Here is a 70,738-nt window from a genome sequence, read left to right as displayed (position 1 = left end):
CCAACAAAATGGAACCGCTTGAAAAGACTGTGTTCCTAAATTGGCCCCCAGAGACAGATGGCCCCCACAATAGCCCGTTAGGTATTTGAGCACCAGTCCTGTCCCCATGTAAGCCAATCTCAGGGGGAAATGAAGTCACATGGTCATGCCCTGTGCAGTGGGAGGGAATGAGGATGAACAGGCAGGGTGGCCTGTAGGGTGGGGTCAGGGCTGCTGGTATGCATGAGGGGAGGGGCTCCACCTGGGCATCTTCCTTCCTCCTCCATTCAAGTGGGCCCTATGGTCTGGAGCCGCAGCACCCTGACCGTGAGACAGTGGCACAATTGGCAGGTCCTCGGATCTATTCATCCTTCCCACCTGTCTCCCTGCCTTCCTTCCTTCCTTTTTCTTACACTATATGTTTGCTCTGTCATTTGCTTTTTTTTTTCTTTGCACTTAAAAATTTTTTTCTTATTATGTTATGTTAGTCACCATACAGTACATCCTTAGTTTTTGATGTAATGTTCCATGATTCATTGTTTGCGTTTAACACCCAGTGCTCCACGCAATACCTGCCCTCCTTAATACCCTTCACTGGGCTAGCCCATCCCCCACCCCCTCCTTTCTATAACCCTCAGTTTGTTTCCCAGAGTCCATAGTCTCTCCTGGTTCATTCCCCCTCTGATTTTCTCTCTTCATTTTCCCCTTCCTTTCCTTAATATCATCCTCCATGCTATTCCTCATGTTCCACGAACAAGTGAAACCAGATGGTAATTGTCTCTCTCTGCTTGACTTATCTCACTTAGCATAATCCCCTCCATTCCTGTCCATGTTGATGCAAATGTTGGGTATTCATCCTCTCTGATGGCTGAGTAATATTCCTGCTTTTTTTTTTTCACTTAATCATATCTCATGGGCATCTCTCCACAGGAGTGCAGTAAAGCAATCACCTCCTTTAAAGGCTGTCTGGTATCCCACGACCTGGAGCTGCATTAATTTGCTTAATCAAATCCTTTTTGGGGCTTTTCTCTGTCTCACAAATGTGGAAGTTTTCACACAGACACATTGTAACTCAGAGGCACAAAAATACACGGTCCTTGGGATGCTGTCCTCAGCAGCTCTGGGCAGAGTTAGGGTCTCCCCTGTCTGTGATCACGGGCATATGGCCAGCTGGCCTGGTGCAATGGCCCTGCTGTTGTCTCCTGTTGTGACCTCCTGTTGTGACCCTGGCTCCTCTAGGCCACACCTCCTGGGGTGCATGGGAGGAACCAGTTCTAGGACCTCTCTTCAGCCTTCCTGGCATGCCCTGCATGGGGCCCTCTGGGAGGCTGCCTTGGGCCTGTCACTTGGGGGGTCTCCTTCAGCCCTCGTTTGTTTACCTTCTGCAGTCTAGGGGCCTCCACTGCTGTGCTGGACATGGGCTTCCCTCTGTGGGGCTCATGTTATTCCCAGGCAACCCCCAAGGAAACAAGGCACTGTCTCCATGCCCTGAAGTATTCCCCAACCATCATCTCAAGACCACCTTCCTGGGACAAGGCCCAATCACTGGGGACACCAAGTTTGCCTGAGGACCCAGGTCTCATCAATCTCGGGTCCCTACACTTCCTGTCTACCTAGGACATGCATGTCTTTCCCAGGAAAAATGGTTCTTACATCATAGCTACTTCCCTATTTTGTGGCTTCATTTTTTAAAACTCTATGGTCTGAGTCTTCCATTCTTGGCCTTTTCGGGAGTTCAACCCAAAATTCTTCCTAACACTTGCAAGTCAAAAGCTGCCTAGTTTTCAGGCTGGCTTCTCTGCTCTGAGCTCGATTATTTTTTAAAGCTTTTATTTTAATTCCAGTTAGTTAACATACAGTGTTATATTAGTTTCAGGTGTACAATATAGTGATTCAATACTTCCATGCATCACCAGGTACTCATCACAAGTGCCCTCCTTAAGCCCCATCACCTGTTTCCCCCATCCTCCCACAGCTCTCCCCTCTGGTAACCATCAGTTTGTTCTCTATAGCAAGGAGTCTGTTTCTTAATTTCTCTGTTTCTCTTGTTTTCCCCTTGCTCATAAATTCCATATATGAGTGAGATCATGGTATTTGTCTTTCTCTGACTGACTTACTTCTCTTAGCATAATAGTCTCTAGAGCCATCCATGTCATTGCAAATGGCAAGATTTCATTCCTTTTTATGGCTGAATAATATTCCATTGTATATACATCTTCCTTATCTATTCATCTGTCAATGGACACTTGGGCTGCTTCTAAAACTTGGCTATTATAGATAATGCTGCTATAAATATCAGGGGGCTTGTATCCCTCTGAATTTGTGTTTTTGTATTCCTTGGGTAAATACCCAGTAGTACAATTGCTGGATCATAGGGTAGTTCCATTTTTTACTTTTTGAGGAACCTGCATACTATTTTCCAGAGTGGCTGCACCAGTTTGCGCTTCCACCAACAGTGAAAGAGGTTCCTTTCTCTCCACATCCTAATACCTGTTATTTCTTGTGCTGTTGATGTTACCCATTCTGACAGGTGTGAGGTGATATCTCATAGCAGTTTCATTTGCATTTCCCTGACAATGAATAATGAACATCTTTTCATGTGTCTGTTGGCCATCTGCATGTCTTCTTTGGAGAAATGTCTGCTCATGTCTTCTGCCTGTTTTTAAATTGGATTATTTGTTTTTTGGATGTTGAGTTTTATAAGTTCTCTATGTATTTTGGATACCACCCGTTTATTGGATATGCCTTTTGCAAATATATTCTCGAATTCCATATTGCCTTTCAGTTTTGTTGGTTGTTTCCTTCACTGTGAAGAAGCTTTTTATTTTGATGAAGTCCCAATAGTTGATTTTTTATTTTATTTCTCCTGCCTCAGGAGACATATTTAGAAAGAAGTTGCTAATGCTGATGTCAGAGAGATTACTGCTTGTGTTCTCTTTTAGGATTTTTACAGTGTCCTTTTGCACATTTAGGTCTTTAGTCCATTTTGAATTTATTTTTGTGTATGGTGTAAGAAAGTGGTCCAGTTTCATTCTTTTGTGTGTTGCTGCCCAGTTTTCCCAACACCATTTTTTGAAGAGACTGTCTTTTTTCCATTGGATATTCTTTCCTACTTTATTGAAGATTAATTGAGCATACAGTTGTGCGTTCATTTCTGGATTTTCCATTCTGTTCTACTGATCTATGTGTCTATTTTTGTGCCAATACCATACTGTTTTGAGCACTACGGCTTTGTAATAGAACTTGAAGTCCAGAATTGTGATGACTCCAGCTTTGCTTTGCTTTTCCAAGATGGCTTCAGCTATATGGGTCTTTTGTGGTTCCATTCAAAGTCTAGAATTGTTTGTTCTAGCTCTGTGAAAAAATGTTGATATTTTGACAGGGATTGCATTAACTCTGTAGGTTGCTTTCTGTAATATAGACGTCTTAATGACATTTGTTCTTCTAATCCATTGGCATGGAATGTTTTTCCATTTCTTTGTGTCCTCTTCAATTTCTTTCATCAGTGCTTTATAGTTTTCAGAGTACAGTTCTTCCACATCTTTGGTTAGGATAATTCCTAGGTATCTTATTCTTTTTGGTGCAATTGTAATGGAATTATTTTCTTAATTTCTCTTTCTGCCACTTCATTATTGGTGTATAAAAATGCCACAGATTTCTGCACATCGATTTGTATCCTGTGACTTTGAACTCATTTATCTGGTCTAGGAGCTTTTTGGTGGAGTCTTTTGGGTTTTCTATCATAGATTATCAGGTCATTTGCAAATACTTTATGTTTTACTTCTTCCTGGTCCATTTGGGTGCCTTTTATTTCCCTTTGTTGTCTGCTAGCTGAGGCTAGGACTTCCAGTAGTATGTTAAATAACAGTGGTGAGAGTGGACATCCTGTCTTGTTCCTGACCATAGAGGAAAACTCACAGTTTTTTCCCATTAAGGGTGATGTTAGCTGTGGATTTTTCATATGTGGCCTTTATTGTGTTGAGGTATTGAGAGTTTTTATCATGAATGAATGTTGTAGTGTGTTGAAATGCTTTTTCTACATCTATTGAAATGATCATATGATTATGATTCTTATCCTTCCTTTTAATGATGTGATATATCAAATTGATTGATTTGCAAATATTGAACCACCTTTGAAACCCAGGAATAAATCCCACTCGATCGTGGTAAATGATTTTTTAAAGGTATTGTTGGAATTAGTTTGCTGGTCTTTTATTGAGGATTTTTACTTCTCTGTTCATCAGGAATTAATTGGTCTGTAGCTGCCTTTTTTAGTGGGGTATTTACCCAGTTTTGGGATCAGGATAATGTTGGCCTCATGAAATGAATTTGGAAGCTTTCCTTCCTTTTCTGTTTCTGGAATAGTTTGAGAGGAATTAGCTATTAACTCTTCTTTAAATGTTTGATAGAATTTGCCTGTGAAGCCATCTAGCCCTAGACTTTTGTTTGTTGGGATTTTTTTATTATTATTATTGATTCAATTTCATTGCTGGGTATCAGTCTGTTCAAATTTTCTATTTCTTCCTGTTTCAATTTGGTAGTTTCTATGTTTGTAGGAATTTATCCATTTCTTCTGTGTTGTCCAATTTGTTGGGATACAGTTTTTCATAATATTCTCTTACAATTGTTTGCATTTCTGTGGTGTTGATTGTTATTTCTCCTCTCTTGTTGGTGATTTTATTTATTTGGGTCCTTTCTCTTTTTTCTTGATAAGTTTAGCTAGAGGTTAACAAATTTTACTGTTTTGTTTTGTTTTTTTTTTTTCAAAGATCCAGTTCCTGGTTTCACTGATCTGTTCTATTGGGTTTTTTAAGTTTCTATGTCATTTATTTCTGCTCTAATCTTTATTATTTCCTAACTTCTTCTGGCTTTAAGCTTCATTTGTTCTTTTTTTCTAGTTCCTTTAAGTGTAAGGTTAGGTTGTTTATTTGAGATTTTTCTTACTTCTTGAGATAGGTCTGTATTGCTGTATGTTTCCCTCTTATGACCACTTTGGCTGCATCCCAAAGGTTTTGGACCGTTGTGTTTTCATTTTCATTTGTTTCCACATATTTTATTTCTTCTTTAATTTCCTGTTTAATCCATTCATTTTTAGTAGCATGTTATTTAACCTCCATGTATATGTGGTCTTTCCAAATTTTCTCTTGTGGTTGACTTCAAGTTACATAGCATTGAGATTGGAAAATATGCTTGGTATGATCTCAATCTTTTTGTACTTGTTGAGGCCCAGTACATGATCCGTTCTGGAGAATGTTCCATGTGCACTGGAAAAGAATGTGTATTTTGCTGCTTTAGGATGAAATGTTCTGAATATATATGTTAAGTCCATCTGGTCTAGTGTATCATTCAAAGCCATTGTTTCCTTGTTGATGGGAAAAGGCAGAGGGAGAAGGAGAAGCAGGCTCTCCACTGAGCAGGAGCCTGATGCAGGGCTTGATCCCAGAACCCCAGGATCATGACCTGAGCCAAAGGCAGACACTTAACTGACTGAGCCACCCAGGCACCCCTGATGTTCTATTTAGATAATCTGTCTGTTGATGTAAGTGGGATGTTAAAGTCCCCAATCATTATTGTATTATTATTGATTAGTTCCTTTATGTTTGTTATAAACTGTTTTATGTATTTGGGGGCTCCTATGTTGGATACATAAATATTTATAATTGTCATTTCTTCTTTTTGGATTGTCCCCTTATGATTATATAGTGTCTTTCTTTGTCTCTTGTTACAGTCTTTGTTTTAAAATCTATTTTTTCTGATATATTGCTATTCCAGCTTTTTTTGACAGCCATTTGCATGATATGATTTTCTCTAATCCCTCACCTTCAATCTGCAGGTGTCTTTAGGTCTCTCTTGTAGGCAGCATATAGATGGGTCTTGGTTTTTGTCCATTCTGTCACCCTATGTCTTTTGATTGGAGCGCTTAGTCCATTTACATTTAAACTATTTATTGACAGATATGTATTTATTGCCATTTCTGGTTTTGTGGTTATTTCTGAAGATTTTCTCTGATCCTTTCTTGCCTCTCTTTCATGATTTGCTTATTTTTCTTTACTGAAATATTTGGATTTCTTTCTCTTTATTTCTTGCATATTTCTTAGTGGTTTTTGATATATGGGTACCATTAGGTTTGTATGTAACCTCTTTTGCACTTAGCAGTCTATATTAAGTTGATGGTCATTTAAGTTTGAACCTATTCTTTGCTCCTCTCCTCCCCACATTTTAGGTATATGTTATTGTATTTTATATCCTTTTTTTGTGAGTTCCTTGACTTGTTTTTTACAGAAGTATTCATTTTTACTGCTTTTGGGTTTCCAAATGAAACTGTCACTTTTGGCCTCTCCACTCAGAGTCCCCTCTAATATTTCTTGTGGGACTGGTTTTGTGGTCACAAACTCCATGAGTTTTTGTTTGTTGGGGAAATTCTTTATTTATTTTATTGTATTTTATTTTATCCTTTATTTTATTTTATTCTTCATTTTATTTTTTATTTTATTCTTTACCTTTCCTTTTATCCTTGCTGGATAAAGTATTTTTGGCTGCAGATTTTTCCCATTCAGCATGTTGAATATATTGTGCCACTCTGTTTTGGCTTGCAAAATTTCTGTTGAAAAATCCCCTTTAGCCTTATGGGTTTTCCCTTGTAAGGTCTTGCTGCTTTTAAAGATTTTTTCTTTATCACTGTATTTTAAAAATTTAATTATCATATGTCTTGGTGTGCATCTGCTTCTGTTGATTTTGATAGGAATTCTCTGTGCCTCCTGGATTTGGATATCTGTTTCCTTCCCCAAATTAAGGCAGTTTGCAGCTATTATTTCTTCAAATAAATTTTCTGCCCCCTTTTCTCTCTTCTACTGAGACTCCTATAAAAAGAATATTATTATGTTTGATGGAGTCACTGAGTTCCCTAAGTCTATTCTCATTTTGTGAAACTCTTTTTTTCAGCTTGGATTACTTTCCATTACTCTGTCTTCTACATCACTAATGCTTTCCTCTGCTTGCTCCATCCTGCTGTTCATTCCATCAAGCACGTTTCTCATTTCATGTATTGAAATCTTTATCTCTACTATGTTATTCCTTATCTCTGTGTTAAGGGTCTCACTGATGTCCTCCACTCTTTTCTCAAGTCCAGTGAGTATCCTCATGATCATTGCTTCAAATTCTGTATCAGTCATGTTACTTACATCTGTTTTGCTTAGATCTATGGCTATGGTTTTATCTTGTTTTTCCATTGGGGATAAATTTCTCTGTCTCCTCATCTTTTCTGTTTCACTCTGTTTGTTTCTGTGTGTTAGGAAAGTCATATATGTCCTCTGCTCTTGAAAGTAGTGACTTTATGAAGAGGAGGTCCTAGAATGCTCTGGTGTGTAGTGTCCCCTATTCGTCAGAACCTAGCACTTCAGGAAAGTATCCTATGTGTGTTGCTTACACCTTGCTGCTATGTCTGAGTCACTTTTCCTTTCAGTACAGTTCTCTTACTGACTCTTTGCCTATTGTGGGCTATACTTGCTCTCTGTGGTATTAGTGAGACCCATGCAGGCCAGCTCTGAGGGGGCATGTGTACCAGGGAACTTGAGAGAAGAGCAGCAGAGTTAGCAAAACTTGCATTGGGCCCCTAGTTCTATGCCAGATCTGCCTCCCATTTGCCCTGGCATTATGCCAACAGCCATTTTTATATTGCCTCTCTCTGTAGGCTGCTGTCTCTTTAAGGTGGTAACCCAGCTATCACTCATACTCCCTTCTCACCAAGTGCTGAGTCAGTTGATTTTTAAAGCTCCAGGCCCTAAGACCCACTGATTTTACAGACTCATGGAATTCAGCCCCTCAGGTTTGTTTTGTTTGGTTTTGTTTTTGCTTTTAGAGAGAGAGAAAGAGAGAGTGCATGAGCTGGGGTTGGGGGGAAGGGGAGGGAGAGGGAGAGAATCTTAAGCAGGCTCCATGCTTAGTACAGAGCCCAATGCAGGGCTCAATCTCACAATCCTGAGATCATGACCTGAGCCAAAATCAAGAGTTGGACACTCAATCAACTGAGCCACCCAGGCACCCCCTCAGCCCCTCAGGTTTTTAAAGTCAAACATTATGGGGATTAGTCTTTTCCATGTGAGCTCCTGAGTATGAGGACCCATTTCTTGGCCCTAACCACACCTGCAGCTCACTTCCTTCTGTAGGCAGGCTTCCTCAGCCTTTCTGACCCTCCTAACCTTTCTGTTTTCTAAAAGTAGGCTTCATGACCAATGTGGGGCTTGAACTCATGACCCTGAGATCAAGAGTTACACGCTCTACCAACTGAACCAGCCAGGCACCCCTGACCTTCCTAAGCTTTCACCTGCAGTTCTTCCCTGTCTTTAGTTGTGGAGTTTGTTCTGCCAGGATTTGGATCACTCTCCAGCTTATTGACTTGGATGTGGATGATATCTAGTAGTAAACATGGGATGGAAGGAGCTCAGGATTCTCTTACTCTGCTATCTTCTCCAACATTTACCTCTGCTCTGAGCTTTAAGACACTGAATTTCAAAGTCAAATGGAGTCATTATGTCATTATTTGGTGATCCTTCTGCTTCCTATCCTCCAGAAGACTATTTTGGGCATGTACGTGGGTGGTGGTAGGTTCTAAGTGTGCAAAGAGAAAAGGTCTTCATGCTGTCAGTTTTGCTGAATTCTCTTGGCTAAATAAGACAAGAGAATCGAGGAAGAAGAAATCAGCATTAACTCTTGATGGGAGAAGCTGCAAAGTCACATTATAAAAGTGCGTGGACACAGGGACAAGTAAGGGATGGTGGCCATCTTTGCAATCTACCATATTAATAGAAGAGAAAAAACGAAATAATAAAAAGATGCTTAACCCAACTTGAGCTACAGATTCAATGCAATCCAAATCAAACTCCCAGCAAGTTATTTTATGGATATGGACAAAATGATTTTAAAGTTTAAGTAGAGAAGAAAAATACTCAGAATAGCCAGCTCAATACTGAATGAGAAGAACAGAGGCAGAAGTCTGACACTACCTAACTTCAAGACTTAGTATAAAGCTACAGTTACCAAGATAGTGTGTATTAGCAAAAGAATAGATAAATAGATCAATGAAACAGAATAGAGAACCCAGAAATAGACCCCCATAAATAAAGTCAACTGATCTTTGACAAAAGATCCAAGGCAATACAATGGAAAGGGGTATTTTCAATAAATGGTGCTGGAACAATTAGACATCCACATGGAGAAAATTAAATCCAAACACAGACCTTACACCTTTCACAAAAATTAACTCAAAATGGAGCATAGACCTAAAGGTAAAATGCAAAACTATAAAACTACTGGAAGGTAACATAGGAGAAAACCTAGATAACCCTGGGTATAGCAATGACTTTTTAGATGGAACGACAAAAGTGCGGTCCATAAAAGAAATAATCAGACTTCATTAAACTTAAAAATTTCTGATCTATGAAAGGCAATGTGAAGAGAACAGTAAGACAAGTCACAGACTGGGAGAAAATATTTGCAAAAGACACATTTGATAAAGAGCTGCCAACCAAAATATAAAAAGGACATTTAAAACTCAACAATAAAAACAACTCAATTAAAAAATGAGCCAAAATCTTGAACAGACACTCACCAAAGATGACCTATGGATGGCAAGTAAGCACATGAAAAGATGCTCAACATCATACGTCATCAGGGAATTGCAATTTAAAACAATGAGATACCACCACACAGCTATTAGAATGGCCAAAATCCAGACCACTGACAACACCAAATGCTGGTGAGGACATGGAACAACAAGAAATCTCACAAATTGCTAGTGGGAATGCAAAATAATACAGCCAACTTTAAAAGAAAGTTTGATGGTTTTTTCAAACCAAACATACACTAGGAGTTGAAAACTTATGCCCACACAAAAACTTGTACACAGATGTTTATAGCAGCTTACTTCATCATTGCCAAAACCTGGAAGCAACTAAGATGTCCTTCAGCAGGTGAATGGAAAAATAAACTGTGGTCCATCCACACAATGGGATATTATTCAGTGCTAAAAAGAAATGTGCTATCAAACTATGGAGATATGGAGGAAACTTAAATGCGTATCACTAAGTGAAAGAACCCAATCTGAAAAGCCTATATGCTGTATGATTCTAACTATGTGACATTGTGGAAAAAGCAAAACTATGGATACAGTGCAAAGATGAGTCATTGCCAGAGGTTAAGGGATAGGGAAGGTAGAATAGGCACAGCATAAAGGATTTTTAAGGGCAGTGAAACTAGTCTGTAATAGTGGATATTTGTCTACACCCATAGAATGTACAACACAGATTGTAAACCCTAATGTCAACTATGGATTTTTGGTGATAATGTGTTAATGTAGGTTCACCAATTATAACAAATGTACCAATTTGGTGGAGGATGTTGATAGTGGGGATGGCTACACATGTATGGAATCAGGAGATATATAGGAAGTCTCTGTACCTTTTCTGTGAACCTAAAATTACTCCAAAAAATAAAATCTATTAAAAACATCCCACTGATCCATAAAAAAATAAGAAAGAAGAAATAAATTAACAAAAAGATAGGACAAATAGGAAATAAATGGCAAGATGATAGACATAAACCCAAATATCTTAGTCATTACATTAAATATAATGGCACTAAAGTCAAAGATTGTCAGTCTAGTCTTTTTTTTAAGTCAACTAAATGGTGTTTACCAAACATTTTAAACATCAGGGAACAGCTACAGTCAGTGGCGCTGTGATGCTTGTTTTGAAGGAAACAATTTGGCCATAATGCAAATTTTGCATTTGCTCATGTGTGATTTCATTCGTGAGAAACGTTAGTAAATGCAGAAAATTGTCCCCAGTCCCAGCTGATTCAGGCCTGTAGAAGTGCACAAAAGCACAAAGGCCCAAACCTCCAACATCTAGCAGCCTTGCTTAACCATGTGTTTTATAAGCCATATCCACCAATATTTGGCATAACAACTTCCCATTCCATCTGATTTCAGATAACCTCCCTTCCACCGCTTCACACTGACTCATAAGCTGCAACACTGCCAACAACCGTTTTCACAAGCAACCTTGAGTCTTATTCAGGGTAAAATGCCATATTTATTGTAGTGTTTATCTACTTCTTTACTCTTTAATATGTATAAAACTGTGCTACTAATTCACATACCATACAATTCATTCATTAAAGTATATAATTCAATGCCTCTTTGTCTGTTCAGTTGTGCAACCATCACCAGAATCAACTTTAGGTTTCATCACTTTAAAAAGAAACCTAGTGCTCTCTAGCTATCACTCTTTTATATTCCCATGCACCAGCCCTAAACAACTACTATTATACTTTTCTGTTGCCATATATTTGCACATTCTGGACATTTTGTATCAATGCAGTCATATAATATAGGATCTTTTGTGACTCGCATTTAGCGTAACGTTTCAAGGTTCATCCATGTTGTGGTATGTATCATTACTTCATTCCTTCTTATAGCAGAGCAATACTCCATCGTATGGATATATCCCCATGTAACTTACCCCATCAGTTGGTAGAAATTCGAATTGTTTCACCTTTGGATGATTCTGAATAATGCTGCTATGAACATTTGTTTACACATTTTGTGTGGATGTATGTTTTCATTTCTCTTGTGTATATATATATATACCCACCATTGGGTCATATTGTTGGGTCATATGGTAAGTCTGTTTAACGTTTTGAGGAACTGCCAAGTGGTTTCCAAAGTAGTTCCAACCAGCAGTATATAAGAATTCCAATTTCTTCATTTCCTCAGCGAAACTTGTTATTTTCCATTGTTTTGATCACGGCCATCCTAGTAGGTATGAAGTAGCATCTCATTGTGATTTTGATTTGCATTATGTAGATGACTGGCGATGTTGAGCATCTTTCATGTTCTTACTGGCCATTTGTAGCTCTTCTTTGGAGAAATGTCTATTCAGATCCTTTGTTTAATTAATTAATCCATTGCTTAATTGAATTATTTGTCTTTTTATTACTGAGTTATAAGAGTTCTTTATAGATTCTAGATACAAGTGCCTTATCAGATATAAGATTTGAAAATATTTTCTCCCATTCTGTAATCTGTCTTCTCACTCTCTGGTGTCTTTTGGTGTACAAAATTTACTAATTTTTAAATTAAGTTTAATTAGCCAACATATAGTATATCATTAGTTTTTGATATAGTGTTCGATGATTCATTAGTTGCATATAACACCCAGTGCTCATCAGATCATGTGCCATCCTTAGTTACTCCATCCCTCCACCCCCCCTTCCTTCTGCAACCCCCAATTTACTTCCCAGAGTCCAAAGTCTCTCATGGTTTGTCTCCCTCTCTGATTTCTTCCCATTCAGTTTTCCCTCCATTCCCCTATGGTCCTCTGTGCTATTCCTTATATTCCACATATTAATGAAACCATATGATAATTGTCTTTCTCTGGGTGGCTTATTTCATTTAGCATAATACCCTCCAGTTCCATCCATGTCGATGCAAATGGTAGGTATTCATTCTTTCTGATGGCTGAGTAATATTCCACTGTATATATGAACCACATCTTCTTTATCCATTCACCTGTTGAAGGACATCTGGGTTCCTTCCACAGTTTGGTTATTGTGGACATTGCTGCTATGAATATTGGGGTGCATGTGCCCCTTCTTTTCACTACATCTATGTCTTTGGGGTAAATACCCAGTAGTGCAATTGCTGGGTCAAAGGGTATCTCTATTTTTAACATCTTGAGGAAACTCCATACTGTTTTCCAGAGTGGCTATACCAACTTGCATTCCCACCAACAGTGTAAAAGGTTTCCCCTTTCTCTACATCCTCACCAACACTTGTTGTTCCCTGTCTTGTTAATTTTGGCCATTCTAACTGGTGTAAGGTGGTATCTCATTGTGGTTTTGATTTACACTTCCCTGATGACAAGTGATGTTGAACATTTTTCATGTGTCTGTTTGCCATTTGTATGTCTTCTTTGGAGAAGTGTCTGTTCATGTCTCCTGCCCATTTCTTGACTGGGTTATTGTTTTTTGGGCATTAGGTTTGAGAAGTTCTTTATAGATCTTGGACATCAGCCCTTTATCTGTTATGTCATTTGCATAAGCTATATTACAAAGCTGTGATCGTCAAGATAGCATGGTACTGGCACAAAAACAGACACATAAATCAATGGAACAGAATAGAGAGCCCAGAAATGGACCCTCAACTCTATGGTCAACTAATCTTTGACAAAGCAGGAAAGAATATCGAATGGAGAAAAGACAATCTCTTCAATAAATGGTGTTGGGAAAATTGGACAGCCACATGCAGAAGAATGAAACTGGACCATTCTCTTACACCATACACAAAGATAAACTCCAAGTGGATTAAAGACCTAAATGTGAGACAGAAATCCATCAAAATCCTAAAGGAGAACACAGGCAATAACTTCTTTGACCTTGGCCACAGCGATTTTTTTCCAAGACATATCTCTAAAGGCAAGGGAAACAGAAGCAAAATTTCCTAACTTTGATAAAGCTCAAATTATCTTTGTTTTTCTTCTGTTGCTTGTGCTTTTGGTGTCAGATCTAAGAATTACTTACCAAATCCAAAGTCACAAGGATTTATCCCTATGTTTTCTTTCAAGAGTTTTACAGTTCTGGCTCTTACATTTAGGTCTTGATACACTTTATTTTTTGTATATGGTCTGAGGGAAAGGTCCAACTTAATTCTTTTGCATGTAGCTATCTAATTATTTGAGCAGTTTGCTGAATAGACTATTCCTTTCCCATTGAATGACCTTGGCACCCTTGCCAAAAATCAATTGCCCCCCGTCACAAATCAATTGACCATATACAAATAAGTTTCTTGTTGGACTCTCAATTCTATCCGATTGATCTTTATGTCTACATTATGCAAATGAATTATCATTGCTTTGTGGGAAATTTTGAAAACAGGAAGTTGTGAGACCTTAAACTTTGTTCTTATTTTTCAAGGCTGTTGGCAATTCTGGATATGTTGGGTTTCCATATAAATTTTAGAATCAGCCTGTCCATATCTGCAAAAAGGCCATTGGAATTTTATAGGAATTACATTGACTCTATAGTTCAGTTTGTGGAGTATTGTCATCTTCAAAGTGTAAGTCTTCCAATCCTAGAACATGAACTATCATTCCATTTATTTAGATCTTTAAAGTTTCAACAATATCTTGTAGTTTTCAGAGTACAAGTTTTTCACTTCTTTTGTTGAATTTATTTAGGAATAAATACTTAGGAATGTATTTTGATTTTTATACTATTATATATGTAATCGTTTTCTTAATTTCATTTTCAATTGGCCATTGCCATTGTATAGAAAAAGTTGATCTTTGTATATTGACCTTGTAGCTTATAACCTTGCTGAACTTTTTTCTTAGTTCTAATAGTTTCTTTTTAGTGGAGTTCTTAGGCTTTTCTATACACAAGATCATGTCATTTGTGAATAGAGAAATTTTACATCTTCCTTTACAATCCGGATGACTTTTATTTCATTTTTGCCATTTCCTTGGCTAGAACCTCCAGTACAATGCTGAATAGAAGTGCCAAGAGCAGAGACCTTTTTGCATTTTTTTGGTATTTTTTATTTGAGTATAGTTGACACACAAAGTTACTTTTTTTTTAAGATTTTATTTATTTATTTATTTGACACAGAGAGAGACAGCCAGTGGGGAGGGAACACAAGCAGGGGGAGTGGGAGAGGAAGAAGCAGGCTCCCAGCGGAGCAGGAAGCCCGATGGGGGGCTCGATCCCAGGACCCTGGGATCACGCCCTGAGCCGAAGGCAGACGCCCAATGACTGAGCCACCCAGGTGCCCCGACACACAATGTTACATTAGTTTCAAGTGCACAATGTAGTGACAAGACAAGTTTATATGTTATGCTAAGTTCACCACAAGTGCAGCTATCATCTGTCCACACACAACACTATTATAATATCTTTGACTGTATTCATTATGCTGTGCCTTCTATTCCTGTGATTTATTTATCCCATAACTGGAGACCTGTATCTCCCAGTCCCCTTCACCCATTTTGCCCAACCACCCCACCACCCTTCCCTCTGGCAACCATCAGTTTTTTTCTATGTATGTATAGGTCCATTTCTGTTTTTTGTTTGTTAATCATTTGGGTTTTTTTTTAGATTCCATGTATGAACGAAGTCATCTGGTATTTGTCTTTCTCTGACTGACTTATTTCACTTAGCATAATACCCTCTAAGTCCATCGATGTTGTCTCAAATGGCACAATCTCATCCTCTTATATGGTTGTGTAATATTCCATTGTAGATATATACCACTTGTCCATTCTTCTATCAATGAACACTTAGGTTGCTTCCATAATTGCTATTGTAAATAATGCTGCAATAAACATAAGGGTGCATATATCTTTTAGAATTAGTGTTTTCATTTTCCTTGGGTAAATGCCTAATAGTGGAATTGTTGGATCATACAAGTATCTTTCTATTGTTCCTGATGGAGACAAACCCAAATCATCCCATCTTTCACCATTAAAAATACATCAGTTATGTGATTTTCATAGATGCCTTTTATTAGTGTGTGGTTCACTTCTATTCCTATTTTTTTAGTGTTTTTATCATGAAAATGTGCTGAATTTTGTCAAATGCATTTTCTGCATCAATTGATATAATGCTGTGGGTTTTGTTTTTAGCCTTTGAAAAGTGCACTACATTAATTGACTTTCGAATGTTAAACCAACTTTGCATTCCTGGAATGAATCCCTCTTGGTCATAGTGTATAGTTACTTTTACATGTTGACAGATATTATGTGTTAGTATTTTGTTGAGGGTTGCTGCATCTATACCTAGAAAATATTAGGGTGTAGTTTTCTTTCCTTGTGATGTTTTTGTCTTGTTGTGGTATCGGGATAATAATGGCCTCATAGAATTCACTGGAAAGTGTCTCCTCCCCTTCTGTATCTCAGGAGAGTTTGTGAACAATTGGTATCAATTCTCTAAATGTTTCACTGAATATACTAGTGAAGCTATCTAGTCCTGGGTTTTTCCCTTGTGGGTGGTTTTTTGGGTTCCTAATTCAAATCTCTGTACTTACCATAGGTATATTCAGATTATCTATCCTTTCTTGATTCAATTTTGATAGTTGGTGTATTTCTAAGAATTTGTACATTCCATCTCAGTTATCTAATTTACTGGCACACATTGTTCATAGTACTTCTTCATACTCCTTTTTGTTCTTGCAATGTCAGTGATAATGTCCCATATTTTATTTTTTATTCTACTAATTTGAATTGTCTCTCTTTTTCTCTTCATCAGTCTAGCTAAAGATTTGTCAATATGGTTGATTTTTTCAAAGAATTAACTTTTTGTTCCATTAATTTTCTATTTGTTTTTCTACTCTCAATTCCATTAATTTCCCTCTGGATCTTTATTATTTCTTTTCATCTTCTTTCATAAAATTTAGTGTGCTCTTCTTTTTCTAGTGTCTTAGGTTACTGATGAGATCCTTCTCCTTTTCTAATATAGGCATTTACAGCTATTACCTTAGCTGCATCCCATAAGTTTTGTATGTTGTGTCTTTATTTCATTCACCTCAAAGTATTTTCCTTTTTTTAAGATTTATTTATTTACTTGAGAGAGAGAGAATGGTGGGGAGGGAGAGAGAATCTCAAGCAGACTCCCCACCGAGTGCAGAGCCCAACATGGGGCTCAATCTCACAACCCTGAGATCATGATCTGAGCCAAAACCAAGAGTCAGATGCTTAACTGAATGAGCCACCCAGCCACCCTCATTCACCTCAAAGTGTTTTCTAATTTCCTTTTTTATTTCTTTTTTGACCACTGGGTATTTAGAAATATGTTGTTTAATTTCCACATGTTTCTGAGTTTCTCAAATTTCTCTCTGTGATTGATTTTTCATTTCAATCTGTTGTGGTTAGAGAACATACTTTGTCTAATTTCAATTCTTTTACATTTATTGGCATTTGCTTTATGGCCTAGCATGTGGTTTCCTCAGGAGAATCTTGCTTGTGCATTTGAGAAGAATGTATGTTTCTGCTGTTGAAAGGTTGAATGTTCTATAGGTTCTATGGATCCAACTGGTTTATAGTGTCACTCAGGTCTTCTATTTCCTTGTTGATCTTGTGCCTACTTGGTCTATCTGTTGTTAAAAGGAGGGTTTAGGGGTACCTGGGCGGCTCAGTTGGGTGAACATCTGACTCTTGATCTTAGCTCAGGTCTTGATCTCAGGGGCATGAGTTCAAGCCCTGTATAAAAAAAAAAAAAACACAAGTTAAAAGTAGGGTTTAAAGTCTCCGACAATGCAATAGTCTATTTCTCCCTTTCTTGCTGTCAGTTCTTTTTTTTTTCCAAGATTTTATTTACTCATTTGACAGAGAGAGAGAGAGAGAGAGAGCACAAGCAGGGGGAACGGGGGAACAGTAGAGGGAGAGGGTGAAGCAGGCTCCCTGCTGAGCAGGGAACCCAATGCGGGGCTTGATCCCAGGACCCTGTGATCATGACCTGAGCCGAAGGCAGGCGCTTAACCATCTGAGCCACCCAGGCGCCCCATTGCTGTCAGTTCTTGATTCATGTATTTTAATGCTCTGTTAGGTGCATATTTGTCTATAATTGCTCTATCTTCATGATGGATTGATCCTTTTATCATTATAAAATGTTCCTCTTTATCTCTCATAATAGCATTTGTTTTAAAGTCCATTTTGTTTGATACTAGCCTCGCCATTCCAGGTTCTGTATGGCTGCTGTTTGCATGATGTATTTTTTCTATCCTTTTACTTTCAATCCATTCATGTCTTTGAATCTAAAGTGTGTATACGGTAGACAGTCTATTGTTGGATCTTGTTTTTGTACAGTCTGGTCATCTCTACCTTTGGATTGAATTTTTAATTCACTCACATTTAATGTTATTATTGATATGGTGGGTTAATGTTTGCCATCTCATTTTCCTGTTTTCTATACATCTCATGTCTTTTTTCTTTGTTCTTCTATTTTCTTCTTTTTTTTTTTTAAAGATTTTTTATTTATTTATTTGACAGAGATAGAGACAGCCAGCGAGAGAGGGAACACAAGCAGGGGGAGCGGGAGAGGAAGAAGCAGGCTCACAGCCGAAGAGCCTGATGTGGGGCTCGATCCCAGAACGCTGGGATCACGCCCTGAGCCGAAGGCAGGCGCTTAACTGCTGTGCCACCCAGGCGCCCCTGTTCTTCTATTTTCTTCTATTGCTCTTCTATTCTCTTTTATAATAAGTGAATATTTTCTTTTTAAAAAGATTTATTTACTTATTTATTTTAGAGAAAGAGAGAGCAATCATGAGCAGGAGGGACAGAGGGAGAGGGACAGCATCTGAAGCAAACTCTGCACTGAACCCACCTGGGGGCTTGATCTCACAACCCTTAGATCACGACCTGAGCCAAAACCAAGAGTTGGACACTTAACTGTACCACCCTAAGTGAATATTTTCTTACGTAACATTTTAACCTCTAACAATTTTCCAAACTACTTTTTTTGTTATTTCTTTAGTGATTTGTCTTGGGCTTACACATATATCTTAACCAATCAGAATCTACTCACATTTCTACTAACTTAATTCCAGTAAGATATAGAAACGTTACTACTATATAGCTCCATTCCCTTCTCCCCATTTTTTGTGGTATTATAGTTATACATATTTCATCCGTGTTACAAATGCAATACACTGTTAAAACTTTAAAGTTTTAATTAGAACTTTACATAATTTCATGTCTTTCATTTTATTTTTAAATTAACTTTCTGATTTTATTTCTGGTATAGTTAACATACAGTGTTAGTTTCAGGTGTACAATACAATACAATACAATATTGTGACTCAACAATTCTATACATTACTCAGTGTTCATTATGATAAGTGTACTCCTTACTCCCCATCACTTATTTCATCCATCCTCCCACCCACCTCCCATCTGGTGACCATCAGTTTGTTCTCTAAGATTCTCTTTCTTGGTTTGTCTCTTTCTCTCTTTTTTTTTCTTTGCTCATTTGTTTTGTTTCTTAAATTCCATAATTGAGTGAAATCATATGAGATTTGTCTTTCTCTGGCTTTTTCACTTAACATTATACTCTCTGGTTGCATCCATGTTGTTATAAATGGCAAGAATTTCATTCTTTTTTAATTCTTGTTTATGACTGAATAATATTCCATTGTGTGTGTGTATGTGTATATATATGTGTATATATATATATATATATATATATATATATATATATATATCTTATTATTCACTTTATGTCTTTTAAAGAAGCTGAGATAAGAAGGAATATCATGTATATAGTTACAGCTTCTGTCATTTTAGCCTTCTTGTTTACCATTTCTGGATCTCTTTATTTTTTACTGTGGCTTCAAATTATTGTCCTGAGTCATGTCTTCAATCCATTATAGCTTTGCTTACACCCTCCTCCCTTGTGCTATTATTGCAAACATGTTGCAAATATTGCAAACATTTCTATATGTTAAAAGATCAACAAGTAATTATATACATATTGCTTTATATAATTGTTTTTAAATCTGTTAGTAGCAGAAAGGAAAATAAATAAGTATTTATACTGTCTTTTATAATTACCTTTATTGGTGTTCTTTGTTTTTTCATGTGGAATTGAATTATTATCTGTGATCACTTGCTTCCAGTCTGAAGAAATTCCACAGTATTTTTGTAAGGTGAATTTTCTAACAACAAATTCTTTCAGATTTTGTTTATCTGGGAATGTCTTTATTATGCCTTCATTTTTGAAAGATTTATTGTCTAGAGGATTCCTGGTTGACAAGTTTTTTTCTTTAAACACTTGGAAAATGTCATCCAAGTGTCTTCTAGTATCCATTGTTTCTGCTGAGAGGTCCGCTGTTAATCTTACTGGGGAATTTCTGTAGGTGATTCATTTTTCTCTGGCTGCTTTAAAGATTTTCTCTTTGTCTTTGTCTTTCAGCATTTCTACCAGGATATGTCTGCTTGTGGACATCTTTGTGTTTACCCTATTTATAGTTCATTGAGCATCTCAAATGTGCAGGTTTTCTTCAAATTTGGGAAATTTTCAGCCATTTTTTCTTCAAATGTATTTCTTCCTTTCATTTTCTTCTACTCTTCTGGCATTTTTATTACATATATGTTGTTAGTACATTATTGGTGTCCCACATTTCTATGAGGCTCTGTTTAATTTTCTTCATTCTTTTTTCCCTGTGTTCTTCAGATTGCATAATCTCTATCCAGCTATCATCAAGATTACTGATTCTTCTGCTAGTTGAAATCTAGTTTTAAGCCATTATAGTAAAATTATTCCAGATTTTATATATATATAATATATATATATTTATAATACATATATAATATATATATTTATAATATATATTTATTTATATATATTTATTTTTTAAAAAATATATTTAAAGTATATGTTTTATATATATAAAGTATATCTATTTTATATATGTATTTTTATATATTTTTTATATATATTTAAAGTATATATATTTTTACTGTATCTGTATAATACATACTTTTCTGTTCTAGAATTTCCATTTGATTATTTTTAATCATTTCTACCTCTTATTGATATTCTCTATTTGATGAGACATTTGTTATCCTATATCCTTTACTTTTTTTATTTAAATTCAACTAGCCAAGGTATAGTACATCATTAGTTTTTGATATAATGTTCAATGATTCAATATAGTGTTCAATGATTCAATATAGTGTTCAATGATTCATTAGTTGAGTATAACACCCAGTGCTCATCTATCCTGTAAACATGATTTAGCTTAGTTCTTTGACGATGTTTATGGCTACTTGGAACTTTGTTAAATCAGACACTTATCTTTCTCACAGAAAGTTTGCACTGCCCGCTTTTTTCCTCCATGTATGAGTCAGACTTTCCTGGTTTTTTGCATGTCTTATTTTTTTTGTTGTTGGAAACTAGGCAATTCAGAGAATATATTGTAGCAACTCTAGGTACTGGTCTCCACCCTCTCCTTCCCCAAGATTTGTTGTTGTTTGTTGTTTATTAGTTTAGCAATTCACTGGATTATTTTAGTGGACTCCATTTTTCTCCAGCAGTGTGAACCTTATATTGCTCCTTGGCAGGAACAGCCTAGAACATGTACAGTTACCCTGGGATGACAGGGGTTTTGGCCCTTTTGATTGTCTCACTCCCACCCACATCCAGATGTTAAGCTCCAGTAATTGCTGACTGAATGCTCTATTGTTTTTAACAATGCTCTGGGGCTTCAATTGCGGCACAGACTGATCAAATTAAATTTGGGCTCCTTTACAGGGTTAGATTTTGAAGTCAGAGAGTTGTTCTGACCTCAGAAGAGCTCTTCTTAGCCCTTATGGTTTAGCTTAGATCTCTAACAAACCTATGAGTGTCCCCTTCTCTTATTTTCCCCCAAACCTCCATTGTTTCTGAGCATACCCTTAGGCTTGATCTTTCCTACTTTCTGTTGTGAATGAACTTAGTTCTTTTCGGAAGAGCTTCCAAGTACTCTATTTTACACCTACCTCTCCCTCTGGGAAAAATTTCTGAGCCAGACTCTAGAGCTGGGAGTGGGGACAGTGGTAGGCTTCTTTCTGGGAAAAATACCTGCTTTAGGAGCTGGATGCTCCTTAGAAGAGGAGGAAAAGCTGCAGCTTCTGCTCTTCTTGCTTTGCCTCTCCTATCATGGGACCCCCACTTTACAAACTAGCTGGGGTGAGGGCAATCAGGGCCCCTGGATTCTCAATGCACCACACCTGAGGTAGACTCTCTGTCTTTTGAATGGGGGCTGGGCAGAAGATGGGGGACTCACCTCTTGGCTACCTATACTCACCCAAAACCTAGCCTCTACAATGGGTAGCCAAGGGGCAGGATGAGAAATGTTGATGCCCAGCCCCTCCTGGAAAGAAACTATGGGCCTCCAAGTGAGATCTAGAGGGGAAGCAATACAGAATACCCTGTAGTCTCAGGTACACACATCTGGAGTGGAATTTCCATCACTCTGAGCTTGGAGAGGGGAAGGAAGATGCAGGCTCTACTTCAGTGACCAGAGACTCTCACTGTTTTTACCGAGTTTTTATAGATTTTCTTGAATAAATGTTTCTTCATTTTCTGTATACCCTTAGGACCATTTTCAGAGACTTTAAATGATTGTTTTACAATAATTTTCAGAAGTGTCCAAAGACTCCTTATGTTGCAAAAGTAGAGCCTCTGCTACCATTTTTACTAGGTTCCTATCTTTTTTTCTTTTTTTTAATGTGTCCTGATGAAGTTTTTGAGTATTATGCCCCTGGTCCCATTTCCCCCATACACTGTAGTTTTTGTTGTGGGATTTGTGTGGTCTGGTGAATTTTAGCAATGCATATGTTGAATTAGAGGAGAATTGACTATAAGTTGGAAGAAAAAGGATAGTAAAAGACAGACCAACACTTAGTCAACAGAAAGTCGGTGTGGCTATAATGATGTCAGACCAAGCAGACTTTATATTAAGGTGTATTACAAGAGATAAAAGTTACAAGTATTACATAAAGGGGCACCAGACTGGCTCAGTTGGCAGAGCATGTGATTCTTAATGTCAGAGTCATGAGTTCAAGCCCCATGCTGGGCATGAGGCCTACTTAAAAACAAAACAAAACAAAAAACAAATATTACATACAGCTAAAAAGGTCAATTTAACAGAAAGTTATAACAACCTTAAATTTGCATGCCCCCAATAATATTCCCTCAGAAAACATGAGAGGAGGAGCTGCCAATCACATTGTAAAGGGCATGGACACAAAGAGAAATAAAGAATTATGTGGCCATCTTTGCAATCTACCATGTTAATAGAAGAAAAAAATGTAATGATAGAAAATATTTGATTAGCCTATTAAAAAAGCACTTCATTAACCCATAGAAAACAAATATGTAAACACATAATAATATACATTCACATCATATAAAGCAAAAATTAATAAAACCAAAAAGAAAATTGACAAACCCAAATTGTGGGTAGAATTATAATATATCTCTTTCAGTAACTGACAGAACAGGGAAAAAACACAAAAAATTAAAGATACAGGAGATCTGCATAACATGATTAACCAACTTGATTTAGATGCCATGTAAAGTGCCATGCTAGACTAAACAAACTTTTCAAACATAATATTTCCAAGTACATATGGGATGTTTACCAAGATAGACCACATTCTGAGCCTAAAAGTAAGTTTCAATAAATTTTATTGGATTGAACTCACTGAGAATACATTCTCTGATCAAAGACAAACCAAACTAAAAATCAAAGTTAACTAAAAGTTAGCTAAAAAAATTACTTAATTTATAAATTAAGTAATATATTTCTAAATAGCTCATAATTTACAGAAGAAATAATACTGGAAATTTTGAAATGTTATGATCTGAATTATCATAAATATAGCAAATCTAAACTACAAAACATTAAGGATAGAAATAAAAGATTAGATAAGTGGATGGACATAGTATAGTCATGATTGAAAATTATTAAGATGGGAATTCCTCCAAATCTATTCAATGGAATTCTGATCAAATTTCTGGCATATTTATCATTTCTGAAAATTAACAAGCTGGTTCTAAAATGAATATGGAAATGCAAAGAACCAATAAAAAAGTAAGACACTCTGGAAAAAGAAGCAAGAATTTTAAGCACAACAATATCACATATTAAAATTTGTTATAAAACCACAGCAATTACAACTGTGTGGTATTGGGACAAGCATATGCAAGTACACAAATGAAACATAAGTCCAGAAACAGACCCCTCCATGTAAGGTAAGATGGTTTATGACAAATGTGTCTCTATGATGCAGGGGAGAAAGGCTAGTTATTTCAACAAATTGTATTAAGCCAGTTAAATAACAATATGAAAAAAATGAATATTGACACCTATCTTACACCATCCACAGAAATCAGTTCTAAACGGACTGGCAATTTAACAGTGAAAAGGGAAAACTAACACACTGAGCAAAAGAAGTGGAGAAAAATATTTTTATGAGTTTGGAGTAAACAGAAATTTTTAGAATAGAACACAATAGAAGTTTATGCACAAAAGGAAAAGATTATAAGATGGACTATGTTACAAATAATAACTTCCATTTATCAAAAACAGCATTAAAATAATGAAAAGGCTATTTATTTACAATAGCCAAGATATGGCAGTAACCCAAGTGTCTATCCGTTTACAAATGGATAAAGACAATGTGGTATATATATACAATGGAATATGACTGGGCAATGAAAAAGAATGCCATCCTGCCACTTGCAACATGGATGGACCCAAAGGTCCAAAGCTAAGTGAAATAAGTCAGTTAGACAAAAACAAGTGCATGATTTCACTCATATGTAGAATTTCAGAAACAAAACAAATGAACAAATAAAGGGGAAAAAAGAGACAGCAACAAAAACCAGACTTAAATACAGAGAACAAACTCATGGCTGCCCGAGGGGAGGTGGGTAGGGAAATGGGTGAGATAAACAAAGGGGATTAAGAGCACATTTATCTTTTTTTTTAAGATTTATTCATTTATTTATTTATTTATTTGAGAGAGAGAGAGAGAGAGAGAGCAAGCATGCAGGGAAGGGACAGAGGGACAGAATCTTCAAGCAGGTTCCCCACTGAGCTCAGAGCCTGACCCAGGGCTTGATCTCACGACCCTGAGATCATGACCTGAGCCAAAACCCAGAGTCAGATGATCAACCGACTGAGCCACCCAGACGCCCCTAGGGTTCACTTATTCTGATGAGCACTGAACAATGTATAGAATTGTTGAATCATGTTCTACACCTGAAATTAATATAACTCTGTATGTTAATTATATCTCAACTTAAAAAATTCACTCAAAATCAAGTAAAGACTTGAACATCAGACCTGAAACCATAAAACTCCTAGAAGAAAAAATATAGACAATAAGCTCTTTGACGTTAGTCTTGGCAATGACTTTTTGAATGTGACACCAAAAGCAAAAACAACAAAAACAAAAATAAACAAGTGAAGGAAACCATCAACAAAATGTAAAGGCAGCCCACTGAATGAGAGAAAATATTTGCAAGTCATATATCTGAAATATATAAAGAATTCACACAAGTCAACAGCAAAAAATAAACAATTTGATTTTAAAATGGACAGAAGATCTGAGTAACTTCGAGCCTTACATTGGAAACCGGGGATGTACTGTATGGTGACTAACATAATATAATAAAAAAATCATTAAAAAAAAAAAGAAGATCTGAGGAACTGTTTTCCAAAGAAGACATACAGATGGGCAATAGTTACCAAAAAAAAAAAAAAAGCTCAACATTATTCATCACCAGGGAAATACAAATCAAAACCACAATGAGCTATCACTTCACACCTGTCAGAATGGCTATTATCAAAAAAGACAAGACCTAACAAGTATTGGCAAGGATGTGGAGGAAAAAGAACCCTTATGCAATTCAGGCACTCGAAAAGATATTTACACACTCATGTTCACAAGAGCATCACTCACAATAGACGAAAGGTAGAAGCGACCCAAGTGTACATTGACAGATGAGTGGATGAACAAAATGTGGTTTATACATACAATGGAATAATAGTCCGCCTTAGAAAGGAAGGAAACTGACGCATGCTACAACATAGATGAACACTGAGAAAATTATGCTAAGTGAAATAAGTCAGTTGCAAAAGGATTAATACTGTATGACTCCAATTATAAGAATTACCTAGCGTTGTCAAATTTATATGGATGGAAAGTACAATAGTGGTTTCCGGGGGTTGGGGAGGGAGAGAGGGAGTTATTGCTTAATGGGTACAGAGCTGGGGTTTTGCAAGATACAAAGAGTTCTGGAGATGGATGGTGGTGACGATGGCACAACAATGTGAGTGTTAATGCTGCTGGACTTAAAAATAGTTAAGATGGGGGCGCCTAGGTAGCTCAGTTGTTTGAGGGACCTGCTCTTGATTTCAGCTCAGGTCATGATCTCAGTCAGGGTCATGATCTCAAGGTCCTGAGATGGAGCCCCAGGTGGGGCTCCACACTCAGCAGGGAATCTGCTTGGGATTCTCTCCCTTCCCCTCTGCCCTTCTCCCCACTCCCGCACTCACGCTCACTCACTCTCTCTTTCAAAAAGTAAATAAATCTTTTTTAAAAATGTGCTCAGGCATCTGAGTGGCTCAGATGGTGAAGCGTCTGCGTTCAGCTCAGGTCATGATCCCAGGGTTCTGGGATCGAGTCCCTCACCAGACTCCCTGCTCGGTAGGGAGTCTGCTTCTCCCTCTGCCTCTGCTGCTCCCCTTGCTTGTGCTCTTTTGTGCTCTCTCTCAAATAAATAATTAAAACCTTTTTAAAAAGTAAAAATAAAATGTGCTCAACCTCAACAGTAATTAAGGGAAAGGTAATGAAAGTCGTAATGAGATGTCACTATAAGACAACCAGAATGGCTAAATTAAAAAAATCAAAACTGGCATGTCCGTGAAGATGCAGAGTACAGGGAACTAGTTACACTGCTGTGAAGTCCAAAATGCTACAAATAACAACAACAACAAAAATAGTTGGCACTGTCTATGGAAGTTGAAGATACACATTCTCTGACCTAGCAGTTTCACTGCTAGACACACACCTAGAAAACAGGTCATAGGTTCACCAAGAAACATATACAAACATGTTCGTAGCAGCAAAAATTGGAAACTGATAACAACCCAAACTTCCATCAACAGTAAATGGCCGAATAAATTGTGGTTATCGCACAGCTATGGAAATGAGTGAAGCATGGACCATCATAGTGGTACAGATGAATCTCACAAAATATGCTGGGCAAACGAATATATGTGGGATGAGTCCATTTAAATAAAGTTAAAAAACAATCAAAACATATATTTGGGTAATAAAAGGATAAAGAAAAGCAGGAAAATTAATAAAGCCAGGATTTGGGGGTGAGGGAGGCATTTGTGCTGGGAAAGGGTGGGACTTCTGGAATGTTGATGCCATTCTATACCCTTGGTCCTGGGGGTGAAGACATAGATTTTAAATTTCCATTCATAACACATTGACATATACTTCTTTCCATATGTGTTACACCTTACAGTAAGTTTTTATTTTAAAACTAAAACTATTGGAAGACAATGAGTATATAGCTGAGAAAAAGTCTAACTTCATTTATTTGGTTGTCTAGTTCCTCCAACATTATGTTTTTAAATCGTCTGAACTGTCCCCACTGATTTGTGATTCCAACTTGGTAACGTATTTAATACTTACTCGTAGTTAAGAGTTGGTAATGGTTGTTATCAACAATCTGGTCTTGGTTTTTGGCCAGTGTGAACGGACTTTCGCGTACAGGGTGGGGCTGGAGTGTGAATAACGTGGACTAAAAGCGGGGGAGGGAGGCCGCAATAGTCATCGTCATGGGATTTATTTTTAAATAGGAAAATTCTAGAGACAGAACTGAAAAGAGAAAGGAAGTCTGTGAGAGGGTTGCCAAGTCAGAGAGTAAAGTGTCACCTGATACAAGGACTTATGAATGAGCTCAGAGTAAAACTATTTGGGGGAGACCTAAAGAAGAGGCCATGCGGCGGGGCGGGGGGGGGGGTGTTGTTATACTGGATGCCTCCCCCAAGGTTACATCCTCCATCCACACCAGGTAGGTGGTAAAGATAAAGTCTGTTTAATGTTCTCAAAGATTTGACATACTGCTGTCTTTAAGTTGTATTCATTGCTTTTTTTTTTCTTACTTTAAACACTGTATTTATTGATTAAAGGAAATTACAGAAAAATACGCGCTGACACGTTTTGTCTAATCTTGACCGCGGCGGGGTTCATTCCCTTTTTAGCGCTCAGTGGATGACTGGTGCATTACCTGCATTCTCCGTCCGCCCGCAGCAGCCCCGGGGGGGCTCGGAAGTGGGACCTTAACCAGCCTCCAGCAGCTGAGCGAGACGGGGACCCTCTGATCTAGCCAGCAAGCTCCCTCGGCGGGGGGGCGGGACTGATAGGTGCGAGGGGCGGTCCGATGGGCCTGGCCCCGCCCCTTGGGGGAAGGGGTCCCGCCCAGGCCCCGCCCCGCCCGCGCCGGGCCCCAGCCCCGCCCGCGCTCGCTCTGTGCGCCCACACTCCGAGCCCCGAGCGGTGGCCGCGCAGGTCGGACCCGCGCCGCAGCGGCCGGAGATGCAGCGGGGAGCCGCGCTGTGCCTGCGCCTGTGGCTCTGGCTCGGACTGCTCGACGGCGAGCGCGGTGAGCCCTCTGCCCGCGCGGCTGGACGCGAGGGGGGACGCTTTCCCGGGGCGACGGGGGACGGGCGGGGCACTGGACCCCCGGGAGCCCAGGACAGCAGAAGAGATGGGGCTGGGAGCCGGGGGATACGGACGCCGGATGGAGTCCGGCAGACTGGGTCCGGGTCCGCCGGGCTGAGGAAAGGGCGGGCGGAGACTGCAGCCGGGTCAGGGACCGGGCACCGTCTGCACCGCAGCGCAGGAATTGCGCTCGGGGTCCTCGACCACCCTCCACTATGGGTGGCTTAGCTCCTTCGGAGCCGAGCCCCGCCGCACCGCGTCCTCAGCTAGGATCCTTCGCTTGCTTACTAGCTTCCCGGGGGAGTCCCGGCGCTGCACTGCTCTGCCCTCCCACCCGCGCAATTGGGACGGTACCCAGGCAGCCCCGCCGGGCCGCAGACCCGGGTGCGCACTTCCCGACGCCTCCCAGCTGCGCTCGAGGTCGGTCCCCCAGAGGGCGCTCCGGGCAGGTGTCCTTCTTCCCCAGCCCAGAGATTGCGGAGGCAGGGGTCCGGGGACCACCAGAGACAGGCGCCGTCGGGCGGGTTGGGCGCAGGTGCACACGGGAACTTGGGAATCTTGAGTTGACAACCCAGGAGAGATCAACGTGGCAGAAGAGGCAAAAAGCCAGCGCTCCCTCTATTTGACGGGACAGTAGCCTTTGAAGGCCGAACTCAAGCGCTTGGACTATAAGGCAGGAGCAGCTAGGGAAGGGTCTTAAGCACAGAGACGCAGGGTACGGTCTGTGAAGAAATATGGTCAGAAGTTGCCTGCGTGCGGTTGGAGAAAAGGGAGTGTGGGAGATGAGAAAGGGAGCAGAGGAATATCTTGTATAGAGATGTCAGGGGATGGGTGAGGATGAGCGGGACGTCTACACAAGATCTAGTGACCCAGAGAATGAGGGTAGAGAGAGGGTCATGGGTCCCCAGCGGTTGGGAGAACCGTGCTGGAAGAGCTGGAGGGGGTCCTTGCTATTTTCGAACACGGCAGTTATTGAATCCTGCCTTGACACGCTTCATCTCTTTTAGTAATCCTCACAAGGGAGTGTTAGACCCATTTTACAGAGGAGGAAGCATAGAACAAGGACATCTGTAACTCCTGCAAGGTTCCCAAAGGCCAGCAGTAAGGGAAATGGTCCACTAGATGTGTAGGATAACAGAGCCCCGTTCTCTACGCCTTCACAGGCTGAAGGGCAGAGGACAGGGCAGGTGAAGGAGGTGTGGATGAGTCTAGAGGCAGGATGGAGGAGGACATCTGGCCTCGGCCTCTGAGTTGGGGCAGGTCAGAGAAGAGGGGCTGCCCCTTTGCCCTTCCTTGCTCCCCTGCATCCAGCCCAGGGCCAGGCTCTCCCAGAATCTTAGTGTGTTTGCTGAGTGAGCGAATGAGTGTGGAGAGAGAAGTGAAGTGGGACAGGCTGAGGAGTGGGAGACCCCTGCTTGAGGAAACATCCAGCAGGCCACTGGGTATAGTGTCTGAAGCTCAAGAGAGGCTGGGCTGGGGAGCTGGAGAGGGAGGAGAGCAGAGTCCAGGATGTGATTCCCCCACACCAGGGAGGGAGCCAGAGGCTTCTGGGGAGACAGGGAACATTCTGCAAGGTGTGAGAACCAGGAGAGCCTGGGGCTGGGTGCTCTGGAGGTGGTGGAGGCAAAAGGGATGAGGCCAGTCCTACAGGAAGTTCAGGTGGTTCTTACCAAGGTCAGGAAGCAAAGAGGAGGAGAGAGGATGTCAGCTGAAGGGGCCCATGGAGGAGGGTGGCCTAGCTGGACCGCAGCATGGCTGGTGGGAAATGAGCCCTGCATTTGCCCTGGGGAGCTCCCAGCCTGATGGGGGGTGCTGGAGCAGAAGCATAAATACTTTAGGGCAGCCAAGTGTCAGGACAGCCAGAGTGGGTGGCCAGGCACTGGCAGGTGAGAATCCTGGGGACACTGAAGCTGACCCCGAAAAGTATGCAGTTAGCCCTAGATCCAGATTTTTGTCCCAGCTCTGCCCCTAAATTCCTGGCTGGGTGGCCTGGGCCCCAACTTCCTCTCCCTGTGCCTCAGTTTCCCCATGCACAGCAGTGCAATGGCCAAGCACTTGGGCTGGACTTTATGGCTGGGGGTCCTAGTCTAGTTCCAAAAGGCAGTTCCTTGGCAGTGTCCCCGTGGAGAGGGCAGGTGGCAGAGGACAGGCCCAGGAGGTTTTGTTTTGGGGGCTCAGTCTAGAGAGAGGCTGTCTGTGCCACCGGACAGTGGGCAATCAGCTGATGGACATGTAGGGGAAGCGAGGGGCAGCCGGGCAGCTGGGGTTGCCCTGGCCTGAGGACACTGGCCCCTGCCGTGGGCTGAGTCTCGTGTGGCCAGCCATTCAGCTCTCTGCTGTCCCTGTTCCTCAGCCCTGAGCCAGACCCAGGTGTGGACAGAGCAATGGGAGAGGGACAGGGCATGCCAGTCAGTGCAGACAGGATGTGGGGGCTGGGAACCCTACTCGGTCCTGTGGGCCACTGGCCCCAGCTCAGTCACTGTGGCTGCAGGGCTCTCTTCCTCCTCAGAGCACAGAGCCCACAGGACCAGGCAGTAGACTGAGAATGAGGTATAATGAGGATTATCTGGCCAGCTCCCCGCTTTTCCACCCCCACCCTGCCCCAGGCAGCGGGACCCTGACCCAGGGAAGAAGAATGCAGTTCTATGCAAGTCACACAATCTGGAGCCTGCTCAGGGGGTCTCAGGGAGGATTTGGACCAGCCCCATCCTGCAGGGGTTTTCCTGAGTGCAAGCCTGGCTGGGACATAGACATGGTATCAGACACGTGTTTCGTAGGGACAGACGTGCTCAGGACCCCCATGAGGCCCAGCTGGTAGCCATGGGCTGCAGAGGAAGGCGGCATCGCTTCTGGCTCAGGGCTTCTTGAAGGCATCTGCAGACTCCAAGGAAGGGAATTCCAAGTAGGGCAAAGAACCCCTCCGAAGCTCAGAGGCAGGAAAGTCCAGATGGTGTGTGGGGCCTGGTGGGTAATCAGATGAGGCTTGAGTCCCGAGGAACCCCGGGGGGCGGGCGGGGTAGGTGAGGCAGTTGGAGGTGGCAGGAGCCAACAGCACACCTGGAAAAGGGACGTTGTGGGCAGGGAGACACCTGGTCAGGTCCCCTGAAGGCACTACCAGAGGGGCAAAACAAGGTGGGAGCCCACAGCAAGGAGGTACCATAAGGGAGGGGGCAACAGGGAGTGAGGAGGTGAGAGGGATGCATGCTAGTTTCTGGCTTAAGCCACAGAATGGGTCATGAAGGTGGTTTACCAGATGGGGACCCTGCGAGGAGGAATGCAGGTGGGGAAAGATGAAGGGCTGCTCCGGGAGCCAAGTCCTCCAGGAGGAGGTGCCCAGCGGGACTTCCTGGGAGACCCCAGTTGATGCAACTGGGCCAGATAAGGAAGGAGGAACCTTGGGAGCACCTGACTGTAATAAGACAGAGGGCAATTCGGGAACCCAGGAAAATTAAGTGGGGTCTTAGCCAGGAGGGAGCAGTTCTTCTCTGTATCTAGCTTACACTCCTCCCACTGCAGTTTGGGCACTTGCCTCCCCAGGGCAGATTTCTCCCCACCAGGGCCTCGCCTGTCCCCCATAGCTCTCTGAGAGGCCTCTGGGGGAAGGAGGTGGACTGAGGGACGGGTCTGGAGAGCCCCTCACACTCCCTGCACTGACTTCGGAGCCAGAGGCAGCCGACGTGTCCAGCTGGAGCCAGGGATTCCTGAGTTTCGATCCTTTTCAGACACTGGCTTCCTCTGGGATCTCAGTTTTCCGGTCATGCCGAAGGGAGAAGTCTGGGAGCAGGAAGGTGCGGGCATTCAGGGCTGGCAGCCGCTGGGCTTGGGTGGGGCAGCCGCAAGCTCACCCCGGCTGGGCTCCCGTGCCTCGGGCCACCTCCGCCCCCCACCCCCCAGGCCGGGCCAGGGTGTGGGTGGCCCCGTGAGCAGGTCAGGGTGGCGAGTGGGGGAGCCCCGCCACGTGGCCAGCGAGGTCAGCAGGGGTTCATGGGAAAGGACTTGTCGGCCACAGGAGAGGACATCCTGCCTGCGTTTCCCTCTTCCTGCGGCAGGAGCCCACGGCCCCGATTTAGCAGCGCTGGGGGGCCACCTCTGAGCCAGCTGGGCTGTCTGATAACACCGCCCGTCCTGCCGCCGGGGAGCAGTGTCCTGACCCCTGGCAGGCCAGGGCAACTGCCTGGCACAGCTGGCTGCACCCAGCTGGGAGCCGAGCCTCTGCCAGGGTGCCCCTCCCCCTGTGTCACCCACAGGGGGTGCTCCAGCAGCCCAGGCTCCCACTGGCCCCACCCCCCCCCCCCCCCCGCTTCCAGAAAGGTGCCCCGCAGGACCTTTCTAAAACACAGATCTGAGCTTTCGGTGGCACCCCCAGTGATAAGCACCAGCTTCTTGAGTTGGTGGTCCAGACCCTTCCTGCTGGTGTTCCAAGGGCATCCCTAACCCCGTGTCCACCTAGCCTGCATGCACCGCACACCCCAGCTCCCAGCACATGACCTTTCTCCGGCTCTAGATACGCCCTGCCTTTCACCTTGCCTTGGGGGGGGGGGGTGCTGCCAAGAACTCCAGGCAGAGGATGGTGCTGCTCCAAGCAGGTGGGTTCGAGGGGGCTCCATTCCCACGAGCTGTGTGCCCCAGAGCATGGAATGCGGGCTTTCAGGCGGGTTTGGGGGAAGCTCTGATCCTCACCCAACCTAAAGCATCATCCTCAGAGCTGCCCTAAATTCTACCAAATGGAGATGCATTCGTATTAAGCCGCACGCAGGCACACACAGCACGTTTGGAGGGTCTAGCAGTGGAACCTCTCCTAGGTGTACAATGGCTAATCAAACTGCTTTACACGAGGGTGTGTGACGGTTTCAGCTTTGTGTCATAGCAGTTAAGGCTGGAGGAGTGAAATGGCTCGCAAGGCACTAGAGAAGCTTTGAAGGACTGTCAGGTGTCAGGTATCTGGTCTCAGACGGCATGGGGACAAGGGGTTAGAAGGGGCAGGTGGTTGTCTGCATTCCACAAGGAAGGTTCTGCTGGGGTCGGCAGGTGGGGGTCCTACATTTTTTACCACCTCTTGGACATTTTTACCTTGACCGTCCCAGAGACCTTTCAAAAGCAGCATGCCCCGCAGACACATTGCCTTCCTCCCAAGTCTCCCCCTGGCCAACATGCCTACCTCAGTGCAGGACATCTCCACCTCTATCCCTCACCTCCACACCTGCCCACACGCTCTGTGCCAGACCCTCAGGGGAGTCTTGGCAATCACAGGCCAAGTCTCATGTTGGGGATGCCACCATGAAAGGTGAGCATAAGCCCTGTCCTCCTTGCACTAAGCACCTGTCAGATGCAATGAGCCAACCACTGCTTGGAGCTGCAGAAACATGCAGCAGGGGCCCAAGGAGGGGGCCTCCACATGTGACCCTAGGGTTGGAGGGAGCACCAGTCATCTGTAAGACCGTGCGAAGAATGCAGCTTCTGCTCCCAAGTAGCTTAATGGTTTCAGGCAGGAGAGGGACTTATGTTCTGGAAAGATAATCTAAGCACTGGGTAATGCTGGACCAGTGGGGAGGCACTGACATGGCGAGCCAGGGGATGGACGATGGGGCCGGCTGGACAGTGGGCTGGAGAGTCGGGGGACTGGACGGGAGCTGTCCCAGGATCTGGCTTTCTGGGCAGAAGGTGTTCCCTGCTAGGTGTCTGAGTGCGAAGCACTTTGCCCTTTGGGGGGGGCAAGGGAGAGAAGAGGGGCAAGCCTGCAGCTCCCAGCCCCCTCCCCTCCCCACCGTGGGTGCTGCCTCTGTGGATGGACATGACTTCCCTGAGGCCTTCCCTGAGGCCATACAGCCCAAGAGTGGCATTGCGGGGCACACAGCCAGGCTCAGGGGGCTCCAAGCACACTCTGGGAACAGCCCCTCCTATCCCAGCCATCTCAGTCTTGTAAGGTCAGGAGACTGTGGCCTCTTGACCCTCACCCTTGATGTCTGGAGGCACAGAGTTACCAGCCAGTTGGCTGTGGGGGCTGAGTGGAGCCAGGAATGCCTGACAGGTGACCACCACTAGGATGGGAGACCTTAGTGGAAAGGAGAGCCGTGCTTCCGGGCGGATGCAGAAAAGATGGTTCAAGCTGCAGAAACACAAAGAATGCAGGCACGTACAGAGTAAGGAGTAGCTTCCCACGATCCTCTCCCCTGGAGATCATCTCTGAGCAGCATGTTAACCCCCATGCCTTCAGTTTTCTCAACGGCAAAACGACAAGAATAGTACCCACCTCAGGGGGCATTAGTGGGGTGCGATGTGCGCAGGTGTGCAGGCCCGGGCTGGCACACAGAAAGTGCTAAATCCGTGTCTGCTATTATTATCCTAACAGGATGTATGAGGTGAGCAGAATTTGGGGGTCAGAGCATGAGCCTTCGTTTAGTGCTCTGAGTGCCTATTTGCCTATTTGCCCACATCCTTGCCGATACTGGGAATTCTCTATCTTTTAAACATGTGCTCGTCTTGTGGGGTGGGGAGTGGTGCGCCCTGTGGCTCCTGCCTGGGGTGGGTGTGGTATGGTCTGAGGGGTGGGGGTGCCCTGCCAGAAACATGTTGGAAGAAAGCCCCACCACCACCCCCTGCAGGACTGGAGCTCAGGAAAGCTGCTGGGGAGGATGGAATAGTTCAAAGGTGGGCTTGGAGCCCTGGAGGGTGCCATCACCAAGAGGAGGGAGCACACCAGTCAGCAAGGCCAAGAGCCTCAGGCGGGCCTGCAACCCAGGACCCTCTTCTACGGCCTCCTTGACCCACATCTGTTCCATCTACCTGACAGCCCAAGGTCACCCATATTCTAGCCTTGCACGTTCCGTCTGCCCTGTGTGTTCTCTGGGCCAGCAAGCTCCTACTCGGTCTACCAAGCACATTTCAGCTCACCTCCTGCCAGCAAGGCCTTCTCTGACCCCCCTACCCCACCACCACCACCACAGCTGTGGCATGCAAAACACTCAGCAGTCACAGCCACGGGCTCAGGGTGCACGAGCCAGCAACAGTGTGTCCTTGCGATGGTTTGTAACGTGGTATCATGTTATGTGTGGTTCCCTATCATCCTGGGGATAATTCTCATTTTGCAAGTGGGAAAACTGGGGCTTGGAAAGAGGAAGGGCCTTCCCTGAGGCCATACAGCCCGAGAGTGGCATTGCGGGGCACACAGCCAGGCTCAGGGGGCTCCAAGCACACTCTGGGAACAGCCCCTCCTATCCCAGCCATCTCAGTCTTGTAAGGTCAGGAGACTGTGGCCTCTTGACCCTCACCCTTGATGTCTGGAGGCACAGAGGTTACCAGCCAGGCATGGAGGGAGAACTCTAGGACTGAACACCCTTGTGCCTCCCCTCCAAGAGTGAAGGGAGAGGGACCTGGAGCCAGTCTCCCTAAATCTGCCCAGCTCTAGGAGAGATGCATAGAGACCCCAAGCCCTGCCTCACCTGGCCAGCTGTCCCCCATGTTTCTCCTTCGGTTTGCCTCCAGTTTCCAGCCTGGCCCCTGGCTGCCTCTGTCGTCCTGGACATACCTGCTAAGGAGAGTGTGGATCAAACTGGCAGGACTGCCACATAGTCCCCGTCACCCACAGGGTGACCATGACAGCGTCTGCAGTAAGAAATTGTCAGTGTGTGGTGGGACACCCCTGAGCTCACAGACCATCCCGATGGGTTGGCTGTGCTGGATCCGAGGACAGAGCCGTGCCCAAGGACAGGGCCAGGGGAGGGACCATGCACTCAGCCCCTGGTCTCCAAGCAGGAGCAGCGATTCTCCAGGCACAGAGAACAGGAAAGAACAAAGGACACAACCTAAGACCAGCAGGGAGGTGGGCAAGGACCTGGTGGATGCTGGAAGTGCAGCACTGGGAGGTGAAGCCAGCCAGGAGGGCGGGAACTGTTGGGATGGGCTTCACACCTGGAGGCCAGGCCAAAGGCACACACAGCTCCAGAAGGCCACAAGGAGCCAGTGAAGGTGTCCTCAGGCCATGACACCCCTCTGGGCTGAGGGACAAATTGGAGGTCAGAAAGGCTGCTAAGGACTAGAGAGGCAGACACTCAGGGTAGTGCTGGGAGAGAAGGGGACAGAGAGATGTGAGGACTGGGAACTGGGCAGGAACGGGCCTGGACTCAGCCAGACCTGGGCTCCCGCCCAGCTGCCAGCCCACTGCCTCTGTAGGTCCTGGAGCCTCAGTTTCCTCATTGCTGACTGGACTCGTGATTCTTCCCTTCCTCCCGGGTTGTGTGAGGATCAAAGGAGGAAATGACTGAAAGGCCATGGTCAGTGCCTAAAACACAGGACTTCCCACACCCCCACCTCCTGCCGCTCGCCCCTCACCCAGGATCCCAGTGTCCTGGAGCCGACTGTGGCTGACGCCAGGGTCCCCACTGCCCAAGGCTGCTGACAGCACAGAGAAGAGGAGGTGTGCACTCTGGCCTCCCTGACCTCGGCCCGGCGCCTGCCCCGACTGCTCTGTTGCGAGCTGGGGGGCCAGGGCTGCTGGCCAGGGGAAGGAAGAAGCCAGTTCCTGGGCCAGGAACAGGAAGGCAGGGGGAGTGCGGCAGAGGCCAGGATGACAGCGCTTCCTGCTGTCAGGAAGGGAAGGATAGTGGGGACAGACAACAGCCCAGCAGGAAGGAGGCATCTTCGTTGGGGTTGCAGGTGGGGGCTGGGCAGCATGGAACCTCTGGTCGAGACAGTTGTTGGGTCAAATCTGTCTTAGCTACTGAGCATTCTGGGGTACACGTGGTCACCAGGGAGCTTGGTCTTTAAAAGTGGAAACATATTTTCCAGAGGAATGACAGGGTCTGACATAGTTTCAACCTAAAGGAAAACCTAAGGCCTGTTTAGCCAGCCAGTCAGCAATCCATCCATCCATCCATCCATCCATCCATCCATCCATCCATCCACCCATCCTTCTGTCTGTGCATCTACCCTTCTACCTAGTCATCCCTCCTTCCATCCTTTCATCCATCTTTCCAACCATCCTTCCATCTATCTAGCTTCCATCTATCCATCTGTCCATCCACCCATCCCTCCATCCACCCATCTTTCTATCCATCTGTCCATCTATCCATCTACACTTCTGTCTAGCCATCCCTCCTTCTAACCTTTTATCCATCTTTCCAACCATTCATCCATCCATCCATCCACCCACCCATCCATCTACCCATCCTTCCATCTATCCATCTGCCTGTCCATCTATTCTTCTATCTAGCCATCACTCCTTCCATCCTTTTATCCATTCATTCATTCATCCTCCCATCCATCCACCCTTCTATCATCTATTTGTCCTTCTATTCATCTATCTGTCCATCTGACAATCCAGCTAGCCATCTTTCCATCCATCCACCCATATTTCCATCCTTTCAATCATCCATCCATCCATCCATCCATCCATCCATCCATCCATCCATCCTCTCACCCATTTATTCATCCAACAAGTATTTATGGAGTGTTGATTCTGTGGCAAATGCTGTGCTAGACATGGGGTGGGGTAAAAAAATGAGACTGTCCTGGTCCTTTGAAATTTACTCCCCACTGAAATTTACTGTCTAGTAGAGGAAACAGAAAAACATAAGTTGACGGGTGCCTGGGTGGCTCAGTCAGTTAAGTGTCTGCCTTCAGCTCAGGTTATGGTCCCAAGGTCCTGGGATCAAGTCCCGCATCAGGCTCCCTGCTCAGCGGGGAGTCTGCTTCTCCCTCTCCCTCTGCCTGCTGCTCCCCCTGCTTGTGCTCTCTCTCAAATAATAAATAAAATCTTCCTAAAAAGTAACGTTTTTTGGACAAATGAGTAAGATAATTACAAATTGTGACAAGAAGGATGAAGCAACCGGGAGGTTAAGATGAATATTAAAGGGGTACTTAGGTTTTGGAGGGGGTCAGAAGTCATGACTAAGCTAAGGCCTGAGGGTGAGAAGAAGCCAGCCTGCGCAGGGCATGTGAGAAGAGGCAAATCAGGAGGAGTATGTGCAAAGGCCCTGGGACAGGAAGGAACATGCATGTTATGGAACAGCCTGAAGGGCATGATGGCTGGAGGACATGAACACAAGGTGAGAGTGGCCCAAGAGGGTATGGAAAGGGGGTTAGGGGCCCAGCCATGAGTTTGGGTTTTCCTGAAAATGCAGTGGGAAGTCACTGATGGGATTGAAGCACAAGCATGACATGGCCCGTTTCTGTTTCTTACCTATCACTAACAACTGTGTGCAGGACTGAAGGCGGGTAAAAGTAAGCCCAGGAGCCCACTTTGGGACTGAGTGCAGTTGGGCAGGCCCCAGTGGGAGAGCAGGGGCTGGCTCTGGGATGCTTTGGTGGTGGGTGGTTGGACAGGGTGAGGAGAAGCACATCCACAGCTGCTCCCCTATGGGAGATGGGAGCTATCAAGGAGAAGCCTTGGAAGGGGTGAAGAGGGTGTGAGTCTAGAGTTCAGCATCAGAAATCTGGGACCCGGGGTGTCTGTAGGATGGCCAAGCGCTATTGCAACTGGATACTTCAGACTGGAGTTGAGAGAAGGACAGGAGGTAGAGATTCTGGAGGGATCTAGACACTTCAGGGTGAGATATATAGAAAAGAGAGTGAGGAGCGATACACGTGGTGCTGGGCAGAGGGGAAAGAGGAGGACAAGGAGGCGGTGAGCTCACAAAAGGTGGCAGAGGAGGAGACAGCCCTGCTCCCTGCCTGGAGTGCCCACTGGTCCTGCAGCAAGGAGATCATGGAGTGCCTTGACCAATGGCTCCATAAAACAGGGGTGGCATCTGCACCCCAGAGGGAGGATGAACAAATGTGAAAGGAGGGGACAGCAAGCAGAGTTTTGCTGTGAATGGGGAGTAGGAAAGGGGGCAGGGTTGGAAAGAAATAGAGGATCAAGGAATTTGGGAGGGGAAGGTTTGTTTATAGAATGGAAGATGGAGGGCTTGGCCTTGGGAGGGGGAGTGCCGGAAGGTTCCCAGGGCCCAGGCAGGGGGTGAGGAACTTGGATGTAGGAAGATGATCTCCATCTAATGGCTTTACTTCATTAATGCTGAGAGTGAGGGAGGAGGGAACACCCTGAACTTCAGTCCAAGGGCCCATTTAGGGTCTGCCTACAGGACAAGAAAGAGGGGGTGGGACAGCAACAAAAGCTCTGGCTTTGCACTGCATGCTGAGCCCAAGAGGGCCATGGTGGTGCTGCAGGGTTGGGGTGGAAGGTGAGAGGCAAGGAAACAATCCGAATGATGGGCGAAGGGCCTCACTGTGCCAGGACAGGGGTGAGACCAGGAGGGGGTATCTATGGGTAGGGGTCCCTGGACTGGGAGTTTTGATGAGGCTGAAGGACTTAGCAGCGGTGGGACAAGGGCACCTAGCAAGAGGCAGAGGAGATGGGGAGAGCAGCACAGGAAGGCAGGGACTCGGTGATGGCGTAGCTTCTGGTAAGGACTGGGTCCAGGGTGTGCCCAGGAAGTGAGTGGCTGAGAGGAGGAGGGAGGACAGTGGAGATGAGGACCAGGAGGCCGGTGAGTCACCCGTGTGGATGTTGAAACCATGGGGAATGGCCTGAGTTGGGGTGGTGGGAGCTGGATAGCCAGGAGCAAAGAATGAGGGGAAGTAACCAGGATGGCAGCTAATGACAGCAGAAGCAGGTGGTACATCAGAGAAGGGAGATGACCCCAGGAAGCTCTCCACTGCCAGGCATGTGCCATGGAGAGCCCTACTACCTCAAGGGCAGTGGTGCTTCAGAAAGCCAGGTTTCAGTTAAGGCAGAAGGGATAGAGGAGGACAGTGAGATCTACAGCACAGCCTGCTGATCATGCAGGGCCTGGTGGAAGGGAGTGAAGACAGGGGCACTGGGGCAACAAAGGAGAGACTTGCACAGATGGATAAAAGGATTGGAAAGAACAATAGATAGTCTGTCTGTTTAGTACAGTGATGTGGATGCTTCCTTTGGTAGGGAGGAAGATCCTACAGGCCCCATTCCCCATCCATCAATGCACTCCAGCGTCCACCCATCCACCCACAATCCAACCATCCTCTCCCATCTACCCATCCACCCCCATCCACCCATCTACCCTCTGTTCACCAACCCACCCATTCACCCTTCCACCCACAATCCAACCACCCATCTACCCCATCCTCCCATCCACCCACAATCCAACATCCACCCTCATCCTCCCATCTACCCTCTGTTCACCATCCACCCACCCATCCACCACTCATTCATCATTCCATCTAACCACTATCCATCTACCCACCATCAATCCATCCAACTATCCCTCCACCCATCCACCCTCCCACCTATCCACCCACTCACCCATTTATTCATCTGATCATCCATCACCCATCCTACCATTATTGAATACACCCCTCCACCTTCAGTGTGCATCTCCTCTGTACTGAACTTAGGAAGGTGAAGAAAATACAGCCTCTCTTCAGATGTGACCAGAAAACCACAATTCAGTTTGAGAAGCGTTCTGACAGCAGGGGCTCAGGAGGCCGAAGCTGCCTGAGTAACGTTGATTGCCCCGCCACAGGGAAGGGACATGTGAACAAGGCCCTGAAGAGGGGGCTCTGCCGAAGGAAAGGAAGTACAAATGTTCAGGGCAAAAGGACAGGTGAAGGCAAAGACTTCAAGATATGAAAAGCCTGGGGGAGCCTGGGTGGCTCAGCCGGTTAAGCATCTGCCTTCAGCTCAGGTCATGATCCCAAGGTCCTGGGATCGAATCCCACATCCAGCTCTCTGCTTAACAGGGAGTCTGCTTCTCCCTCTCCCTCTGCCCCTCCCCCCCACTCGTGTTCTCTCTCTCTCTCTCTCTCAAATAAATAAATAAAATCTTTAAAAAAAAGTTATGAAAAGCCTGGCACTTTGGGACAAGGGTGAGAGCTCTGTGCTCTCAGAGATGTGTCAGGAGATGAAGCTGGAGAGAAGGGCATGGCCAGAGTCCTAGTGTGCCCCTACTTCATCTTGGAAGCAAAAGGGAGCTGCCCAAGGAAGGTGGGCTGACATCTGCCACAGCTCCATAGTCAGGGGGTGTGCCCCAGATGTGTATCCCAGAGAAGGGGACACTCGGCCTCCCTGGGGGTCCTAGGGCAAGCTGCAGGCCTCACCGGGGAGCATGCACAGGTCTGGGGCAGGTGGGTGCTGGCTGCCGTGCCTCTCCTCTGGTGCCCACATGCCAGCCTCAGGCCTGACCCCTAACTGGTCCACTGGGAGGGCAGCTCTTTTGTCCCCTGCAGGTCCAAACGCAACCCGCTGTCCCTCCTCTTCTGTTGTCAGAGGCCAGTTGTCTGCTTGCTGTGGCTTTTCCACTGCCTGGAAAATCCTATTTCTCTTTCAACACCCAACTGAGAGGTGCCCTCCCAGGATTTTTTTTCCTAGGCCCTAACTACCCGAAGGGAGCCTCCCCTTTGCAGGGCACCCCCTTGGCAGCAGCCCTGGGGGTGTGCAGTGGAGGCTGGTGTGCATGGAGGGCTAACACTCACCCTGGGGAGGATGGAACTGGTGGCAGGAGGGGGTGCACTGGGTTCAGGTGAAGGAGGGACTTTGCAGTGGTCACAGAGGCCAGGCGAGGAGCTGCCTTCTGAAAGCCGTGGTGCCGTCCAGCAGGAGGGTCTATACAATGGGACTAGATGCTCAGTGAGGACCTTCTGCTCTGACTGACAGTGGTGTGGTGCCTAGAAAGTTTTGGCCAGCAGGAAGCATGGAAGGGAGGGGCGAGCCAGGCCCTGGCTAGTGGCTGCTTTGTCCATAGGATGCTGAAATGAGATCTTGGTGTACAGAGCATGCCGTCCTAGTACTGTTTTCTAGGGCGGGTCAGGGTCAGGATGGTGTAAGGCAACTATGGCGGGGGGCCCCTGGGATCCACGTTCCACAGTTAGCTGCCGGGGCAGGACACTGGGCATCAGAGAGCTGGGCTGGGGAGGACGGAGGAGCTGGATCTGTGGGACTGGAGAGGGCTGCGGGCTGCGGCCAATAGTGGGCTGTGCCCCCCAGGAGGACAGGGACACAGGGGGAGGGACAGGACACAGCCCTGGGCCTCCAGCCACACAGTCCTCTCTTCCTGTTGTCTCAGGATGGTCCTGGCAGGATGCATCTGCCAGAGTTCCAGGTCCAGACCTCCCCCAAGGCCTGCTCCCGCCCCCACCGGGATCTCACACACACGTACACATGCGCGTGTGCAAACACACACACACACGCATGTCCATGGGCATGCACACACCAACATGTCAAAGACACATGCATGCACATCCACACACAAAGCCACACACACCACTTACGCACCAGCCCCCCCCACACAAGTCCATGCCCACAAAGGCACACACACAAACACACACACGCACACACGGACCCCCACCTATGGACATGCACACACACAGGCACACACGGTCCTGCTGAAGGAGGACGGGGGGCAAGAAGCTGCTCGGGCAGCAGCGGGGTTTTCAACCAGGCAGAGCAAGCTTATTTGTGTGTCTGGGGTCAGGCCCTGTGGGAAGAATGAAGGAACGAGGCCCGGGGTTTCGGGGGGAGCTAGGGCAGCCAGAGGGGGCTGCAAGGGTGCACAGAAGCAGATGGAGCCAAGGACACATGATGTAAACCCCACAGGACCCAGGAGAGGGTGAGCTCATGGGCAGAATCTGGGGGGAAAGCCAGGGGCCCTTGGTTCTGGGCATTTGGGGAGAGTCTGCACCGCGCGGGATGCCCTCACAAGCACTGGTCGAGCATCTGAAGTTCAGGAGGGAGGGGACTTCCGACAGACATGTGAGGGTCACACACCCCAGGTCTCCCCCATCGACTTCATACTGGCAGCTCAGCGTGTGTGGGGCCAGAGATTGGGGATCAGTTAGGTCAGGGTTCACTGGGGGCTGGGACCAGTCTGCTGCCACGGACAAGGGCCAGGGGCACCCAAGGTAGAGATTACTGACTGTCTTGGGGCCTCACAGGTACTGCCCAGCTCCAAGAGCTGGGGCAGCCCCTGCCCTAGGGAGGAGTATGCTCTTAGGGGCAGGGAAGGCCCATCAGGACCAGACTGACGTCACCATGTCACCGTGTGAACTCACGACCCAGTGCTGTACTAACCCTGTCTTCCACCCCAGGCCTGGCGAGTGGCTACTCCATGACCCCCCCAACCCTAAACATCACAGAAGAGACACACGTCATCGACTCCAGTGACAGCCTGTCCATCTCCTGCAGGTACTCGGTCCTTAGCCATGGGGACAGGGGCCTGGGTCCCCCCAGACCAAGGGGACCAGAGAAGGCCAAGGCAGGAGATGGTAGAGAAGAACCCAGAAGGCAGCCCCTCCCCAGGGCAGAGGGACCTCAAGGCTTAGTGGGGCTCCCTCGTCACCTGGGTGTGGGCACCTGGAGGCACAGACCATCCCTGGCCCCGCAGACACCTTGCACCCACTCCCATCCTACTCCCCCCCCCCGGGTCACTCTAGGGTGACCCCAGGCCAGTCCATGCCCACCTGCCTGATTACCCTTCATGGACCCCAGGTCCCCTACACCCACCCCCAGCCACCTGCCACTGGCTCCAGGCCCACCCACACAGACTTCAGGCCTGTTACAATCCCTGCAGCCCCAGGGATGGTCAGCAGGCTTCTCTGCAGGCCAGCCTACCCCATGTAGGCTTAAGAGCCAAAGGCCCCAAGGGGCCTCAGGGTGCACCCTGCCCTGGGCTGGGTCCATGGCATGTGCTCAGAAATTGGGCTGTTCTGACCTTTGGGTGAGACAAGCTACGGGCAAGGCTTGTGCCCTGGGGCTGCAGCTGGGGCCCCTCTTGTGCTCTCGTGTCCTCTGCCAGGGGGCAGCACCCCCTCGAGTGGTCCTGGCCAGGGGCTCAGGAGGCACCGGCCACAGGGGAGAAGGACGGCGAGGACACAGGAGTTGTGCAAGACTGCGAGGGCACGGACACCAGGCCCTACTGCAAGGTGCTGCTGCTGCGCGAGGCCCGCGCCAACGACACGGGCAGCTACCGCTGCTACTACAAGTACATCCAAGCCCGCATAGAGGGCACTACAGCCGCCAGCACCTACGTGTTCGTGAGAGGTGAGGGGGCCATACACCCGGGCCTGGATCCTGGCGGGAAATCTGGCACCCGCAGCCCCAGCCCCAACCCGCAGACCCGGGGGGGCTGCCCCACTGCCCCTCACCTGAGTAGAGGACCCCCAAGCCCCGCCTTCCCCTCCCACAACCTGTCCCCCTCTCCTCAGACGTGGGGCAGCCATTCATCAACAAGCCAGACACGCTCCTGGTCAACAGGAAGGATTCCACGTGGGTGCCCTGCCTGGTGTCCATCCCCGGCCTCAACGTCACGCTGCGATCGGTACGGCCCTCCACCTCCCCGACTCCCACCCCAGGATCCAGCCCCTCCCCTCCCGTCCCGGGGAAAGGCGGCCACTGGTCTGGCCAGGAGAAGGGGTCTTGACAGCCACCATGTCCCTGCAGCAAAACTCGGCACTGCGGCCTGATGGGCAGGAGGTGGTGTGGGACGACCGTCGTGGCATGCGTGTGCCCACACCGCTGCTGCGTGATGCCCTGTACCTGCAGTGTGAGACCACCTGGGGTGGCCAAGACTTCCTCTCCAACCCCTTCCTCGTGCACATCACAGGTACGGGCTGCCCCCTCCAGCAGGGCCCTCCTCCGGGCACCACTGCCCATGTCCAGGGAGAACCACAGGAGGAGGACGGGGTATCCCCCCAATGCCAGGGATGGGGCCACAGGGGCCACAGCTGGTCTCAGTGACACCCTGTGCCCAGCGCTCTGCGTGTGTGCCATCCTGTGAGGGGCGTGGGGGTCACTGTGCATGTGTCACCAGGCAACGAGCTCTATGACATCCAGCTGTTCCCCAAGAAGTCGCTGGAGCTGCTGGTCGGGGAGAAGCTGGTCCTAAACTGCACTGTGTGGGCTGAGTTCAACTCAGGTGTCACCTTCAACTGGGACTATCCAGGGAAGCAGGTGAAGCCGACAGCCCCACCAGGGCCATCCTGGAACCATCCCCCGGAGTCCCTGTCACTGCCTACACCTGCCCCATGCCCACACTGTCCCCAGGAGTCCCCATCACTGCCCACGCCCACTGGGCCTGGTGCACACTGGCCTCCAAAGAGAAGAGGTTTGGACCTCATCCTGCCCTAGGAGCCCCTGCCTGATGAAAGGGGCGACCCCATGGAAAATTCTGGGTCTGGGTCCAAGGCTTCCAGAGCCATAGCTGGGCTGGGGTACGTGCCCTTGGTGCTCAGTTCTGCCAGAACCCACCTGCTCTGACCCTGGGCTTCCCCTGGGTGTGGGTAGGCAGAGCGGGGTAAGTGGGTGCCGGAGCGGCGCTCCCAGCAGACTCACACAGAGCTCTCCAGCATCCTGACCATCCACAACGTCAGCCAGCACGACCTGGGCCCATACGTGTGCGAGGCCAACAACGGCATCCAGCGATTCCGGGAGAGCACCGAGGTCATCGTGCATGGTAAGGCCTGGGGCTGGGCCGGGCATCCGTCATCAGGCCTGGGGAGCAAGGGTCCATGTGCAGTGTGCGTGGGGGTCAGAGGTCAGGGTGCACCTAAGCAGGGTGGAGTCTAGCCAGAGGGAACGGAGGGTAATGAGTGGACCCCCCGAGGGCAGGGTGAGCCCCGGTCTGCAGGCATCTGGCCACTGGGGGTGACAGACCATGGCTGGGAGTACCTGGGCAGGGATGGGTCAGCGACTCCAGGCTCTGGCTTTACACGGATGCCTCCCATTTGGCAGAAAAGCCCTTCATCAGCGTCGAGTGGCTCAAGGGTCCTGTCCTGGAGGCCACAGCAGGAGACGAGCTGGTGAAGCTGCCCGTGAAGCTAGCGGCGTACCCCCCGCCGGAGTTCCAATGGTACCAGCCCTGGCCCCTGCCTCTTGAGACCCCCCAGGCCCAGCACAAGAACAGACCACAGGGTGGGAAGGGTGGCATCCCCCACTATCAGGGTCTGTGCCCCAAGACCCCGACAGGGCCTCTCCTCTGAAGACACTCTAAGGAAGGTGCACCTAATACATAATTTAAGCCGGAGGGAAAGTTATCTTGCTATGAAACTGCAAGCTTGCAGCGGCCAGCCTGCTATCGTGGGTGGGGGTGCTGGGCACCGTGCAGGGCTCTATCTGACCAATCCCTGCACCTGCTCAGTATCTCCAAGCGCCCCGCCAGCTGGACGATGTCCTGGAGCTCTGGCCTGCCCTGCAGCAGGGGCTTTGGGTTTCTCAGGCCTCCCTCTGAACAGGTTGCTGCCCCCCACCCCAGGACCCTCCTGTCCAGAAGTTCAGAGATGCCACAGGGGTTCCACAAGCTGTTGTAGAGCCAGGCTCTGGGCCGGGTCTGAGCTGTGTGGCAGAAAGCCAGAGTTTCCAGGAGGCCCCAGAGCCCCAGCTCTGGTCTGTGACCTGAGAGTAAGCCCTTCCCTACAGGGTGTATTGAGGGTCAGTGGGGGGGGGAGGGTCCCTTAGTGGTGGCTCCACCCTTGCCAGGTGCTCCCAGAGAGCTCTCTAAGAGCTCAGGTTAGCATAGCACCCCCCACACACCCCCACACCCCCTTGGCTCATCTGAGCAGTCCGCGGGGCCCAACGCTGAGAGGTACACTCTGGCCTGACACCCAAGGTGCAGACCAGGAAACAGAGGTGGGGGAGGGGACACGGCATTCCTACCTGAGCCCTGAGCCCCCTGGGAGGGCTCTGCGTCATCCTTTCCCAGCTGGCCAGAGGAGCCCTGCACTTCCCAGCCTGGGGCACATCCCTCCAGAGGGGATGACCTTTTAGGAAAGCCTGGGGCTGAGCGAGCAGAGGCCCTGGACATTCTCAGCTGGGATCTCACAGTGCTAGCCGTAGGCTGGCAGCAGACTACTCCTGGGAGGACCTCAGGATGCCCTGGGCCTGGGCCTGGTATAACGCCACCTCTGAGGCCACAGGCTTTGGGGTCCATTGAGGGTACCTGGTGCAGGACCAGCATTTGGGGGCAGGGGGCAGCCTGGAGCCTCCCTCACACGTCAGCCTCCTGGAGACACCTGGGGCTCTGTCCCCTGCCCTCTAAGGCCAGCAGGACTCACGCTGTTCTGGTGGGGGGAAGCCCAGGTCTGCTGCTTCCAGGGTCTGGCCCAGGCCTGACGCTCAGGCAGCTGGCTGCCTCTCACCGTTCCACTACATCTGGCTTTTCTCCTCTCACTCGGCCAACACCTGCCTCCAAGAAGTGCTCAGCTGGGCCCACTGTCCACTGAGACATGGCCTCAGGGCCCTAGTAGCCACCACAGCCCACAGGGGCCCACTCTTCTAGGCTGTCAAGGGATGATGATGAGTACGTGGACGGGTAGAGATCTAGTGGACAGATAGACAGGCCGGTCCTCCACTCCTGAAGCTTGTGTCCAGCACAGTGCATACACTGACTGCTGTAACTCAGTTAAACCTCACGACCCCTGCAAGAAAGTTCCTTTTGTTTCCCCAGTGTTCAGACGAGGACCCTGGGGGCTTGGGGCCCTGGAGGGGTTTGCGTAGGATCACTGACACAGCAGGTGGCGGACCCTGCATTTTGCATCAGAGCCTGGCAGACCACGTGGCCTAGGGTCTGCTTTGCCCTGCCCTGCGTGGGTCCCCAGATGAGTGATGTCCCTCCCCTACATCCCCCTCACTGCTGGTCTCAGACCAAGGGTGTGCCTGTCCCTCGGCTCCCTGGCTAAATGCCAGGGGAAGGCACCTGCCTGAGGGAGGACCAGTCCCAAATAGAGCCAGGGTTGCAGCTCCCAGCTCAGGCCTGGGCAGAAGTCACCCTTTGGGGTGTAAGGTATCCCTTTATTTGCAGGTACATTTGTTTGCATGTGAATACGCACTGAGCACCGCATGTACTCCCGGTGGAGGGAACGGCAATATGCGGCAATACGGGGACAGTCTCTGCACCGCTCCGTGGGGGAGACAAATGGTCAAAGACATATGTGTAGGGGCGCCTGGGTAGCGCAGTCGTTAAAGCGTCTGCCTTCGGCTCAGGGCGTGATCCCGGCGTTCCGGGATCGAGTCCCACATCGGGCTCCTCTGCTGGGAGCCTGCTTCTTCCTCTCTCACTCACCTGCTGTGTTCCCTCTCTCGCTGGCTGTCTCTCTGTCACATAAATAAATAAAATCTTTAAAAAAAAAAAAAAAGACATATGTGTGAAAACCAGGGTTCTCATGAGCAGGCAGGTAGAAGCAGGGCAGAGGGCAGGAGCAGGTTCCTAGGGCCGCAGGGAAAGGTCACTCTAATGAGTGGGTATTTATATACAGGAGAGAGAGGGCCATACAGGTGTCTAGAGAACTGAGCATCCAAGCAAGGTGGGGACAACGAGTCCCCAGGCCCCAGGTGGGAGTGTGAGGACAGCAAGAAGTTTCCATATCTGAAAAGCTCCAGAAAGGGCAGAGCTGGGGTCAGAAAGTGAGGCAGGGACCCCCACGGGTAAGGGTTTTGGCTGTGTTTCTAGGGGACCGCACCTCCAATTCTTTCCAGCACATACCACTGCGAGAGACGGGGCGTACAGGGTGCTATGGTTGGTCCTGAGCCTACAGGTGCCACGGGACCAGAGCAGGCCCGCAAACCATCCCCACAGCCCCTAGGCCACCTGCTCTCCAGTCCGGAGGCAGCTGCCCCAGCCCGAACCCCCGCCGCACTTCCCTGCAGCCCCCTGGTCCGGGGCAGGAGGGGTCTCTGGCTGGAGTTGGGCCCTTCAGGACTCACACCAGCCTCTTCCTGCCTCCCCTGACGGCATACTGCTGTGTTTGGGGCCTGGGTGTGGCAGGGAAGGAGTGCCAGGACGGGGCAGGAGTGGGGTCCACGCAGTCCCCTGAACTCCTTTCCTGGGCCAGGTACAAGGACAGAAAGTCAGTGTCCGGGCGCCAGAGTCCGCACGCCCTGGTGCTCAAGGAGGTGACGGAGGCCAGTGCGGGCATCTACACCCTCGCCCTGTGGAACTCTGCGGCTGGACTACGGCGAAACATCAGCCTCGAGCTGGTGGTAAACGGTACAGGGGCAGGATGGGCAAGGGGATGCCGGAGGGGAGGGCGGGCGGTGGCAGGGGCCTGCTGACCAGCTGTCTGCCTGTGCCCCCAGTGCCCCCCCACATCCACGAGAAGGAGGCCTCCTCCCCCAGCACCTACTCCCGCCACAGTCGCCAGGCCCTCACCTGCACTGCCTACGGGGTGCCCCCTCCTCTCAGTATCCAGTGGCACTGGCGGCCGTGGACTCCCTGCAAGGCCTTCACCCAGCGCAGCCTGTGAGTGTGGCCCCAACCCCAACCTTGGCTGTGACCCCCACTCCCTGCCTGCACCCCTTCCCAGAGCCCTGCTCTAAGCTCGAAGCCTACCGCAGTTCGGGGAGAGCCAATCCCTGACCCCACGTCGCCTGAGCAAGGCCCCTCCCGTCCCTAGCATGAGTCGGGCTGCACTGGACACTGGGGATGGTGCGGCCCCACCCACCTCCCTTGAAAGTAAACCCCCAGGAGACATAACTGCCTCATCCAGGAGGACCCAAGGGACCTGGGCACCAAGTGGGTGGACCTGAGCCAGTTTCATGAGCCTTGTACTGAGCCCCGAGACACACCAACCATGCCCAGTTAGCTTTTTCTGAGCCGTGTTCACGATGGCCCCTTATAGAGGAGGCAACGGAGGGTCAGAGGAGGGGCCTGCCTTTCCCAAGGTCACGGCTGTAGTGGCAGAGCTTGCCTGGCGCCAACACGACAGACAGGCCCAGGAGCATGCTCCCAGCAGGGACAACCCCGACAAGCAGGAGATGGGTGAGGAGGGTGCCGAGGTGGCCAGCGGTCTGGAGGGCACAAGGCAGCAGTGAAGAGAGTGGGGGGAGCGGGGGGTCACACTTGCCATTCGGCTAGAGATCCTTGTGGGCAGGGTAGAGGGTCACAGGCTGGGCAAGGATGGGTGCTGGGAACCCAAAGAGGAGAAGAGCAGCTGCGCACGGAGACGGGCCGTGGCCCCAGCACGATCAGAGTAGGTGGCTCTGTAGGGGCGGCCTGCTGCATCCAAGGCTCGTAAGAGATTCTTCGAGACCATCAGGCACTTCCAAATTCGCTTCCTCTGATGCGCTACCTTTATGCTCTGGGCCAACTGACAGAACCCTGGGGTGCTGCTCTGCTCTGCTGGGGGCAGACAAGAGCCTCCCTTGGGACCCCAGGCCCATATCCCAATAAGAGACCAAAGGTACTGGGGTCACACCCAACCCAGGAAGGGGCTGCAGCTCTGGACGGGGGAGAGCAGGAGTGGTGACTCTGCTGCCCCTGGGAGATCTAGGTAGACTTTGCAGCAAGGGGCACATCTCGAGGCGGGGGTGGTGGGGAACCGCGGAGCCACAGGCGTGAGCTGCTCTGTGGGCAGCAGCCCTGCGCCTGCTGGGCAAGGCTGTTCTGGGAGCCCGCACAGGACAGATTGTTGCAGGGCCATGAGCATCAAGGATGGAAGACAGTGTTCAGAAACCAAGCCCCAATCCCCTCCTTTGCCTCAGCCTGAGAGCCAGCCTTCCCCACCCAAGTGAGTCGATGACATTGAGTCTGACAGTTGCTGGACCCCCACCCGCTGTGGGGCATCCTGACCTGCCCCGGCCCTCCTTGTTCCCAACAGCCGGCGGCAGCAGAGAGATCACATGCCACAGTGCCGGGACTGGAGAGAGGTGACCACGCAAGATGCTGTGAACCCCATCGAGAGCCTGGACACCTGGACTGAGTTTGTGGAGGGGAAGAATAAGGTAGGCACCGGCCGGGCCACAGACAGGGAAGGAGAAGGGAGGCAGGGAGGAGCCCTCTCCTGGCCTCCATCTCTACCAGGCCTGCAGAGCTCTGAGAGCTGGCCCTCTCTCTGCAGTGTCTCTGGGCCTCAGCTCCCCTTACTGCATGTGGATGGGGGGGTGTTAGGGGGCTTCCAGCTGCTTCCCAGAGAAGGACGCTTAGATTGAAGGCAGCCTGGCCGGGCCCTGAGCCCCAGCCACCCACAGGCCCCAGGGCTGGGAGGGTCAGGCCTGGGGCCAGTTAGGTCCCCACTGAAGGCAACTGTGGTGCTGGGCCAGCCGGGGGGCAATGCCTAAAAGAGGCCAGGCGGGGGAGGGGACTGAACAAAGGCACCCACTTCCTACAGTCACTTCCTGTTTTCCTACACACCTCCAGAGCCTCTTCCTGTTCCAGGCCTGGCCAGGAAGTGCCCAGCTTGGAATGGGGGGGGGGGGTTGTTTGGATGGTAGGCAGGGCCTATGGCCCTCTCTCCTCCCCCTGCCTCCAAGCTTTCTACTCCCCAGGCCAGAGTCCTCTGGGAGACCTGGGACCCATTCCCTTCCCTGGCCACCACCCAGGGCCCTGAGGAGGGTGCCGGGAGCAGCCCTGGGGTGAACGTGGCACATCACATGGATCTCATGCTGTGACCAGCCTTGCTCCATACCCCAAATCCTAGCCCTGGCTTGGACTGCCCCATTGCCAGACTGGGCCTGTCCCCTGCTCAACGTGGCCACAGCCTGAGCCCATCCACACCCAGAGGCCTCTCCAGTCATACCTGACTTTGCCCTCTGACCTCAGCCCCAGCCGATGCCGGCTGTTCCTAGCTATGTCCTTGATTTTTCCAGAGAACGACCTCTGCTGTGCAAGGGCTTCACCTTCCGCTCCCCACCTCACCATGCCTGGTCCTGTCTCTGAGCTTTGGTCCTCTTCAGCTTGGGGCCTCAGTTTCCCCACTCCTCTCCTGGGGGCAGCAGCCCCCTTGCAGAAAGGGAGGATGGTCAGGGTGGGAGGAACTTGGGCAGGAGATGGATCCCTGTGCTCGTATGTGCTCCGCATAGACGGTGAGCAAGCTGGTGATCCAGAATGCCAACGTGTCCGCCATGTACAAGTGTGTGGTCTTCAACAAAGTGGGCCAGGACGAGCGGCTCATCTACTTCTACGTGACCAGTGAGTGACCTGGGCAGGCCCAGGTGGAGGTCGGGAACCAGGTGGGCACAGGAAGCAGGAAGGAAGGCCTGGGAGAGGACAGTGAAGCCAGGTTGGGCCCATTGAGTTTCTGATGCTGTGGGGCGCTGGGCCCCTGGGTCTGGGCGGGAGGGATAGATTTGGAGGTCATCAGCATATAGACCGGGGTGCTGGGCCACGGGGATGGAGGGAGACCCTCTGCCCCCAGCCCTGGAGGTGCCTCCCCACTGGTGCCTTCCATTCCCTGTGGCTTCACCTCCCTCCCACCCCCTTCCCAACACAGCAGCTGGCTCACAGGGACACTTTTCCTGGGGAAAAACAGAGTGAGTCCAAAGGCAAAGTTGGGAAAGGGAGAGCGAGCACCACGGCAGGCAGGGAGGTGAGCCAGTGTCACAGCCTCCTCCTTCCTCCCCAGACATCCCCGATGGCTTCAGCATAAAATCCGAGCCATCGGAGGAGCCGCTAGAGGGCCAGGACGTGCGCCTGAGCTGCCGGGCAGACAACTACACCTACGAGCATCTGCGTTGGTACCGCCTCAACCTGTCCACGCTGCACGACGCGCACGGGAACCCGCTGATGCTCGACTGCAAGAACGTGCACTTGTTCGCTACGCCTCTGGCCGCCCACCTGGAGGAGGCGGAGCCAGGGGCGCGCCACGCCACGCTCAGCCTGACCATCCCCAGCGTGGCGCCTGAGCACGAAGGCGACTATGTATGCGAGGTGCAGGACCGTCGCAGCCACGACAAGCACTGCCACAAGAAGTACCTGTCAGTGCAGGGTGAGGCGGGCAGGGCTGCAGGGGAGGGCTGGCGGCGCTTCCCAAGGAGCCTTTCTCCCCTCCCCGAAGGCGCCTGGGCTGCCACGCGGGGAGCCTGAACCTGTTGCGGGAGGGTCCTCCTCCCCGCCCACGCTGTGGAGGCCCACCGCCACCCCCCCCCCAACCCTGTGCTCAAACCCGATCCTTCCAGAGCTTGACGCAAGCCGGCCCCACTCTTTGCTCCCAGCCCTGGACGGCCCCTGCCAGGCATACTCTCCTGCTTTCTGCAACTCCACTTAACTCGCTCTCGACCCCCACCCCCAGCCCTGGAAGCCCCGCGGCTCACGCAGAACTTGACTGACCTCCTGGTGAACGTGAGCGACTCCCTGGAGATGCGGTGCCCAGTGGCCGGGGCGCACGTGCCCAGTATCTTGTGGTACAAAGATGAGAGGCTGCTGGAGGAAGAGTCTGGTAGGACGGTGGACCCCGACGAAGGGCGGGGTGCAGAGGCTCGCCAGGTCAAGGCCTCAGACCCTTCTGAACTCAAAGCAACACCCCATCCGCTACAGGAATCGACCTGGCAGACTCCAACCAGAAGCTGAGCATACAGCGCGTGCGCGAGGAGGACGCGGGCCGCTACCTGTGCAGCGTGTGCAACGCAAAGGGCTGCGTCAACTCCTCTGCCAGTGTGGCCGTGGAAGGTCCGGCCTCCCCCCTGCGCCCTTCCACCCACCTGCGCCCCCCGCCCCCGCACTTGGCTCTTTCTCGTAGCCACCTCCCTCAAGTCGTGCCCACCAGAAGGGGAGCTTCTCGCAGGGTGCACCCTTCTCCCCCTAACACACACACACACACAGCCTGGCCCCTTTCTGCCCACTCAGGTTCCGAGGATAAAGGCAGCATGGAGATCGTGATCCTTGTCGGCACCGGGGTCATCGCTGTCTTCTTCTGGGTCCTCCTCCTCCTCATCTTCTGTAACATGAGGAGGGTGAGCGCTCCTCCCCCAACTGAGCCTCTCCACCACTCCTTGTGGGGTCTCTGTATGCCCTGCACAGCCTGTAAGATAAGGAATAAGGTCCTCAACCGCCCTGGCTCACCTGGAAGCCTCACCTCCTGGGAAGCCTCTCTGACCTCTCCATGCTGGGCTCTTACACAACCAGAGGTTGTCAGTCTGTCTGTCCCCTCCTGGCTTGAGAGTCCCAAAGGAGATCCCATCTGTCCTGGGGAAAAGGTGACCCAAGACCGTGGTATGGCCAAATCAATTAGCTGTCCCCACCCCACCCCAGCCAGCCCACGCAGACATCAAGACGGGCTACCTGTCCATCATCATGGACCCCGGGGAGGTGCCTCTGGAGGAGCAGTGTGAATACCTATCATATGATGCCAGCCAGTGGGAGTTCCCCCGGGAGCGGCTGCACCTCGGTGAGGCGATCACCCAGCCTGCCCACCTACCCTATCCTGCCCGCATAGACCGCTTCCCTCTGAAGTACTGAAATCCCTCCATTCTCGGGCCAGAAAGTCATGCCTGGCCCCCACCTGGCCTGACCTGTCCATCTGGGCGTGCATCCCAGGAACCCGAGCCAGGGCTGCAGTTCTCAGGCCCCCCGGGGTCACTTCCCGCTGCTCTGAGCAGGGTGGGCCCATCACACCTGCTAGGAGAGGATGCAGGCCTTCCTGTCTGCTTCTCCTCTCCCGCTCTCCCCGCTCCTGCTCTCCGCGCTCTTCCTGTTTGGCAGAGAGGCTCCCGAGTTTCCTCCCCCTCCTGGGCCTTCCTTCCTGGCCCTCCATGCGGGTTGCCCCTGCTGCCCGGCCCTCTTCACCCTCGCCCTTATACAGCTCACCTGGACCCGGCTCCCTGCCCCCACAGGGAGAGTCCTCGGCCATGGGGCCTTCGGGAAGGTTGTGGAAGCTTCGGCTTTTGGAATCCACAAGGGCAGTAGCTGCGACACTGTGGCTGTGAAAATGCTGAAAGGTGTGGGGTCAGCGGGTGGAGGGGGCGGCGGGGCTGGTGGGGGCAGCGACTCTGGGTGGGCTGGTGGGGCTGTGGTTCAAGAAGGGAAACTGACGTTCGGAGCCAGGGTCTCACCCAGGGTTCTTCATGGAGGCCCTGGGCTCAGATCTGAGTAATTCCCAATCCCACCTGAAACCTCAGCCTCAAAGAGGCGAGCAGGACGAGCTGGGGACCCGATGCCCCCACGCACAGAAGCTCTAGCTGCGCCTTAGCTAAGCCAGTGGCCGGGAAGAGGGACGCGCAGGGTTTGGGGGACGGCGGGCCGCGGGCCCAGCACCACGCGAAGCTCCTATGTCCCCTCCAGAGGGCGCCACAGCTAGCGAGCATCGAGCCTTGATGTCCGAGCTCAAGATCCTAATCCACATCGGTAACCACCTCAACGTGGTCAACCTCCTGGGGGCGTGCACCAAGCCCAATGGTACGGAGCTCGCTGCCCCCCGCTCCCTGGTGGGAGGGGCCTGGAGGGGGCGGAGCAGGAGGGCGGGGGAGGGGGCGTTGCTGCGGTGCGTGCTTGCCCTCCCACCTGCCGTCTGTCGCCAAGCGCCTGGCTCTTACCCTACTCTAGGCCCCCTCATGGTGATCGTGGAGTTCTGCAAGTACGGCAATCTCTCCAACTTCTTGCGTGCCAAGCGGGAGGCCTTCAGCCCCTATGCGGTAAGTGCGAGCCCTGCTAGGGGCCTGAGCTCGGCCGGGAGCCCGCAGGACGCAAGGTGGTCTGAGAGTGGGGTGGGGGCAGTGCCTCTGCTGTGAGTGGCGGAGCCCCCTCAGAGCCACTTTGTGCCTTCGCAGGAGAAGTCCCCTGAGCAGCGAAGGCGCTTTCGCGCCATGGTGGAAGGAGCCATAGCTGACCGGAGGAGGCCAGGAAGCAGCGAGAGGGCCCTCCTCTCCCGGCTCCTGATGGGCAAGGGCGGGGCAGGGCGGGCCCCTCCGGCCCAAGAAGGTAAGCGCCTGGCTTCCCCTTGCCCAGAGAGGTCGGGCGGGCGCGAGGATACCTCCTGAACAGGGGACTGTGGGAGAAGCTGGCCTCAGGTCCTCCTGGAGGGGCTTACGTGGGAGAGGGTGTAATGGGCTTTTCCTTTGGAAGGGAGGACGCCACAGGGACAGTCTGACATTTGATTGGGCATCACTGGCCATCTAGGCATTTGCCTTCCACACAAGGGTGGGAGCAGACAGGCAGAAGTAGCAGGTGCAAAGGGCCACTGATGCAACAGGATTCCCGGCACTGGGAGGGTTTAGTGGGTGTCGCAGAGAGAGTGGATGCTGAGGGGCAAGAGAGGGGGCCCACACGCTTGTTAGCTAGCACCAGGGGCTTCAGGGGCTCAAGCAGGAGAGGTGCGGCCAGAGGCGGTGAACAGATGCTCCCTTTGGGGAAGGGTAGGAGATGGGAGCCATGGAAGAGCCCCCGCCCCAATTCCGCTGAGCCTGCCTTGCTCCTTTGTGCAGCCCAGGACCTGTGGCTGAGCCCACTGACCATGGAGGACCTCGTCTGCTACAGCTTTCAGGTGGCCCGAGGCATGGAGTTCCTGGCCTCCCGCAAGGTGACTGCCCCAGCAGGCCTCTCAGAGGGGAGAAGGGTGCAGATGACCAGCATACCAAGGGGGGCCTTGTCCTAGCTCACCCCACAGTGATGCCGTGGGCAGCGTGTGTTTCTCCCACTTTGCAGAGGAGGAAACTGAGACCAGAGCGTGGAAGTGACTTCCTGAGGTCTCTAGCTAGTCAGTGCCAGAGGTGAATGTGGAATCTGACCCCCCCACAGCCTCTTCTGCTGTCCCTATAGTTCTGGGAGCCCTCTCAATGGACGGTCCGCAGGGAGCATAGAAATCTCTCCGTGAAAGAGCAGGCCTCAGGCATGGGCGGGCCGTGGGGACCCGTGCTGACCACCACCCTCGCACCTCCCTGTCCCCCTAGTGCATCCACAGAGACCTGGCTGCTCGGAACATCTTGCTGTCAGAAAGCGATGTGGTGAAGATCTGTGACTTCGGCCTGGCCCGTGACATCTACAAAGACCCCGACTACGTGCGCAAGGGCAGTGTGAGTGCAGGCCACGGAGGGAGGGCGGGGCTGGGGGCACGGACCTCCCATCCAGGAGCCATCTCCATGGAAGGTCAGAGAGCCCACACCTATAGGGACCTTAGCGGCCTCACCAGGGCACGTGGGGCAGGGGAGCAGAGACAGGAGCCGACGATCAGGGACCATGGTGCTTCGACTGGGGCTTGTGTTGGCCCCCTGCCTTTGTCCACGAGGTGGACGCTGACTGACCCCGCATGTCTGCGCTGCAGGGGCTGGGCCTCAGAGGTGGACCCCGCATGGGTCCATGTGGGTGCTGGGAGCAGCGTGCCTCTCATCTGTGGTGCTCAGAGGTGGCCGGGCAGGCACTTGAATGAGTTCTCAAAGCTAATTGGGGGTTTGTGGCCCGGAGGAGGAAGGAAGAGGCTTGGAGAGGGGAGCAATGGGCGGGATGGGTCTAGGATGTGGTGGGCCGCTCTGCCAGCCTAGCCACGGTGCGGAAGGCCCGTGCCCTTCATTCTAATTCACGGCTGAGTGGAGGCGGGTGGACGGGAGAGTCAGGTGCGCCTTCCAGAAGCCCCCTCTGCAGGCTGTGAGGAAGGAGGAAGGGGTGTGCTGGGGTGGAGGCAGAGGCCAGTCAGGAGGGGCTGGGGCCCTCAGGGCTCCCAGGAAGAGGCCCCAAGAGGTAGAGAGACAGACGATGGGGAAGGCACATCACAAGCCCCAGGACAAGTGGTCAGGAGTGATGCCCGGCTTCCAGTGTGGGGACCAAGTGAGCAACTGAGGGGGGACGGTGAGGGGGTACAGGGTCCTGATTCCTCCAGAGGCTGGGTCTGGGGTCTAGGGGAGGAGGGGTTCCAAGTGCCCCCCAAGAGCATGCAGGGGAAGAAAGGGGCCCAGACAGACCCAGGAGAACAGCAGCAGGGCAGAAGCCTTCGAGGAAGATGCCAGGCACTTACAGGGTAGGGGCCAACTGTGAGAGTCTTCTGAACGCACAAGGGGTGGATGTGGCCCAAGGCCCTTCTTGGGGTGTGGCTCCAGCATTCTGGGCAGGCTGGGGGTGAGAGAGGGGCTGCCTGCGTGTTTGGCCTTCTTCCTCTCTTCCCTCCCTCCATGGAGACCTGCCTCCTTCCGCCTCCCCCAGGCCCGGCTGCCCCTGAAGTGGATGGCCCCCGAGAGCATCTTTGACAAGGTGTACACCACACAGAGTGACGTCTGGTCCTTTGGGGTGCTGCTCTGGGAGATCTTCTCCCTGGGTAAGTGCAGGGCAGGCTGTGGGGGTGGGGAGAGGCAGGAGTCTAGGCTGCCCGTCATCACCAGCGCTTCTGAAGCAGGGGACTGGGGGCCCAGTGCTGTTGCACCTGCAGCAAGCCGTCACTCTTCGGCAAGTGGTCCAAGATCCCTCCACCTCTCCCCTCTGCCTCCAGCCTGGGACCCCCTGGCGCCACCTTTACAGGTGTGCTCCGGCCTCTGACAGGTGACAGGGCACAGCCTGTGTTTACCGGCCAGTCCCCGGGATCAGCACAGGTCCCAGCGGAGAAGCCTCATGGGTCCCCCAGATCTTCACGTCCCTGGATGAGCCCCCACCTTGACCTGTCACCGGGGAGGCCTCCAGCCTTCAAGGGCTGGAGAGAGTCCCGGAAGAGACTGGGCGCTCACACACAGGGGGACCTACTTACGAGAGCTCCACGTGGGCCCCTGGCCCCCACTGGGGCCAAGATGAAGCCCCCATGCTAGGGCAGAGCCGGGCGGTGAGCAAACGGAGAAGTAAAATCGCCAAAGAGCCACCAGGATGAATACTATCACTACAAATGCAAGGGCCTGGAGAGCACAGGGCGGGCAGGGCTGTGTGTGAGCTGGAGGGGAGGGCCCAGCTGATGGAGGGGCTCGGGAGGGCAGGCAGGCCAGGGAGGACAGCAGGCCAGGGTGAGGGGCCAGCAAGCCTCCTGGTCCCCGCATGTTGGAAGTGGGCCGGGCGTGGGCAGGGGGCATCGGGACTTGCAGCAAGGGGGAGGAAGGGAGGTCCATGCAGCCCCTGCGAGCCTGCAGGGGTGTGGACCTGGACCTGAGTCCCAGGGGAGCCACTCAGGGCTCAAGGGAGAGAGCAGTATGACTCGTCTTCCAAGGATTGCCCTGCGGCTGTGTGGCTTGCCCTCAGGGCCCCAGAGGGACGGAGAGGCTCTTTGGGGCGGTTTCTCCTGTGGTCAGGAGAGGCGAGCTGCTGCAGGCCAAGGAGGAGTTAGGTCCCGGGTGTGTTGGCAGGCAAAGCCACGGGATGTAGGAAGGGGTTTGACTAGCAGCCAGGGAGGGTGTCTCTGAAGAGGGGTGATTGTGACAGGCCTGGCTTGATTGGCTCACTGTGGCTCCCTGACCCTAGTGATCCCCCATGTTTTCACTCATCATCCTCTTTTAACCCAATGAAGAACCATCGTGGCGGTACAGAAGGGTCTTGGCCGCCCCCCTGCGCCAACCCTGGCCTGGGAGCAGCAGGACCAGCCCCCAGCCATAGGGGGCCAGGAGAGAGGCAGTTTGGGCAGCAGGTGTCTGCTCCCCACCCACCCCTACCCCATTCCTGTTCTGCCATCAGGGGCCTCCCCCTACCCGGGGGTGCAGATCAACGAGGAGTTCTGCCAGCGGCTGAAAGAGGGCACACGGATGCGAGCCCCAGAGCTGGCCACTCCCGCCATGTGAGTTTGCCCTGCTGGCTCTGCAGGTGGTGGGGGCTCGGAGGGGGAGGTTGCCACGGGTGGGGGTTTTTGTGCACAGGCAGGGGGCAGAAGTGGAGAGGGGGTGCAGGCACGGGGATGGGGTAGAGGCCTGCAGATGAAGTCTCTTACTCCACCATTGGTCCATTGACAGCTCTCCCCACCCCCCCGCCAGGCAGAAGAGACTGGGTGGACAGAGGAGGGGCGAGGGATGGGGGTTAGGCAGGGGAGCTGGGGTCTGCTGGTGCAGGCGTGCTCAGACCACAGGCCAGCAGCCAGCTTTACCCGCAGACGCAGCATCATGCTGAGCTGCTGGTCAGGAGACCCCAAGGAGAGGCCTGCGTTCTCAGAGCTGGTGGAGATCCTGGGGGACCTGCTGCAGGGCGGGGGCCGACAGGTAAGTCCTCTGCCCGCCCTGTCTGGCCTTCTGGCCCCCAACCCCAGGGCCCTCAAGCAGCTGGCCAGGGCCCGTCTTTGGCCATGAGGAGCCCGAGGCAGATCTTCGGGGGGTCTGCAAGGAGCCCCTGTCTCCGGCAGAAGGATGATGTGTTCCTCCACGTCCCTCTTTGTGCTTCTGCTTCCTGCAGCCCCGCCCCTTGCACCCACCCTTGACTTCTGTCTCCCTCCCCCCAGGGTGCCCAGGGGTGGGGGCAGGGAGCAAGCCAGCTCAGGGCTGCCCCAGTGCTCTGGGCTCTGGAGGAGTGAGCAGGGGCTGCCTGCAGCACTTGGAGTCCAATCTGTGCCCAAAAGGGGGGACCCTGGGTTGGGACTGTACCTGCTGCGCCCTTCTCCTTGTAAGTGGGGCACCTGGCAGGGCTGCGGGGAGAATTTGCCAGGCAGGCTCATTTAATCCTCATGGCACCTTGGAGCACAGAAGTTCCCCGGTCAGGAGCCCCGGCAGTCTTGAGCCCAGGGGCGGGGGCCGTGGCAGCACAGCCATCTCTGACCCCCGCGGCCTCTGCCATTCCTGCCAGGAGGAGGAGGAGGACTGCATGGCCCCCTGCAGCTCTCAGAGCTTGGAGGACGGCAGCTTCTTGCAGGCGTCCACCACAGCCCTGCACATGGCCGAGGCCGACACCGAGGACAGCCCGCCGAGCCTGCACCGGCACAGCCTGGCCGCCAGGTCAGCTGCCCTTGCCCGGGTCCCGGGACCCCCCCAGGGCAGGGAGAAAGCAGGCTGGTCGCGGTATATTTTATTCCCGCCAGTCATCAAGGGGCAGCAAACGACAAGGACTTGAGAGACCTTTGTACCCCAACTGAAAGAGCACAGTGATTTTAAATGACAGTCCTGGGGTCTCGGGCTCCCTGGAAGGCCTGGTGAGCCTTGGGGACCCCCCAAGGCCACGTAGCCTGTGACTTCACTTTCCTCTGCGCCCCCTCAGACCCTGCAGGCTTCTTCCACCAGCCACCCCAGCGCACAGGAGAATGTGCTCACGCCCATGCACACACACAGCCCCGCACGCACAGGCCAGGTGTGGCTTGCACCAGATTGCCCGCCTTGCACAGAGAGACCCCTTCCGGGGTGAAAACCCCCCAATCTCACCAGCCCCGTGCCACACCCAGGCTGGGTACGCCCCACTCGCCTCCCGTGCCCTTCCCGGGAGGTGCTCTCCTCTTGCACAGAAGAGGAGACAGCTCAGCACAGGGGGGTGGCGTGGTGGATGGCTGCAGGGGGCCCTCCGGGAGGAGCCTAGACCAGGCCTGGGGCCCTTCTGGGAGGAGAGGGGGCAGGAGAGGTGGAGAGAGCTTTCCGGAGCGCATTTCTTCAGCAGTCTGTTTTCCGCCCACAGATACTACAACTGTGTGTCCTTTCCGGGGTGCCTGGCCAGAGGGACTCAGACCCAGGGCTCCTCCAGGATGAAAACGTTCGAAGAATTTCCCATGACCCCGACGACCTATAAGGCCTCGGTGGTAAGTGGGGCAGGTGGGCTTGTGTACCCCAGATCGGGCTTTCTCCACTGGGAGGAGTATCAGGACCTCCTGAGACCAGCAGGGAATCCAGCTCAGGAAGGGGCGCCTTCCTTTGTCCCTTGAAATGTCAAGTCCAGATTTCACGTTGGGCATGTTGAGGTGCATGTGCTCCTGTGATGCCACCATCTCTCAGCTGCTTTCCTGCGTGCCCTCCTCACCCATACCAGTCTCCCCTCCGCGCAGCAAAGAAACCCAGTGGAAAGACAGCTTCTCCTTCCAGATGGTTATGGTTGGATTAGCCTGAGTCAGGGCTTCTCTTTGGTGGCCACCAAGCCATGTGGCCAAAGAGAAGGTTCGAGGTCCCTCGAGGAAGAGGCCGGGGTATGGGGCACAGGACACAGCATGTTCTCAGAGCTACTCAAGCAGAGTGGGCCTCTCTGGGCACTGGGATGCTGGAGCCCGTGGGTCCAGTTTGCAAAAGCAGACTCGTCCTCAGCCTGGTGCCAGTGCACACATCTGGGAACCTTCCCGCCTAGGCCTCCCTGCAGACGGACCTGGTCAGAGAGCACTGGCCCCAGGCTCATGTCCCTCAGGGCCAGATGGGGATGTTGGGCGGGGGGGCCCAGGTCTGACAAGAGTGCTGTTCCTCTCCATGTCATGCAAAACGAAAACCATGCCAAGTCACGCACCATCGAAGGGCGACAGAGCCCCGCTGAATGTGGGATGTGTCTGCGTGAGGACCATTTTTTTACACCATGAGCTGCTAGGTTCTTAAGATAGGCTCCCTGGTTCTCCTTGTGTTCCTGCTCTGCCTCCACCCTCAGCCTCAGTTTCCCCCCCACCCCAGCAGGGGTGTGTGACCCTGACCTGCATGTTCCAGCGAGGAACGGACACCTGCTTTCTGCTCGATTTCCATGGGGCGGGTGTCAGGCCAGCAGTGTAAGTCCATGCCACGCTGCCCTGGCTGGGGGGATGGGGGGAGCAGCTGCCTGCAAACGGGCTTGTTCTCTCCCCACAGGATAACCAGACGGACAGTGGGATGGTCCTGGCCTCTGAGGAGTTTGAGCAGTTGGAGAGCAGGTACAGACAAGAAAGTGGGCTCGGGTAGGGTTTCTAGAGCCTCTTTCCCTGCAAAGGGCCAGGACGGGGGAAGCTGGACCTGTGTGTGCCCATCACTGACTCACCCGAAACCTCTCATGGCTCCCTATTGCTTTTTGGGGGTGTTCAAAACAAGCTGCTCTGGGACTCAAGGCCTTTGGCCACAGAGAAGCCCCCTCCCCCATCAGCATCCTGGCCCAGCACACCTGGTGCTGGTCCCCACACCTCCCTTCCATCTGATGGGTGCTCGGATGCCACTCTGTGAACCCAGTATGATCTAGCCTGCTCACTGTGCGTACACACCCCTCCCACAGCCAGGGGGCGCCACCACCATCCCAGGGCACTCCCCCACCCCACCCCCATTTAAGCTTCATGGCCCCAGAAGCCAGACAGATCATGCGACCTGGAGCTGACTGGTGTCCTATTGTGATAAGAATGCAGTCACAGAGAAATCCTCATGTGCCTGCACAGAGGGCGACCTCCCTTTGTCCAAGAAGATAGCACCCCCCCCCAAAAAACAGCCCTGAATGTTTCATGTTTTAAGGGTATAGACGAAATCGTTAAATGTCTACCTATTCACTCTAGTAGTCGACTTGCACATCGCTGTTTAAATGACAGGACTTATGGGCGCCTGGCTGGCTCAGTAGGTAAAACATGGGCCCCTTGATCTGTGTCTTTGTCGGGAGCCCGTTTTTGGGGTCATCGGACACAGTCTTTCCAGAACAAATCCTGGCCTCTGCCTATGTGGTTTTTTAATCAATGTATGATGTTGCCAATGAGTTTTTTACCCAAGCCCGCAAGGATTTATTTGTATCACATTAGGAGCGTTGATGTGATTCTTCACCTTTCTGGGAGGTTTATGATTTCTTTTTTTTTTTTTTTAAGATTTTATTTATTTATTTGACAGAGATAGAAACAGCCAGCGAGAGAGGGAACACAAGCAGGGGGAGTGGGAGAAGAAGAAGCAGGCTTATAGTGGAGGAGCCTGATGTGGGGCTTGATCCCATAACGCCGGGATCACGCCCTGAGCCGAAGGCAGACGCTTAACCGCTGTGCCACCCAGGCGCCCCTATGATTTCTGCAACTGAACCAACCAGTGGTTATTTTCCCAGCAGCCCACAAAGGGCGTGTTTGCGGCACTGAGCGTGCTGGTGGTTTGGGGGGGGTCACGTACCCAGCCATAATTACTGCACCTGTACCATGCATCTTGGCCTCCTTTTTTGTTTCTATTGATTTGATCAGGTGATCTCCGTTAGTAACCTAGTTCTGGAACATGAATGGTAATTGCATTATTGGAAATAATGTCTGGCTAATGTTTCTTTACCAAACAGTATTTTGTATCTCAAAAAAAAAAAAAGTAATTCAGTAAGAGGGTGAGCCAGAGGATGGTTGCTACGTAAGTTCTGATCTCCACACATCTTCATAAAAACAGCCCATGGAGTCAGGCCGCTCAGAGCCCATCAGCAGGAGAGAGACACAAGTTTATGTGTGAGGAGGAAACTCCACTCTGGGGCCAGCAGAGCTGTACCCTAGTCACGGCGGAAGGAGAGAAAGAGGGGGCCCGCCCCGGGAGAAAGGAGTGTTTCAAGGTTGTTGGGACAAACCAGGGGGATAAGGGAGGAAGCGGAGGTCTGCTGGAGGAGAGCAGGTCTCCAGGGCCAGTCAGAGGCACCAGGGGCAGGTATCTGGGGAAGGCACTTCTTCCGAATGGCCAGTGAGCAGGACGCGAGTGCTTCGTGCTAAAGGAAGAGGAAGGCTGCAGAAGGAAAGAGTGAGTCCTCCGGAAGCAAGAATCCAGAAGACAGATCCACACCCAAGGGAACGGTTTATTACAGAAATTGCACCTCACAATGGCAGCAACAGAAAGCACTCTTGTCCACACGGGTTCCCTTGGAAGCACATCCCGACCAGCCCTCGAGAGGTGCACCTGCATTCACGTGGCATGTGGAACATTCTCCAAACAGATGCAAGGATCGCATGTGCCTTGGATGGCTCTGTGGGGGAATAGGAGGGGCTCTCTTTGCCCAATCCTTTCCTGTCTCCTGCGAACCACCGATCAGCAGTCCCCCCAGGGAGTCCTCATTTCCAGATCACTTATGTGGCCCTTTCAGTGGCCACACAGGATTCGAGATCCACACCCTGCAGTGTGGCGTCTCCTCCGATGGTGTAGGCATGAGAAAGATCTGGAAGCCCTGGGCTTGTGGTAGGTCAGCATGGCTGCATGGCAGCAGCTGAGAGGGGGCCCAGCACTCCCAGCAAAGTGACTGGTTGGTTCCTGGTGGTGATACGACACCGTAACGTGAAGGGAGCCTTTGCAAAGAATGGTACAGTTGAAGGAATTCAAGGTGATACCAAAGATGTGGGTCTAATGCATCACGCCTAAATGAGGAAGCTTCCCATGCCACCCACTTCCCAAGCGCCTTCCGTGGGAGAACCAGATATTTCTAGTCCCGGAAATCCCAGCATGAATAATCATGAACAGAAAATATAAGCACGATCCATACAGAGTTATTATAAGAATAAAAAAAATAGAATGAAAACTTTTCAGTAGATGTCAACACTCAAAAAAAAAAAATGAAGCAGGGAAAAGCTGATGCAGTACTCCAATGTGAATTAAATACACAGTTAAAGAGCTGCACCAGGAGTCAGAAATGCCAACATTCAGAATGGAAAGGAACAGTGTGAAGGCGTCACATGGCGGCTGACTACATTCAGGAAAGAAACTGAAATAAAAGACAGATCCCCTCAAAAATGAAGACCATAGGGGTGGGGGCACGCAAGGATCAGTAGATATGATCGGTGCTCCCTTACAGGGGAAGACACAGAAGATGGATATGAAGAGACGAAAGAAAACCGAAATAAATACAGAGGTAAAGAAGATCAGAAAGAAGTTGGCGAGTGCAGTGGTTCAGTGGGAAAATCCAGTATATGTACAATTGGAGTCTCCGAGGGAGACGATGCCGGCACAGCAGACCTAGTATCTCACACTTGTAATTCAAGGGAGCTCCTCAAATAAAAGAACGGAATCTACATATCAGAAGAGGGCCTGGGAAAGCTCCCCCAGAGCAGAGACTTGGATGCGTATGTGAGTTGAAGTGGTAGATTTTCAAGGTAAACATTCTGGGAATTCAGGCAGAAAGGCTGAGTCATTTATGAGGAGAAAAAAAAGTCAGGTTGGCACCGGGCTTAGCACCATGCACCACAGAAACAAAATCAGAAGAAATGAAGCAAGATCTTCAAAAATCTCAAAGAATGGAGGCGCCTGGGTGGTGCAGTTGGGTAAGCCTCCGACTCTTGGTTTCGGCTCAGGTCGTGATCTCAGGGTCGTGAGATCAAGCTCTGTGCTCAGTGAGGAGTCTGCTTGACGATGCTCTCTCTCCCTCTGCCCCTCTCCCTGCTCGTGCTCTCTCTCTCTGTCTCTCTGTCTCTCAAATAAGTAAATCAACCTTAAAAAAAAAAACCTCGAAGAAAGTGAGAGCTAAGCAGGGAGCATCCCAGGGCTGTCAGGGAGGAGTCAGGGGTGGGGGCTGGCACGGGCAGGGCCTCCCAGGCCGGGGTGAGAAGCTCAGTGCTCATTCTGAGAGTGACGAAGGATGTGTCAGGAGAAGGACGTCCTCCAGCAGGAAGGATCTCTGAGGCAGGGTTGGGAGAAGAGAGACAGGCCAGGATCGCGCCGAGCATCAGAGGTGGGCGCTCACTCTGGAGCGGGGCAGGACGTGCAGAGAGGGGCTCGGGCACATTCTGGAGTCAACACAGACAAGACTTCTGGATGGACTGGATGTGAGGGGTTTGGGGAAAGGGAAGTGCAAGGATGAGCCCCAGCGTCAGCCTTGGTGTGGTTACCAAGATGGGCGAGCCTGGGAGAGAAACAGGTTTGGGGGCCATGAAGTGGGCATTCTCAGTCGTCCCACGTGCCCAGGCTGAGGACAGAGAAAGCCCCAGGGTTTGCCAACACTCACATCAGTCCGGCTCAGTGTGTGAGTCAAGTCTGTGTTTCCGAGGGCTCTGGGCTTGCTCGGCACTCTGGTGGTGTCTTCGGTGACTCCAGCCAGACCCCGACCAAGGTCCTGTCCCTCTTCTCTTCTTGTCTTACTGACCAGCACCTTCCCTGTCTTGGCAGCTGTAAAGGACCGGGCCGGAACGTGGATGTGACCAGGGCGTACTCTGACACCCAAGGGCGGCGGCGGCGGCTGGACCGGGGGGCACGGGGAGGGCAGGTGTTCTACAACAGCGAGTACGGGGAGCTGGCGGGGCCGCAGGACGAGGGCGACTGCACCCCGTCCGCCCGCGCACCCTTCTTCACAGACGACAGTTACTGAGGCTGCCCCGGGCAAGGCCCCCAAGCCCCCGGGTCTGACAGCTGGTGGGGGCCGTGCCTGGAGGCAAGCAGAGGGCTGGGGGCCAGGCTGGGAGCTCCTCTCCCTCAGCTTGGACAGGAGGTGTTAACTCCTCCCTTGTTAGGAAGAGCAAGACCCAGGCTCCGGGGCTCCCCCAGACTCCGTCACCACACCTGCCGCCCCAGGCCACCTTGCGGATGCCCTGGGGCCTTCTTCCCTTGAGATTCGGATTCCATTAAGCCCTATACCCATGGGCCAGTCCTGATTGCCTCTCCCACCGTGGTGGGTGGGGCATGATCCCCATTTTCTGAGGAGGACTCTGAGGGTCTGAGAGTCACAGTGACGCAGGCAGAGCCAGACTTGAGCTGCGGTCCCCAGGTCCCGCCCCATTGTTCACTCCACTCATTCCCATGGGAATGGCTTTCTTGGCTCTCCAAGGCTGAGAGAGGGTGCCATATTTCCACCTCAAATGACAAACGAGGAGTTGGAGGGGATGCCCTCTCCTGAGCCCGGCCCAACAGCTCCCCTCCCAGGGGCCGTGGTCTCTGCCGGGCCAAGCGTCAGGTGTACCTTCCCCTGGGTGTTGACAGCTCTTCAACAGATGGTTTTTCATTAGAACTTCAGAGACTAGTTGAGCTGCTGTGAAGAATTTATTTTTCAAACCCTTCGTCTGAGGGGAGCCCAGGGAAGGTCTTTCTGAATCTAGACGATTCTTGCCTCTGACCCCCAGTCAGGCATTGACACAGCACAGGCCGCTGCACCCCCCTGCCTGGCCCAAAATGGGAAAAACCAGCTGATGGTCCAGAGCGGCCCAGTTTCAGAAATGGCTGGTTCTCCCCTGGGGGCCTGAATCTGCCACCCAAGGCACCTTCCAAGCTGTGAATGGCCTTTTGAGAAGCAAACACCGTGGGAGCCACTGAGGAAGGTCTCTGGTGTTGGCCCAGGGCAACCATCTTCTGTGCCAGGAGGCTGTCAGCAGACGTTCTGGTGGCCCCAGGGGGACCCTGTGTCTTTCCCCCTGGTCTGTGCCTGATGGCGCCCTGGCAGGTCAAGCCTCTGCCCTCCCAGGGGAGTGGCCAAGGGCCCTCTGGAGGCTGGAGCTGTTCTGCCCAGGGCCACCCCACACACACACATTCCAGCACCCACTGCCCAGCCATCCCTCCCCCTGGCCAGAGAGAGACCCTTCTCCAGTTAGCACCGTGGAGACGGACATCCCACCCCCACCCCCACGAATCGCTTGCAGGACAGGCGGCCGTGCAGCGAGCAGGGGCTTGCCCGGTAGAACACCCCCTCCCCCCACCGCCCCTTGTGTATTGTTCAAGATACGTCGAATGCACGTGTGACTGTAATCCTCGCTGTCCCCAGTGGCCCTCCTCCTCTGATGTCACCTGACTGGGAGACATAGGTCTCAGGTTTAGCTTGTGGAAGTCCGGAGGCTGTTCTCACCCAGAGGAGCAAGGCTCATGATGCAGGTGCAGGGGCGGCCCCCCAGGACCCTCCCTACGTGCATTCCACCTGTTATTGTCACCTCTCCTCCTGTCGCATAACTGCACACGCAAAAATGTATTGGGAAGAAAACCCACGACAGCCTTGTAGACCATGTGTTCTGAAAGATCTAAAATATTTAACAAAAGATAATAATAAATTTGATGCCAGTCTTTGAGTTACAGTGAATGGGTTCTCAGCTAAGTCCCAGCTGTCTGTGAAGACTGGATTCCTGCCGTCCTCCCACAGGATCGTCAGCCCAACCAGGCCACTGGACAGGCCATGCGAAGGACCAGACTGCAGAGGCCTGGGCTCTGGGTCCTGTCCCCAGCCAGCGGTGCAGTCCCCCAAGGCCACCAGCAGAGGGCGCTCGGGAAGCACCGGGAGGCCGGGCTCCCGGGCCCTCAGGCCAGGAAGCGCCCAGCCTGGCGTGCTACAAACCCGTCCTAATGTCTGCTTTGATGGGTAAAGTGACACAGCACTCTGTCCCCTCCTCCTAGAGCCAAGTGTGCCTCCAGTCCTGGTGACAGTGACCCAGGCTCCTGTCTCACTGGGCCCAGCAGGTGCCTTCGACCACCCCCATTCTCACCCAGGGGCAGGCCAGAGGCATGCAGTGAGCACGCGTGTCACCTCACTGGTTAAGTGTGTGTCTGAACTCCGAGATCGGGGAGGTCCGAGCTGGGTCTCCAGCTTCAGTCACCCCCGGGGACATGCGCTCCAGCCAGGCAGGGTGGCAGGGCCCTCCACAAGTCCTGCCATGTTTGCATGATTTCCCTTCGCCCGAGAGCAGCTGGCATAGAGGTGGCTGTGGGTTGGGCCATGCCATTGGCCATAGGAATGCGGCCCAGCAGTAGCCCCGGAGGTTCGGTGGGGAGAGCAAGCGATGACCCCTAGAGCTGGCTTTGGCGTGGGCCCAGGTGTGTGGGGGGCAAGCAGGGGACACCTCACCCAGGGGAGCAGATAGGATGGAGCCCAGCAAAGGTCAGGAGCCAGAGGTCATCCTGTGTCTAGGCCTCTCCCAGGCTGGCGAGCATTCTGGGTGCCTGCACCCCTCCTCGGGCTGTGATGCCCACTGTCCTGGCCTGGTGGGCAGAAAGAGCCCCCCCCAAGGCAGCTGGTAATGATGGCTTTGTTGTTTTTACTTCTATAATCAATTTAATCTAAATGTGAATACAGAAAAAACACACACCCCCATTAGGTTCGGACATTTCAACTCTACAGTTTCATTGGTTGGATATAACCACTCCCTGGATAGACACTCCAACCCGGGTGGCGGCTGTCAGGCTGCCTGTCCAGCTGCCCAGCCCAAACCATGTTCACGCACGGTTCCGGGCAGGGCTGTGCTCACACTTCTGGGCTCCTCTGGTCCTACCTGGGCTAGACACCCAGGGCTACACTCACTGTCCCGAGGTCCCAGCCCTGCCTCACTCCCCAGAGCACCAAGGTCTCCAGGTGTGAATGGGAACTCGGCCAGCAAGGGGACCGTTGGGGGCATCCCAGCAGTGCGTTCCCGCCTTGGGGTTCCTCGCCCCACCTCGTCCTCTGCCCCAGCCCCACACTCCTATCAGCCGTGACTCAGCTTCTCTAGGGGACATCAAGTCTAGGGCACACTGAAGTGTCCCTTCATACTATTGATTCCATCCTGACATCAACCCTGCCAGCCAAGGGGCCCACACCGGCGAGCCACACATCATCCTAGGACGTGGGACCCAGGAGAGTCCTGGTTCCCACCGAATTCACAGGCCAGTGTCCCTGCCTAAGGAATGACGCGTGGGCGGAGCTCTGCATGGGAGGAAGATTGGTAGCAAAGCCTCAGGTCAGAAGGAAGGAGGGGCCGAGGGGTTGGGGGGCGGTGAGGAGGAAAGGCCGCAGGGCCCAACCCATCAGGCCTGGGATCCCAAAATTAGGAGGCAGTTTCTGATTTTAAGGCCAGAGGAAAGTTTTGAGGAAGGGGTGATATGTTCTGACTTACATTTAAGTTCTTAAAGGAGCCGAGTGGGGCGTCCGGGAGGGGGGCAAGGCGTGGGTGGGGAGAGGCCGGGCTGCTCCAGGGTGGGCTCTGAGCAGGAGAAGAAGACCGCTCTGGGAGACATAGACACAGAGGAGGAGCTCTGCTGCGAGATGGGTCGTCATCCAGGTTAGACATGCAGGAAAACAAAAACAAAAACAAAAAACTTTTTCCTTTGTGGTCTTCTACCAAAGTGGGTGCCCAGACCTGCTGTACCCCCATCGCCTGAGGCCCGGAGCATTCCGTCCAGGAGCCGCAGTGCCAGCGGCAGGCCTGGA

The 70,738-nt window shown here is 50.9% G+C and overlaps 1 protein-coding gene across 2 annotated transcripts; it reads left to right on the top strand.

Annotated features, from left to right (window-relative positions):
* The first annotated feature begins 28,059 nt into the window (after positions 1–28,059).
* On the top strand, positions 28,060–68,636 carry FLT4 (fms related receptor tyrosine kinase 4). 2 transcript variants are annotated; one of them, XM_045795012.2, is made up of 31 exons: positions 28,060–28,200; positions 43,317–43,413; positions 44,024–44,268; positions 44,433–44,545; positions 44,668–44,830; positions 45,038–45,177; positions 45,511–45,679; positions 45,958–46,075; positions 49,053–49,207; positions 49,297–49,459; positions 50,634–50,726; positions 50,817–50,940; positions 52,018–52,126; positions 52,560–52,922; positions 53,226–53,372; positions 53,471–53,602; positions 53,780–53,886; positions 54,185–54,320; positions 54,766–54,870; positions 55,214–55,327; positions 55,475–55,563; positions 55,699–55,849; positions 56,353–56,447; positions 56,818–56,940; positions 58,061–58,172; positions 59,504–59,603; positions 59,913–60,018; positions 60,596–60,744; positions 61,412–61,532; positions 62,551–62,612; positions 66,751–68,636. In XM_045795012.2, exons 1-31 carry the CDS (start codon positions 28,134–28,136, stop codon positions 66,947–66,949), a joined length of 4,167 nt encoding a protein of 1,388 aa, XP_045650968.2. In that variant the 5' UTR covers positions 28,060–28,133; the 3' UTR covers positions 66,950–68,636. The 2 variants fall into 2 exon arrangements, with proteins under 2 accessions (XP_045650968.2, XP_045650969.2); XM_045795013.2 differs by lacking the exon at positions 50,634–50,726.
* Positions 68,637–70,738: the final 2,102 nt, after the last annotated feature.

This window comes from Ursus americanus, chromosome 5 (genome assembly GCF_024610735.1).
Source record: "Ursus americanus isolate L20-20 chromosome 5, mUrsAme1.1.p, whole genome shotgun sequence".
Classification (NCBI taxonomy): Eukaryota; Metazoa; Chordata; class Mammalia; order Carnivora; family Ursidae; genus Ursus; species Ursus americanus.
Note: the sequence above shows the minus strand (reverse complement) of the source record. Positions and strands in the feature narration are given on the sequence as shown.

Excerpts from the sequence above, each read along its gene's own strand:
- FLT4 (XM_045795012.2), top strand. The coding sequence starts at position 28,134 with ATGCAGCGGGGAGCCGCGCTGTGCCTGCGCCTGTGGCTCTGGCTCGGA. Across the intron at positions 52,127-52,559 it reads CATCTACTTCTACGTGACCA|ACATCCCCGATGGCTTCAGC; the intron begins GTGAGTGACCTG and ends CTTCCTCCCCAG. Across the intron at positions 53,603-53,779 it reads TGCCAGTGTGGCCGTGGAAG|GTTCCGAGGATAAAGGCAGC; the intron begins GTCCGGCCTCCC and ends CTGCCCACTCAG.